General features: G+C 41.1%; 4 protein-coding genes across 10 annotated transcripts in view; 2 read left to right on the top strand and 2 right to left on the bottom strand.

Annotated features, from left to right (window-relative positions):
• The window catches only part of rad52 (RAD52 homolog, DNA repair protein), a 3,979-nt gene extending 3,367 nt beyond the window's left edge, over positions 1-612 (top strand). For both annotated transcript variants that reach the window (XM_032524080.1, XM_032524079.1), the window contains 3 exons: positions 1-4; positions 104-328; positions 408-612. The exon at positions 1-4 is cut by the window's left edge and continues 77 nt beyond it. In XM_032524080.1, coding sequence (XP_032379971.1) covers positions 1-4; positions 104-328; positions 408-469 — 291 coding nt within the window. In that variant the 3' untranslated portion in view covers positions 470-612. The remainder of the gene's footprint in view (positions 5-103; positions 329-407) is intronic.
• Positions 613-1,236: 624 nt separating this feature from the next.
• Positions 1,237-29,034, bottom strand: LOC116694360 (serine/threonine-protein kinase WNK1-like). The gene is given in 28 exon segments (XM_032524078.1): positions 1,237-4,374; positions 4,531-4,757; positions 4,856-5,029; positions 5,198-5,394; positions 5,504-5,681; positions 5,862-6,180; positions 6,289-6,408; positions 6,525-6,599; positions 6,694-7,233; positions 7,235-7,701; positions 8,059-8,196; positions 8,299-8,347; positions 8,448-8,561; positions 9,272-9,388; positions 9,484-9,646; positions 9,742-9,818; positions 11,473-11,607; positions 12,104-12,139; positions 12,539-12,622; positions 13,152-13,312; positions 13,444-13,825; positions 13,953-14,054; positions 14,228-14,447; positions 14,541-14,629; positions 15,855-16,012; positions 17,594-17,814; positions 18,171-18,343; positions 28,249-29,034. Coding segments are annotated over 28 exon segments (5,889 nt in total). The 3' UTR covers positions 1,237-3,987.
• A 3,569-nt stretch (positions 29,035-32,603) lies between these two features.
• On the top strand, positions 32,604-53,513 carry LOC116694357 (ELKS/Rab6-interacting/CAST family member 1). 6 transcript variants are annotated; one of them, XM_032524073.1, is made up of 23 exons: positions 32,604-32,811; positions 34,337-35,108; positions 35,236-35,424; positions 38,320-38,611; positions 39,922-40,049; positions 40,200-40,274; positions 40,375-40,530; positions 40,732-40,899; positions 41,134-41,301; positions 41,413-41,550; positions 41,709-41,849; positions 42,039-42,179; positions 42,321-42,514; positions 43,256-43,267; positions 43,946-44,081; positions 44,870-45,001; positions 45,210-45,266; positions 45,883-46,043; positions 46,266-46,413; positions 47,733-47,828; positions 49,735-49,920; positions 50,682-50,846; positions 50,925-53,513. In XM_032524073.1, the coding sequence occupies exons 2-22, from the start codon at positions 34,563-34,565 to the stop codon at positions 50,817-50,819; spliced, it is 3,402 nt and encodes a 1,133-aa protein (XP_032379964.1). In that variant the 5' UTR covers positions 32,604-32,811; positions 34,337-34,562; the 3' UTR covers positions 50,820-50,846; positions 50,925-53,513. The 6 variants fall into 6 exon arrangements, 4 of the variants coding, with proteins under 4 accessions (XP_032379964.1, XP_032379965.1, XP_032379966.1 ...); XR_004333129.1 differs by lacking the exons at positions 50,682-50,846; positions 50,925-53,513 and adding an exon at positions 48,074-48,153 and having other exon boundaries at positions 49,735-49,902; XM_032524074.1 differs by lacking the exon at positions 43,256-43,267.
• Positions 53,514-54,345: 832 nt separating this feature from the next.
• LOC116694359 (F-box/LRR-repeat protein 14) lies at positions 54,346-57,002 on the bottom strand. Its single transcript, XM_032524077.1, has one exon. It carries the CDS (start codon positions 56,392-56,394, stop codon positions 55,183-55,185), a length of 1,212 nt encoding a protein of 403 aa, XP_032379968.1. The 5' UTR covers positions 56,395-57,002; the 3' UTR covers positions 54,346-55,182.
• Positions 57,003-71,839: the final 14,837 nt, after the last annotated feature.

Raw genomic sequence — 71,839 nt, 5'->3', positions numbered from 1 at the left:
ACAGGTGCAGTAAGCCACCACCAGAGGGCTCAACACACTCTGACCTCTTTTCACCTTTTACCAACCAGCCTCACTCAGTACAACTTGACCACTTGTTCTGCAGATGATCCTGAGCTCTGGGATTTCACCCTGGATGGGATTGAGGAGCTGGATGTCCCTGTAGGCGGCCCACCCTCCAGAGCAAAACCGCTCACGCCCAGTAATCACCTGATGCAGACGCGCAGTAAGACCCCTCAGAGAGCCCCAGGCAGACCTCCGGACGAGGCCCCTTCGTACAGCGGAGGACAGGACCGGGCTCAGCATCAGAACCAGTATCAGGCGAGGCCAGGTGAGGTTTCATGAGAGAGATGTTAGTAAAGCTGTTAGCTGACATTTGTGGTCTTCAATCTACTTTGTCATCCTTACAGGTGAAGCCTTCAGTCCATACAGACAAGGACAGTACATGAAGAAACGCCGACTGGACACTTGATATTTTATGTTGCTGTTCTTCAGCTTCCTCAACACTTTGAATTTTACTTTTTGTTTTTATGTTATTATATATGTGTGTGTATATATAAATACATTTTCTGGGTTTATATTTAAATCCATTTTGCACTGAATGGATGCAGTTTCTGATTTTTGGAGAAATGCTATCTAGTTTTGTAAAAAATAAAAACCACAAATCAGTTGTTTTATTATAGATTGAAACTTACAAACTCTTAAATGTGAAATAAGGATGTTTCTTTTTACTTATATTTATCTTTGTTTATTCTGTTAGAAGTATTTAGGATTTAAGTTATCTTTAGAGGCTTGAAATAAAATCTTAAATCTTCCCATAATATGCTCATTTTCAGATTCATACTTGTATTAAGTTTCTACTAGAACATGTTTACATTAGCTTCAATGCTTTTCGGGTCGTCTACATCTGTGCTCTGAGTCTCTGCGCCATCATTGCAGCCGGGGAATGACTGTAACGGAACTGTAGCAGCACATTCTACCTATATTATAGTTGTGACATCACGACCGTTCTGACTGCTTATTTAAAGACAGTTATTGAACACAGGAGTGTTTATATAGCACTGCGACCTGCTTCATATCATAAATAAGACATGGAAATTTCACCTTTAACAATATGGGACCTTTATGTATTTAATAGAAGAAAAACACCCCAGAGAAGCATTAGTGACAAACTTGCAAAATAAAATCACACCATGTGGTCAAAACAATTAAAAAAAAATATTATTCCAATAAGCAAACATGATTTAATTTATATTTTTATTTGTTTTTACAATTTGTACAATGTGAAAAACATACACAAAACAGACACGTGAATCACAGGAGGTCAGTAAGGAGGGATCAAAAATAAGAGCTCAACAAATATCACTACATGTCAGTAGCCTCAAACAGTGCTGTGAGGTCTGTGATAATAACTGGTAATAGCATCGGCGCATATGGACCCTAGGAGCTTTGTTGTGACCTTGTGCTGTACAGTAGCCAGTTTTGGTTAGTCGTCCTTTGTAAGATTAAACACTAGTGCAGCCGGCATGCAGAAATCATATGTTGATGGTTTGATATCAAAGCGTTGCCTGTGATATTGGTGAATGGCAATCAAACTGATCTGTGAATACTCTCAGAAAGGCAAAGAATTAAAAAAAAAACAACTAATAATCCAATATCAAAAAACATTGAAGTCAGTAACAACCCTCATCAGCATGCAAATGTTTCCATTACCCCACAGTTCCTTTAAACATTGCATATTCTGCATTGCAGTAACTTATTTTTTTTCTCTAGAGAAGTTTAACTATTCATCCAATCTACGAGCAGGCGAAAGAGTCACAATGACAGCATGGCACTCACGTAAGGTGGTGGTGAGACAAAAGTTGAGCCAGCATGACAACCTTTAAACAACTCACTTGCTGCCTGAAACGGTTTAATGATAAATCCACAAAAACAAATGTCAGCCAAAACCATGTACGCTTGAGCCAAATATAAATACACAGCTGATTACACAACCAACACAAATGGAACTGTAAAGAGAACTGAAACACTTCCACATTACTCAGTGTGCTCTTTGTTCTGCAGTCCTGTGTGCGGTCTCGATTAATGTTTCAGAGAATTACATCCTCTGGCCGTTATGGAGCCACCTGTTGTGTGTTTACGTCATGTACAGGTTTAGTTTTCTGCAGTGAAGTCACAGCTACAGGACTAGATGAATCTGGAACCTGTCATTAGTGAAGCTGAAAGGCACTAAAGCGTTCCTCATGTTTACAGTTCAGAGTGCATTTGGGTGGGTCACCACAAGCATACTCTAGTGAAGGAGCATTATGTGAAAGCATTTACCTCACATTAACATAAATACAATAAAATAGAAAAAGGGGTGAGGGGTGGGGGCAGGGCAGTCATAGAGAAGAGCTTAATACACCACAGGATTACTCCTGCGAAATGAATATGATACCAACAACAACCCTGCAATTGCACTTTTTTATATTCCTTTAACTACATGTTGTTTAACAACCTTTAATAATAATTACAGTGAAACAACATCAAAATCTGATGGCTGATACAGGTCCATAAAGAACATTTGTTTTATTAAATATACGCATACAAAAACTGACCACAGAAAGAGAGAACCCCAGACACTTGTGATTTGAAAGGTGACGGCTAAATGTTATTTAATGTGTTGACTTCCCTAACAACCGGTTCATCTGTGTACTGTGCACCATTTGTGTAAACAACTGGTAGTAGTGGGGATGCTGCATCCCCTCAGAGACAGAAACCTTCAACAAATACTGTTGCAATAAACCAAAATTATTTCTTGTTCTATGATATAAGCATATTTTGAACTGCTTTTATCAGCACTAAGTTTGTCATATGTCAACTTGGGATCCCCTATTTCATTTTTGCGTTAACAAAAACCCACAAAGTAAAAAAAATAATAATCCTACACCCTCAACCAGATTGTGATTTTACAGCAGCATCACCTCTTGAGTTTCACACTGCAAATGGTGGTCAACACCAGGACAATGTTTGTTTTTTTCCTATGTGGCAGATCCACTGGCTTACACATCAGAGGAATAAGAAGAAGAAGAAATCTGTATAATAAATCTGTATGGATGAACAACTCAAATCACAATGTCACCAGACTCACAGGGACATAAATATGCTTAGCATGGAATCATAACCCAGTGAAGAAAGATCTATGTACAAAGTCAATGTTTAAATGTGTTTGGGGATTAAGGCCACAGTTACAAGGGACAGTTTTATCTACTCTTTGCCATTATTGCATTTTACTTAATAGGTAGCCATTGGGATATATTCATACCGACACCCTATCCATTACATTCCTGCCTAACTTACTATTCTTTCTGCTCCCAACTCAACCAGTCACTTTGCTATTCCATCTGGGACAAACCATCTGTTCCACTCTTTTCTCTCACTTTCTATACACTCCGTCCATCGCTCTCTGAGGCAACTTAACCTACTATCCCAAGTCCCTCAACCAGGTTAATGTTTAATCAGGTAGGGGTGTGTGTGCGTGTGTGTGTGTGTGTGTGTACACATTTGTGTCTATGTGGTGTATTAGTTCAACCGTTTTCGGTCCCAGCTCATCTTCAAGTCAGGACCAGTAAGGATGTGAACCAGGATTCATCCTACTTTCTCCTCTTCATAGGAATAGACATCTTTGGCTGCTGTTGGTTATGCTTTTGGGTCATTACATTACCAGACACAACCAAACTCATCACAGCTCAATTTCCACAGCTGATCGCAAGCTAAGTGCACAACTCTTGTGCTGTGGATGTGTATTGCACTCTCCCTCCAATTGCCAGACAGATTTCGTTCTGCCTGAGAGGACTTGAACCACACAGGTCAACTCTATTGCAGAAAAAAAAACATAATAAAAGTTGAAATAAAAACCAGCTAACCAGCCAATAGAGCTATTGGTTCTCCTTTGATGACTGTCTGTCCTGTGTGGCCCTCTATCTCAGCCTGGACCAGGGCTACACTGGGCTACGTAGGCCTTAGGTTGGACCCTCCAGGGCTAACTGAATTCTGGGGGGCTGGTGTGGTTCCCATGTGGTAGCCTTGGTGCAGGGACACTGAGGCTGTCGTAGGCGGCTGGTACTGCGTTAATGGCTGTGTGGGGTTAAGCATGCTGACCTGGCATGTGCCTGTGGGTCCTGCCCACTGAGGAGCGCTGTATGGGGCTGAGGTGTATCCAAACCCGGGCGCAGCTGGTCCCAGAGAGCCTTTACGAGGCCCCAAAGGGACAGAGGGATTTGCTGTGTTGGGGAGGTGAGTGGACGTGGTGGACGTGGTAGTGGAAGGCGTGGGAAGTGTTGGACAGAGGTAGCCTGGAGCTGAGAATTTACGGCCCATGTTGGCTGGAGGGATAATCTGTAATAGTGAATAAAAAGTTGAGTGTTACTACTGAATATGCAGGGTTATTACAGGACAGCAATAAAAAAAAACAAAAAAAACATAAGAATCACACAAGGCCAGAAAATCCTCCAATGACAGTTTTTAAATTCAAAGAAAGTACTGAATGCTTACATCAAGTCCCAGAGGTGCTGGTGAACCAGTTTTTTGACCTTTCTTGCACTGGGAAAGGCTAATGTCCCTGGCCCAGTTATCCACCAGTTGGTGCAGGTCATCCGTGAAGGTACCCTTGCCCTTCTGGGTGTGAGAGGAAGGTGGACTGGGTCCAGTTGCCTGGCTCAGAGGAGTAGAGTGGTTCTTGCTGTGGCCTGAACCATTAGCGGAGCTGGTCCCACTTGATCCTGGTAAACAAAAGAATAGAGGTGAGATGTAAATTAGAAAATACATCCAGGGAATCGATTCAAGGAGCTTACTGACCAAATTAACTACTTGCACATACCTGTTGAGCAACTACTGAGGCTGGGCATGGATGGAGAGGATCTAAGCTGCTTTATGGATGACCGGTTAACTTGTGATGCCTCTGTTGCTGTTTCTGAGGCCTCTGATGTTGAGGTTGAACTTTGCGGTGGAGGGGACTCTGAACAATGAAGACTCTGAGTTGGGGCAAGGGATCCTGAACATACGATCAGAAGACACAACAGCGTGTAAACATTTAACCAGGAACATCCTATTTTCAACACATTTAGACTTAGAGATTGATTATAGTACTGACAGTACTAAAAAAAAAAAAGAGTATTACATTTGATGTAAAAAACAAAACAAGTCAGTTCACTGTCCTTACCTAAGTGTATGGGGCTGGGCTTTCCACTACTGCGAGCAGATTTGGAGGTTTTGCTTTTGAGCCTTCGTCGACCTCCGGCCATTGCCACAGCAGGGGAGAAGACAGAAGGAGGAGGAGGAGGTTTTCCCATCCGCGTGAACAGGGCCTCTATCTCCTCTTTCTGACGAGTCTGCAATATCTGGATCTCCATCATATGTCTGTGAGCAGGAGAAGACATAGTCATGTTGACATATTTCTATTAAGCTGTGGAGTTATACTATGAGGAAATAAAAGGTAGTGTGAAGTAGGATTGTGAACACGACATACTTTTCCCTGAGACGGCTAATTTCTTTTTGCAAAGCTTCGTCCTCAGTCTCAGAGTCGTCGTTATAGTCACTACTGTAATGGGTGTGTGCGTTACGAGGATCAGACGTTGAGGATGAGGGCCCATTCTGCATACTAGAACCATGTGATGGACTGGAGCCTGCTGCTGGAGCTGGGGTCACTGAGGGAAATTAGAGACATGAGGTGACAGAGTAGGTAAATAATAAAGAGTGTGCCACATAGGGGAGTTAAATAACAACGTCACACCAATTGGCTATTTAAGTGACACTCTCATCACTCTACAACCCTGCGGCGTATCACCGGATCACTCCTTCTGGTCTAAACCGGCCCTGGTACATACCTGTGACGGAAAAACGTCCCACTTTAGAGCCAGTGCTTGTCCCAGGTGTGGCATTTGTGCTTTTGGAGACTTGAAAGCGCCCAATAGTGGTGGGCTGACTGGCAGGACCAGCAGAGAGGGAGGAGGCTTCATTTATTGAGTCAACTTCACAAACTCCTTTGGCCAAAGAGGATGACCGGTGGAGGGTATTTTCTGGACTTGAGGAAGAGGAAGAAGAAGATGTAGAAGGGGAGGTAGAGGATGACACAGGTGAAGAAGAGGAAACAATGCTTGAGGGATCTGGAATGTGGCTGGTCACACCATCGGTAGAAACAGACACCTGGGAAAGAGAGGAGGAATTTTAATGAACCAAGCAGGAGGTTGAAGAGCTTAAGCTGTTTTTTGTCTCAATTAACCAAATACATTTTTAGCTGTGACTTAAACTTACTTGAAAACGTCCCAGAGTGAAACCAGCTGCTGGAGGCAGGACTCTGTTACCTTCCTGAACAGTCTCAGGGCTCAGAGCTCTCCTTAACTGGGCGTCCAAATTACCCAGGGGTTTCTGTGACTGTGGGGTCACACAAACAGGACATCTAAATAGTACTTATTGTTCATTTACACTAATTGTTAAAAACCTAAAAAGTAGTAGATCAGGTAGTATTACAGAAACATAGTAGACCTCACCTGATTTGGTCCAGGAAAAGGGGGTACAAGTTCAGATGGGGGTGTAGCAGCTTGATCAAAACCAGTGGGTAAAGTCTAAAAGGTATAACAAAGAGGAAAGTCAAGTCAAAATATTATAGCAATTAACAGCATTTAGGATTCATTCTTGGATGCTGCTGTTTTCACTAACCTGTGCCCTGGGCTTAGTTGGGGGCGTCTGTCCTGTTGAGGTATTACCCTGTCCTGGGGTGGTGGGACCCAGGACACCCTGCACCCCAGAGGTGAGGGGAAGGTTAGATGGGGGCACAAGGGAAGCTCCAGGTGGAGGAGAAGTTGTCCCAGTGGGAGGAGAGGAGGTGCCTGTGTTCTGATCCACTGATGCAGAGCTCTGATCTTTAAAGAGGGACCGTAGCTTCTTATCTAGAGCCTGGATGTCATCTCTGCCAGCGGTCTTGTTCTGGAGCTCAGCACCCTCAGACTCCACTGGCTGTGGCTGAACCTGGCTCTGACTGGGTACCGTGGTGGGAGGAGGGGGCTGAGCAGAAATAGTGACAGGCTGAGCCTGGGAGGTTGTTTGCTGTGCTGCATGGGTGGACAAATTCACAGGCTGAGAGGACGAAACAGCACTATCAAAAGGCTGCTGCTCTGGAGCAGGGGCAGTGCCAGTACTGCTGGATGTAACACTAGCAACAGGAGAGACAGAGGCAGAACTACTGCTCAGTTGAGGCCCATTGCACTGCAGGGACGAAGGTCTGCACTGATGAAGGACAAACGGTAGACAATGTAGGTGGGGTGTTGGCAGCTGGTGGAAGCTGTGACGGGGCTGGTTCATGGGATGACGGAGGTGGAGGACTGGGATCACTGGTGACAGGAACTGGAGTTTGGGACTGAGTGGCTATAGGTGGAGGGGAAACTCTCCCAGTTGAGGGAGGTGGTGAGGATGTTGCAGTAGATGTGAGAGGCAAGCCAGGAAAAGTAGTACTAGCAGCAGAAGCTACAGCTTCTGGAGGAGCCAGGATATTTTTAGAGTTTGGGCCGAGTCCAGCTTCAGTGGCCAGGGCAGTGCCTGCTTCTAGCTCAGCAGCAGGGAGATCAAGGGTGCTGCATCTCTCTACACGGTCCTGCTTCATTTTACTGAATGCCTGCTGGAGAGTCCCAGATGGAGCAGACAGAGAAAGACCCAATGGCATAGAGGGAGCTAGAAAGAATTTAACAGAGGAATGGTTTTATGAAAATTTCAAAAATAAAAAAAAAAAGCTTATGTGAACTGTGAACAGCTTATGTGAACTGTTGTGTAATACTACATAACAGCAAAAACCAAAAAAAAAGTGAGTTTTTTTTAATTATTTTTCATTACACTTTGTTTTGTGCCTTGCCAAGGTTCATTCATTTGGTTCTCCCCCTTGACAATGTTCTATATCCATTACTTTTATTTTTAATTTTTAAAAAAAATGTTAAAGCTTATTTTAATGCAATGTCAAATATATCACTTTGAGAAACCAAAGAGTGAACCAGTTTAATCTCACAGGGAATGAAAAAAAAACTTTTCTCTTACCAGGTTCATCGCCAAAGGAGGTATTGGCAGAAGAAGTGCCAAAGAACTGTTCTTTAAGACGAGACTCTGGCACTGGGCTGACTATAAACCTCCGTCCTGCCGAATGCACCACCTGTGATGTAGTGCTGGGGGAAATGCCTGCGAGAAAGGTCAAACACAAAAAGGTAAGATGCAGAGGTGGACTTCATAAAAATCATTAACTGGACTGGAGCACTGTATTTCTGGCTAAAGTATGTTCACCTGGCAGCATGGGAACAGACAGCACAGGCTGTTGTTGGTGATCACTCATCTGCAAAGAAATAAAACATATGTGGTTATATCCTCAAGTTCAGCAGGTGAGGTTTAAAATGTCATAATGGCCAATATGATGATTTGTAGTAAAGAAATACCTGGGGAAAGCCTTCCTTCATGCCTTCTCTTTTTTCATCAGCCATTTCTATGACTTCACGGACTTGCTCAATGAAGGACTCCCGTTCATTCTCTAAGATGAATACACTCTCAACCTGAAAGTGACAGAAAAGAAGTTCAACTACTGTACACACACACACGCACACGCACGCTCCAGAAAGTGGTCTAGAATGTGACGGTCATTGGCTAATGCGGCAGATAATTAACAGAACAGATATATTAGCTCTTGTTTTCTGTTCAGTTATAGTGTGTTGTCATTGTCAGCAATAGGAGTCTTGTGAATGGCAGCCGTGCAAAAGTTTATACTGTATGAATACATGGCATGAATTATGCACATCTGTGTCAGGTGAAAACCTTGTACGTCCAAAACCATTGTTTTTCCAGGAAATTAAAAAAGGCTAATTCGAAAATATTTTATTGAGGTATTTATCTCAGACGAAGTCAGACTTAATTCAATGTTTCTGTTGAAATATTTGTAAAAGATGAGCAATAGGATTGATTTATTAAAAAAATGTAAATTATGAATTATGGGGGCGCTTGTTGCTCACCTGGTAGAGCGGGAGTCCATATATAGAGGTTTACTCCTCGTCACAGCCTTTGCTGAATGTCACTCCCTTCTCTCTCCCTTTTAAAGTCTAAGCTGTCCTATACACAAAAAGGCCTAAAAATGCCCCCCAAAAATAATCTTTAAATTATGAATTAAGGAGATACGAGGTGACAAAAATAATATATATTTATTGTAACAAACACAAGTTGTCTAACATTTCCTTATGTTTAAAGGCAAAAGCTACAGAACTAGTACTACCATGATCTGTGCAATCTCCTCCGGATTATCACCATCAAGGTCAAACTTGAAGGTCACCATCTTCCTGTTGTGTGTTTCCAGCTGACACTCTGCTACTCGGTCTCCCACGTTAGAGATCTGCCAAACAAACATTTGTTCAGGTTGAAACTGTTTCATGACAAAGAGCAAAAGACTATATGAATATGAGCAAACTCATCAGTTTAAATACATACACTCAGAACATTTAGCTTGGCCTTTGTAGTTTTCTCATGGCGGGAGCGGCTGCGTACAGATCGCCGCTGGTGACGTTTCAGTGAGCGTCCCTCATGGCGACCTCCTGATGTAGAATTGCCGTCATTGCCGTCACTAAGACCTGAAGCAGCATCTGACAGGCAGCTGAAAGAGAAACAAGGTCCATGAGAGAGAGAGATCGGACACAAGTGTGGTGCTGGTGTTTTTTATAATTATTTTTTAAATAACTTTCTTCTCACCTGTCTACAGATGGTGGCACCAGAGCAGAGGATCCCGACTGCTCTGCTGGTGCTGACTGAGGAACATTTGCAGGGGCCTAAAAAACAGAAACCATTCATAAATCAAGCACATCATGTCAAAAGTTAATCACTAAATGTCCTATTGTTTGTATAATACTCTTTTAAAATGGTTTAGGGACTCTTACAGTAAAACGATGATCATCTACATGCCATTCACATTCGTATTTTGGTAACTTATGTTGACCAACTATTTACAGGAAAGGAATGACTTAAACCAGACCACCCACCAGACAGAGTTGTTTAGCCAGGTAAAACAGATATCTCGGTACAAACATGGATATATTAAGAGAATGGGTACAACAAGCGCAATTATTCAAAAAAAAAAAAGAAAAGAAATCAATACAGCATAGTATTGCCACGGAAAATGAGCAAAATACTATGCTGTATTGATTTTTTCTTTTTTTTCCCACCCCTAATATCTATATATGCACAGCAGAGAAAAATGGGCACATAGGGAATGAAATGAAAACTGTTACAAAACAACATTTACAAACTGCATGAGAACGAAATAATTGCGCAGACGCTAAGTATCGATCTATTATTATATATGTGTTGTCAGTTTGTCTGCTTGACAATGCCATTTTGCAGCAACAAAATTGAAGTAAGATGAACAAACAGAAAAGTATCTTTTTAGATAAAACAGATGATGATAAAGTTTCTTTTTGGGGAAATAATTTGAAAATGGGAAAAATTTGAAGTTGGAAAAAAGGTAATACATTGCAATATATCGCAAAATATTGCAATGTTTAAAATTGCAAAATATTGTATCGTGATGATATTGTATCATGAGACCTTTGGTGGTTTCCACCCATACTGGATATTAGTCACAATTATACAGGGTACTTCTGTTCTACCAAATTCTAGTTCCTGCCTCGTGGGTAGTTACAATACTGTGAGTTTGATAAAATATCTTATATTCATTACATGCACACAGATCTATTGGGGGTACTGTTTTCATGGAATATTTTAAGCTCTAAATAAAAAACAAAAGCTGTTTTAAGAACAGAAGGATATGAAACTGTTTAGATTGCTTTTTTATCAAAATTTAAAAGTCCTGAAAAGATACTGTTCTATGTTCTTAGATATTTTTGTCTGAGGTCAGGTAAATGTGGGTGAAAAAGCTTGATAAGAACTGCCCTTGATATGTTCATTGGTGCTCTATAATACAGTAATCTGTTTCTCGATTAAATATAAATCCTCTAAAACAATATGTAAAATGTCACCTAAAAAACATTGATGAATTTACACACTTCAAGAAAACGGGTTGTAAGGTGTGAACCAAATGCTTCACACCTGCCCCAAATACACCCACCCACACCAACCTTATTTTGTGATCTATAGAGTACCTGCAGAATAGAGAAGCATGAGGCCTGATAGAGGAAGTATAGGTGCTCTGCATTGAGTGGAGGTGACAGGATGGGAGGACTTGGATCATTGGCCCAAGACTAAGAGTCATGCAGGAATGAGTAGCATGCAGAGAGGAAGAGCAGAAGAAAAAAGAGCCATGGTAACAAGAGTTGTGTGTCCAGAGAAAAAAAAAAAGATTTAGAAAAACGCAAACATAAAATCGGACTGCATGAAATCCATACTGTAGTAAGGTGAAGAGATATATCTTAAAGCAAAATTCAATAAATGTGCATGTTAAGTACATGCAGGGGTTGTGTGTGTCACCTGTAGCTGCTGAACTCCAGTCTGTGCCTGCGGTAGAGTGGAGCTCTGAAGAGTAGTGCTGCTCTCTGACTGTTGATGCTGTTGGGAGGGAGACGACTGAGAGGATGGAGGTATCAACACTTGCTGGGTGGGAATCTGTAAAAATAAAAAAAGGGATAAAGAGGGAGAGGCAGAAACAAGAGTAAAATTAGAAAGGTCTGAGGGTGAGATAAAAGCTGGCACATGTTCATAGTAGCCTCTTGACAACTTCCTAAAAAATATTTAAGAGATTTACTTTGGCTGTTTTCCAAACCTACATGCTTTTACCTGTTGGATAACATTGTTGCATAACTCAGAGCATTTATCCATTTAACAGTGTGGGATGGCAAGTTCATCAGTCAACAATGTCCTCTCTACAGTTTATTTTAGAGACATGTACATTACATGTCAATCCACACTGCACATACCAGGTTTTAAAATCTATTAGATGTAATATTTATTTCTGGATACTGTAAGTTCCAATTTTTTTTAAAAGCCTATAATTAGGCCCAAATTTTCCAACATCTATGAAAACAATGTTTATTTTGTTTCCCAGAAAGGCAGTGGCAGTATTTACAAGTGGTAACAGGAAAATGGTAGACATTTTATCTACCTGAGGGGGAGGCGATGGTTGGTAGTAAACTCCGTACTATAAGAAACAAAATATAACACAAGGTAAGAGTAGGAATCTTGAGAACAAAAAGAAACTAAGGAAAATGTGGCAGAAGAGACTGGAAAACGGGATTCAGAAAACTAAGCTGCTTTCAAAGCACCTGTCTGAAGCAGAGAACATAAGTGTTGTAAAATTAAAATAAAATTGACTTAACACCCTCTGAAAATTGTGTTTCTGCTGACCTTGAGTAGTTGAAGTTCACATTTGCTGCAGTGATATAGAAGTGTACTCAGGGTGTGTTCAGTACAGCCTGACATTACTGGTAGGTTTCTTGTTAGGTGCAACAGATTGGAAAATTTTAACTAGGGGTCAGTAAAACAAAGCTTTTCAATTGGTGTTAAGTTACTCTTTAACGACATGCAGTACAACATGTACCTGTGGAGTTGCCACTGGAACAGACTGGCTGCTTGGCGCAACAGGAACAACTTCAGGCTGGACACCTTGCATCTGGGGTTGAACCTTATGCACCACAGAGAGAAAACAACATTGGGTGAAATAAGGCAGCAAATAAATAGAAAGAGGATCAAATTCCAAGACCACATAAATATAGCTCAAGGAACACATGTATAGCAGAGTAGGAATGGTAACGGTTCAGGAAAAAAAAATCTGAATCACCTGGTGCGCTAGATACGGTTTGGGGCACGTATGTATTGTTTGGTTCATTTAAAAGTATTGTGCAGAAAAAAAAATACTTCAAATAAAGTTATTGTGGGGAAAAAAGCCTTGTGCTGTAATTAAACTTCAGGTGGCAATGCTCCCCCCATACCAAAACGTATCAAACCAAAAACCGTGACCTAAAACCGAGATATGATCTGAACAGTATACCAGCCGTATCACACACACACACACAACAATAGATATGTAGTCTGTAAGTTTAAAAACTTGACTGAAATATATACTTAATTATGAGGCGCACCACTATCCAATCATCTGATTAACATTCAATAGAAGAAGAACATTTATGTCCTTTTTTTCCAACATCACTCACCACTGACAACTGCTGTTGCGTGGGGTCATTTTGTGTCTGTGGGAGTGACACCTGGGGCTGAAGGTGATGACTGGGAGGAGAGCTGTAGGATATTCCAGACTGAAGAGGCTGGACCTCAGGAGGGATGGTGGAACCAGGTAGTCGGTCTCCAATGTGAGTGGCTGTAAGAGGTGCACAAGAAGGTTAATTTATGAAAATACTCCAAATGTGCTCACCTTCAGAAAACAAAACATTTTATTATCATGCAGTAGGCTTTAGGTGTATTAGAGTATAAATCATCTTTCATACACACCACCTCCAGTGTGTTGTAGTTGTTGGTGTTGGTCAGTCTCAGGCTCCTCGGACTCTAGCTGGATGGTGGCCACACTCTGACCCTGTACTGGGACTTGCCCAGTTGACTGGGGGATATAAGGGACACCCTGTGCCATGCTGGTCAGTTGGGTTGATTGAGGAGTGCTATAGTTAGAACTCTGAAGGCTCTGCTGAGATGCAGGTTGGGCAGACATCTGTGTGCTGTGTTGGTTTGGTTGTGGAGGGACATATGCAGCAGGCTGTGGCGCTGGCTGTACTTGAGGCACCTCCGTGCTTAACTGTTGGCCTGGTTGCTGTGCTGGAGGTAACTGACTCTGCTGTTGTTCTTCTTCTAGCCTTCTCTTCTCCTGATTTTCTCTGACCTTTAAATCAATCAGCAGCAAATGTATTAAAATCCCTCAAAAGTGACTGACAGCATCTAAACATCACAGCACATGCAGATAAAAGTCATGAATAGCATTAGATGGACTATGGTGAGCATGTAAATACCTGCTGCCGTTGTGCTCTTTTGCGGCTGATTAGAGACACCCTGTCCTTTATGGCCTTGGCAATGGTCTTGTGGTCACCTTCGCATACATAACCCGACTCGACCTACAGCACAAAGGCATGACGTACAATTCAGCATAGATCATTTCAAAGTCTGCAATTAAAAACAACAACCTTTATCTATTTTTTCATTTGTAATGCAGTCGTTAATTGTGACAGTGTTATTAAAGTGTTGCATTTTTTTAAATACTGATTAAACTATTAAATGTTCAATTCACCATTTCCTGAGCCACATCCTCTGGGACGTCTTTGTTGAGGTCAAAAGAAAACTCAATAGCTTCGTTGTCTTTGTATTTTCCCTTGAGTTTCTTCACATCCTCAATTCTCAGCCACAGCTTAATATACTCCATCTCTCCATCATCTTCTTCCGCCAACTCCACACGCACCCCTGTGTCCTCCTGGAAGAAGGCATGGTTCAGAAGGTCCTTGATCGAGTACCTAAATAGTAGGAGACAAGCAGTAAGCAAACGTATGTTTTCCTGGAGAGCTTTACTACCCTAAACTGGTTAAATGTGCTCTTAAGTTCAATACCTCTCATCCTTGTTCTGGCGAATGCATCCCTCGATGATCTCCTTCACTTCAGGAATGGCCACCTTGTCGAAGCTGCCCGGCTTCACCCCCTACAGGAAACACAGAATCCTGAATAAGAATGGTTCTTCTTCTCATATGACCTTTTCTTATTACCTTGTTTTTTTCCAGCTCAGAGGCTCTACATTTGTACCACAAAGCAACATCTTACATCTCAGATGACAGGAAACTTTACACCAACTTCCTCTTTCAATTGTGTATTGGAATGAATCTCAAAAAGCCACAGTTTGAAGTGGAAGGGGTTATCTCTAAAAACTTATTTTAAAGAACGTTCAAAGGTTGACATGCTTTCTACCAGATGGCATTTAAAAATTAAAGAATGTCAAGTGGGGAGGGCACAAGTCAGTAGACTGCTGACGGGAGGCGATGAATGGCATGAGTAAATGGCAAATGGAGAACTGGCTTAACAGCTGAGCTGAATGACAAAACAGGAAGAACAGTCCGTCTCCCCATGGAACACTACAGTAAAACCAGAAACCATGTGACTCCAACTAAATGTAGGCTTTGTTTCTCATTATCTACTGCTGCAGCATGAGCTATTTGTAGCCCATAAAGACAGCTAAAAATCTCAATACTTAGCAACTACAAAAGTCCTCTGCTGAGTCATGTGGCAAAATGTCAGTATTTATACTTTTCATTTAATGATAAACTAAGGATTTAGTTTTGTTTTAATTTCAAGGCCGATTTTGTATACACTCTCAAGTCAGGTTTAACCTCTTTACTTATGAGACTCTTGTAACTGCAAGAGTGTGACTCATATCTGTAACTATGGATTACAAAAGTGGGCCAGTATGACCTGTATGAATAAGACTAAAATGTGTGTGTTTTTTCTTATGACAGTTACTGCCCTGTCATTATCACAAGACTGAACCATTATCCGTCAGGAAAATAACACGCCTTTTATCAATCATCCACACCTCAGGTCTAGGTGCTTAACCAACATAAATCCTAATTCAAACGGAAAGACAAAAGAATAAAGTATGAGGTGTAGCAAAGAGGCTTGTTAAACGACATGTTTTTTTCTTAGTGTGTGGGTTCTTCAAACAGGGCAATAGGGAATAATCTAGAAAATATGTGAATGCACTGAATTTAAGAGGGGAAATACAATAGAAGATAGAATGTAATGTAAGCTTGATAAAGAGGTGTCAGCAGAAAAATAAAATCATTCCAGAATAGGACACTAGCCTTCTTAGCACATAGGAAGAGGTGAAGGCAGGGCAGAGGGGTGACATGGAGGGTTGATAAAAAAAGACTTACGCTGGTAACTCTGCGGTAGATCTGTGCAGCGTTCTGGCACTCTGAGTAAGGGTACTCTGAGGTGGCCATCTCCAGCATGCACATTCCAAAGGCATACACATCCACTGACTCGTCGTACTTCTCTTCATACATCTCAGGCGCCATGAACTCAGGGGTACCTTAAATCAAAACAACTATTCAGAACTCTCGAACTCCCTTACTGATTGAGTGGGCTTCTCACAACCCATTGACCCTCTGCTCCTCTAACCCGTGACGGGTTGAGGAAGAGGAGGATGAGAGGAGTGACCAGCCTGCTGACATCTCCTGGAGTAGAACCTGTGAGGTGAAAGTTGGAAGAGAGAGAAAAAAAAGAAAAGGGGGAGGAAAGCAAAAAAGAGAAAGAAAACAAAAAAGGAGGGAGAAGCTGGGCTCAGTTAGACTGCAGAGAAGAAAGCACGTGTTTGTCTGTGTAAGACCCTAACATGTTAGGATATAAGTATGTGACTGAAGTAGCCAATGTGCAGAACACACGCAAAATGAATGTCATTTGCAATGTTCAAAAGAATAATACTCTGGCCGGAATACAGTGTTATTTGTCCAAAGGGACGTCAATGATCTCTGCAAGAGAATAAGAACTAGCTATGGAAAATTACTTTTGTCAAGACCTTACCTTACAACCACATTGTCTTTCATTGTACACTTACCTTTCGAAGTCTGACTTACCATCTCTCCTTGACGTGCAGGAGGAAACTGTTATGGTCAAGGCTGAGAGAAGCAGATCCCATAGCTAGTCAATGTGCTTAGCAGTGTGTCTTTGCACATTGGCCTTGTTCTAATAGCTGATCATTTCACATTTAATCTCAGGTCTTACACAGAAAAACTGGTTGGCTGGTTTTAATGTAATTGCTTTTCATATAGATGTGTGCTACAACACACTGTCACACTTACCAGGCCCATAAAAGTTCATACTTACTCAATGACCAGCAGTACCCTATTCATTCCAAACAGCAGAATGGGGCACAGCTGAGGCTAGAGCCTACATTTTAAAAACATACCCAAGAATGTGAAAGTAAAAATAATAACAAAATAAAAACAAAAAACAATGGCAAAAGGCTGACAGAGAGAAAGTGGGGAGAGTTCCCTGGACACAGAGATGGATCAAAAAGATTCTGCAGCCCTGCAATATTTATAAAAGACAGTAAGAGACAAACTACAAAAAAAAAAACCTGTTGAGGCAAGCCCATAGAAAGAGATGTTAAATATTATAGCTATAACTGGCAAACAGACCACATATTTCCAAACCACAGAACAAAGACCAGTCTAAGACAGAAGCAAAGGCCATACCTTTAACCATGGTCAGGTTAGCCTGCAAGAAGGCACGACAACTATTAAAATAATCATATTAATGTTTAATAGTATGAGAAACGTTAGGCGCTACTTACATTCAGTAGGTGCCTGGGAAAAAAAAAAAACTCTTTTTGGACAAACGTAGAAATATTCTGTACAATGACCAAACTTGATAAAGTCACTGTGCAAGTGTTAAGAGAGAAAGCCTTGTGGTTATCTGCCTAAGATATAAACAGTATTTGGCCTCCTTTTGAGCTGTGGTTTGAGAGACAGCTGAAACGCTGTGGTCTGTTTTTAAACCACATCATCAGAAAAACAAGGAAAATACCCTCTTTAAATACCAAATATGAGCAAAAGGCACTGCCCCACAGCAGGACAGGGATCAGAAGGTAGAAATTACTTTGGAGTCGTACCTATAACACTCTTGGCAAATGAGGCACGCTTGAGTGTGGCCAGTCCCAGGTCTCCAATCTTGACGGATCCTGTTGGGCCAGTGATGAAAATATTGTCGCACTTAAGGTCCCTGTGGATGATGGGGGGAGCCCGAGTATGAAGGAAGTGGAGACCCTTGAGGATTTGTCTACACCAGCTCCGCAGCACTTTAATTTTCATCACCTTGAACCGCTTCAGGTATCTACAAGAGAATAGATAGTAATTTTTACACAGAACTAATAATGCTAGCAAATGTAGCATTTTTAATTTAAATGTAGTAATTCTAATTTCCTGTACACTTTTTAATAAAAGCACCAAAGAAGAGAAAATGCACTTGAATTATATTTTAATTGTACTAAAACATTAAACATTTTATAAAATTTTGACAAATTACATTACCAGATTATACAAAGTTCAACAACTGTTTTGTTTTTTAATGACGAGACAAATGTTTAGAATATTTATAATCAATTGTCAAGATGGCACAGCCCTAATGTATAAGGTATTAATGAGTTCTGTTTTAATGTGTGTGTTAGCCCTGGCAAGGTCGAGACTCACGTTTTGAGTGTGCCAGAAGTCATGAGTTCAGTGACCAATACAATGCACTTCCTGCCTTTAGAGGGTCCTTCCCAGGAGTCGTAAAAGCGGACAATGTTGGGATGCTGTAGTCCCTTTAACATTCCTGCTTCCTCTTTAAAGCGCTGCCTCTCTGTCTTTGAAAGCTTACGATCCTGCAGGAGACAAAAAGAAAATACTTACTATTCACTAAGGACGCGCGCACACACACACACACACACACACACACACACACACACACACACACACACGATGATTTAGAATTGGGTGCAAGAAACTGACAACTATCCTTTCCATCACCTACAACACACACAGATCCATTTAGACTAATGACATTTTTAACAATGCATTAAAGACCAAAACAGTAATGTGAAAATATCTGCCATGATGAAGACAATACATTGTCCTTTTTTTTTGTTTGTGAAGTGAACTTGGGTGTCATGAAAGGCGCTTTAAATAAAAATGTAGTCTAGCAAGTACAAATTATTCCAGTTGGGGGCAGAGGGAAGTGGCAAACTACTGTGAACTAAGTGAAATGTGTCTAGCTTTGTCCTAGATACCAAGAAAACCAAAATGGCCACAGCATGACTCAGAATTAGAGAAGGAAATAGTGGATTATAATCTCAAAATAAAAATAACCAGGCTTGTTACACCAAATCAAATCTATCCTCTTTGCAAACTTTTACTATACAATATAAGCTTACAGTCTCTCAACAGACACACATTACTCTAGCAGGTTTAAGTAGGATTGTGGGGGAAATAAATAAGTAAATAATCACCATAACCAGAAGAATTTCAATTAAATATACATTATATCACGTTAAGTGTTAAGATGTGGAAAAACCACCTGTTTTGGTGTTTCAATAAATGTTCATCCCAACATTATAATAAAGCCCGACCAACATATCTGCGGGTTGATATTATTGGCCGAGATAGATAGATAGATAGATATAGATAGATAGATGATAGATAGATATACATATACATATGTTCGCAACATTGTTTTTTTATTGTGTTTTTGTTCAAAGGACTTTAAGTTTCATATCTTAAGTTTGTATTTTTATACATTTAATTTATCAGAACTTTAATATATATTTGATGACCCTCTGTTCTATTGTGACAATAAAGCAAATTATTTTAGTGAGAAATCATAAATAACTACAAATAACTAATCTGTTTACGTTTTGTTACGCTTTTCTGGATTTTGTTTCTTTTTTAAATATATATCGGCCATTATATGGAATATCAGATTTTTAAATAACCAAATATTTGTATATCGGTATCAGCCTTAAAAATCCTTTATCGGCTCTACATTATAATGTATGTAAATTGATTATTTATTAGGAGAGTAATTCTGGTTTGAGTTATACTGTTAAAACTGTATAATTATTTACAAGAATGATAGACTATAATTAATATTATCATTGACATTTTGCCCAGGCCCTATCAGCTGTATCTGCTATCAGGCTAATTTTGTGTTCACCTGTATTTTACACAAAGCTACAGATGAAAAGAGTCAATAATGTCCGACAGCTGATGAGTTTGTCAATGAATAAAAGCAAATTGTATGCAAAGCTGATAGCATTATTTGCCCAATGGTATTTAACATACCATAAACTGACTGGCAATAAAGCATTTGTAAGGTCTGAGTAAAAACTCATTAGACTTTGTACAACCGGCCCTCTCAAGTACCATTAGCAATTCCTGGCATGACCTACATTTACAGCATGCATGACTATGGAATTAGCAAGCCCATGCAAGTCAGACAAGCCCAGTGAAACCCTGTAAGCAAAGACCTCCCTTAAAACCCTGAGGCAGCTGCCCATGGGCCAGGCTGTTCAGGAAATTCCGCCCATTTGTGAGTGGGGAGTAAGGATTTGACTTTGGGGGTTAGCAAGAGATAGAAAACCTTCCAGTGACTGACATCATCAAGCTCAAGAAAAAACACAACTGAAACTGATACAGCCTTTGTGGGGGGTATTTTGGAGATTTAAGGTTGAATGTTTTAAATGTCTGGGGGCAACATAGGACAGACAAAATGATAACTAAGAGGGAAAACATATGGGGAAACATATGTTAACAATCAGAGAGCAATGTCAGGAAATAGAATGTGAGAAAAATGGAAGAGTGATAGAGTTTTCACCGTGCACTTGAATGAACTGACCTACTTTCCAGTTCCAGTATCTATATAGTATTCCATATTTATCTATTGGGGCAGTGGTTCCCCTCTCTTTCTGCGTCATGCAAAACATTCATGGCAGCATTCAAAACCTACAAGCTCCTAGCTTTGGGTCTACAGCACAACAACCCCCCACAAATACCTAAACTACTGTATTTATGACAGCATTTCCACTGCCACATTGGTAACTCATTTAAAACAAAAATACAAGTCCAAACTAGTTAAAAATCAGCCTTCCCTGTAAGAGACTCACATTAAGAAACTACCTACCCTTTTAACTTTCTGTCATGATTACTCAGCGTTAAGGACAAACCAATTACATAGCTCTCTTATTATTTAAAAAGTATGCATGAACCAGAGACTGTAAAAACCCTGCAGGAATTTACAATCTTGCAATCAGACACATCACACTCCCTTTTACAGACACTTGAGAGTTCTTTGGCTTGTGTCATGTCCTGCTGTTAACACTTGGAACAGTGCATGGTAGTCACCGATAAGGTGTTTAAATGTTGTTTGAGAAATCAGGGTTTTTAAACTGCATGTAAACGCACTGACTGTGAATCACATCGTATTCCAGTTACAACTGTGTCACCAAAGCTGAACAAAAAAATACTGCTTCTAGGCAAAGGCCATCATAAATTACCCAACAATCCTAAAAATAGACTCTGGTAATAGGTCTGTGATCATGCCAAGGGGTGGCTCTGTCAGGTCCCTGCCCTGAGGCCTGCTCTGAGGTTGACACTGAGGGCTCAATGAAGCCCTCTGGGTAAAATTTGTTGAGATCTGAGAATTGGTGGATGGGCCTGAACGCCAACAAGTCATGTTAAACAGTTCCACCCTTAATGTTAATTTAAGGGTTTAGTTTTTGCATTAAGTGCAGCATGCCACTTTAGAGGTTTTTGACGTTCTTATGACACATGGCCATTAGGTGAAATATCATCATGACTGTCAGTTAAACTGTCAGCAGAAGACAACATGATCCATCTATTTCACAGTATGCAGGCATGACTATTCATCATGTGGTAGAAAATTAGGTATTCACTTCAAATACAGTAATAAATAAATAAACAAATAAGGGTCTGAAAAGCCACAAAGAGAATCACCATAATAAACGGTGAAGGCACATCTGCATCTACACTTAAAATCTGCATTGTTAGAGGACAGCCATGGTTCGGTGTGATTTTGTTGATTTGTGTGAATTAGAGGCTTCCATAAATACATGATTTTATTTTTCCAGCAAGAAGCTTCCGACTGTCTTTATCTGGAAAAAGCCTGTAAATACTTATTAATCCACAGACAACGTATATGTAGACATACATATAGTGCATTACACCACTATGGTCTATATAATTTAGCACCACTTCTTATGCTTAATAAAAAACATCTAACAGCTTATTGCAGGGGTCATCAACTATATTTGTCAGAGGGCCAGAATTTTACCAGACAGTCTCCTTGGGGGCCGGAGCCTTAAATAAAAATTAAATAAAAAATCAAATTTTGGTATAACATTATGATTGATTTTTATTGTTAATACTTTTTCCATTTCATTACAAAACTGAAGGCCTTTATGAGTCAGGATCCTATCACCTATACCACAGACAACCACCAGGGGTGATAGATATTTTGCCTCAACTCAATTAAGTCAATTTTACTTATAGAGCACTTGAAAAACAAACACCGAGGAAGTGACAGGAAAGGGTCTCTTAACAGAGGTAAAATGGCACTCTCAAAGGCTATGAAACGCAAAGTTGATATTGAAAACAGGTCCTTCAATGATGACTGGACTGAAAAGTACGCATTTATCATGCCAACCTTCTGGAATGCCTCACCAGTATGCCTAATTTGCAACAAAACTGTTGCTGTTGCAAAAGAATACAATCTGCGCCGTCACCACCACACAACACATTCAAATTTTAAGAGTATTCATATCCTGAGCAGTCAGAGGCGTGTCAGAGAAAAATCGCCGCACTAAAATCTGCCTACTCCCACGCAAGTGGCGTTAGTACTCGAACTTTAACTGATCAAGAGAGAGTAGTTTGATTTTGGGGTGTAGCCTAAATAGAGTCATAAATGGTGGTGATTACTGAGAAGAGACTCAGTTGTTGCTGCTTTAAGTTGCTTTAACGCTCTGGGCCCTGAGGCCATTTTTACAGTTTAATTTCCGTCTGGTTTTATTTTCTTAAAAAGCTTGTAAAACATCAACCCTGTTGTCTACAGTCAAGATATGAACATCATTTTTTTCAGGACAAACTGGGTTATTGGAATATTTGGGTTGCAGTGAGGTCACTTGCATGTTAAAAATGGTTGTAGGGCCTTAAAGATAAATAAATAAATAAATAAATGAATCTTCCAGATATGTATTGATATCACAGACAGATAAGTAATAAATAAGCCATTTTCCATTCTAAAACACTTCTCATATGTCTTGGGAGTCACACTGTGAAGAAATAATCATTATAACTTATACAGTTGACAAAATACATGCATTTGTCCCAAAAAAGTCAAGACGTTTTGCTCTCATGACATTTACTTATCCCCAATAATAACATAAAATGTCATATTTATTGATTTTACACCCACAGCAAGTTATACAAGAAAATATGTTCTAATATGCATTATTTTGCCTTAAATAGAGTTATAGGCATTTTGTCCCCTCTGCCTTCCATACAAGAGTTGCCTTTATCTCCCCTATATGGGCATGCACTCCTGAAACAATAGACGGGACAGACAGGGCCGACACGGAGGAGCGATCTAGCGGAAGAAAACGAGCCAAAAAGCGATGAATTATGGATAAAACTGGTCAATCTCGGATATAACAGTATGGATTTAAGCCCAAGAGGCTGAAATTCCAGGTGGATAGAAAAAACCCTGTAGAGGGTAGAAAGACAGGAAAAGACCTCCGTAAAGCCGAAAGCGTCAGGAATCAACAAAACCGAAGTGAGTAATCGCTTTTATGGTTCAAAGTTATTAAACTATGAATCAGGGTGCTTTTTTACTCGTGGGCGAGTGTCTCGGGCTCAGAGGGTTAATAGTGTAGAAAAGGCTACATATTTTCTCTTTGATCCTCAAATTTGGGAAACCAGGCGCGGGCCCGGGTCGAACGGCTTGGGCGGGCGCATTCGGCCCGGGCCGCCCGTTGATGTCACTGGCTTATTGGCTGATGAGGACCTAAAGCCAGGCTCAGACTACGGGAGTTTGATAGGGGTTTTTTTAAAATATTAAAAATTATTACAATCAAAATAAGTAAACAGTTCAAGTACTGCTGCTTGACAGTAAGAGGGTAGCTACTGCTCAATTATTTACTGGTTTCACTGAGAAATGCTGGAAATGAAATTAGGAATTTCACTTTACAAAATGTGATGTTTCATGCTAAGTTTGTTGTAAATAACAGAAAATATACAGTAAGGGGCTGTTCGGTATTTTTGGAATGGACAACTTTTGTATTCAACAGGGCTTGTTTGGTGCATATTTTTCTGTGTAGCTTTCTCAGTCTCTGCCCCCATCACTAGCAGATGGGTCCCTCTCTGTTTAGTCAGCCAGACAATTTGAGCTGTAGCTCTGTAGAGACCGTGCAATTTCCCAAACTGAATAATTCCCCCTTGCATTTAGACACAAAACTGCTTTGCTAGTTCCATCGTGTTGTAACCAAGACATCTGCTGAAAAATAATGTCATTCATTAGCATGATTGCTGTACTGTTAAAAAACATCGAAAACACCAACGTACAAAAACATAGCGGCCTAGACGCAAGGTTTTTATTTTGAAAAGTTGTAGCTCACGGACATCATGCAGCCGGGAGGGCATGAAACCATCAATGTATTGATGATGAGCTATATCCATTATTACTGCAACAGGACCTCGGGAGATGTCATATGAAAGCGTGCCCAGTGCAGGGAAGTTTCTTTTGCCATGCAAAGTCTATGTGAAAAGTCTTTCTAGGCCATGGGGTGCAGTTACACCCTTATCCACTAAGCCCACCATACCAGACTCAAATATCCTTTCGGTCCCTGTGATTATTTGTGCAAACGACAGCCTTTTCAAGTCGTTTGAGAAGGAAGGAGTGGTAGCATGCAAGCTCCCAAATTGACGCTTGTCTGAGAAATGGAGTTTTGAATAATGTTCAGCTTTGGCAGCTTTACCTATGCTAAAATATACAATGACTGTGAAAGCCTACAGACAAGTCCATAGCAACCAGTTCACATGTTGAATATGTTATTACACTGTGTACTTTATTGAATGGTCTCAATGATGTATTGTTTAATTTCATATGAATACTAGTTTAACAGGAGTACCTTAGTATTTGAAGTAATGCAGTAATGCAGAAAGTGTGTACTTAGGTTCCATATTTATTGTGTTTCCACAACAATGTTAGCTAGTAAATCTACTGAAATGGCCACCGTAACAATGTAGTGTGATGTAAAATGAGAAAGCAGAAGTTAGACATGTATATCATGGTTGTAAAAAAAACAATGGCTATCTGTACATCTTTGCCAAGCGCAAACCAGTACAAAAGGCATCAATAAATTGTTGGGGAGGGTCATGCCTCCCCCCCAATCATTTTTGAGGGTCATAGAAATGTTTTATTGGCAAAGGGAGGGAGGGAGAAGTCTTTTTTGACTAAAGACCCCAAAACCCCCTTAAATAAAAAACAGTCCCTAATTATTTCAAATCTTTGGTAAACATAAGACTACCAATCATGAAGACAAGCCACTACGTTTAACTATTTTGTGTAAGCGTGTCACTCCCAGCAGATGCCATCAACCAGCTGGACATATCTTCTAAAGGATGTCTGGGGTTTTCTTCCTCATCTTTCAATGTTTGGCTTCAGCCAAGACTGGAGAGGAAGTACATGGAAAGGCAGTGAGTGGAAGATGAAATAGCAGAAGATGGATGAGTGAGCAAGAAAGGGAAGGCTCCTAAATGTATTCCTTTTCTTTCCCTCCACTTCCTCTCTGTGGTGACCTACTTATTGTTCAAACATGCCTGCAACGTGAGATCGGAAACAAATGTGTGGATTCATGAGTTGTTAAAAATGGTGGGACGCCTAGAAATTTTTAGACGATTGTGGACAGATGGCCTTCCAGACTGAATCCAGGACCATTTTATTTCAACTTTACACACAAGTGTCTAGCCATGATTAAGGCAGAGCTTGTGTAACACTTGAGGTTATGACAGCACATCTCTGTAACAACCCTCAGGTTAAACTTTAAGATTAGATTTTTAAATTAAAAAAATAAAAAGTCATGAAATATGCAGGTCGCACATGAGCGAGTAGTTAACATACTCGCACTATCACAAAAAATGGTTACAGCCTGGATCCCTGGTCCAGTTAACACCAAATTTCAAGTGAACATCCACTAAGCAAGGCTGATTACTTCCTACAGTGATTCTGACATCAACAGGAAACAAGACAATGAATTACTTAACTGGATGAGCCCTTACTCCTTTCTCAAAACAGTACAATCATAAAATTTGTTCTGAAAGAATTTGCTTTTTTGGAGGATAATGGCATTTTGCATGCAATCAAAGTAGAAATGGGTCAATATACTTCAACTACTGTCAGATGCACCCAAGAGGAAATGCCTGTTATTATATGACTGAAAAGGCACTGAACAATTCAAACTAAACTGAAAAAAACATACAGAAAATATTGTATTTTAACATTATATTCCACAAAAAATGATGACGATGTATGGGGAATGAAACACTAGCACTCAAGTGATCACAGGACAGCTTTAAGAACCATGTGAGAGGGGATTTCAGCTTCTCATGTGTAGCTAAACCGTTTCCAGCACTGCCACTATGCGTTGACAGAGGAATGAGAGTATTAGGTAGCATGTTCATATTTTAGAACTGACCACCTGCATAAAAGCAAAGCTGTTTTCTCATTCAACTATAAAAAATATCTATAAATCACCTCTTTGCACTGAAACAGTCTCCTAATAGTGTAACCCGACAGACCTGGCTAGATCCTACACCAAATTTAGACGATTCTCAAAAGAGACACAGTTACAACTTGTCAATATGGATGAATCACTTCCTACAAACCACACAAACAAGACGGGTACATTTTGGTTTCACCGGAAGTCACAGGAGACCACAGAAACCTTTTTGGTCCTATAACATACAGAAAAGTCCCCCAATGTTTCACCAATTAATTACTTATTCAACAGAAATCAATTTTTCTCTTTAGTAACCTGGCTCTGGTAACGTGCTCATTTATCATTAGTTGTTGGCCTAATACTGAACAATCAACAACATTAGGTGCAGTGTCAATCTCACATCTACAATATAGAATCTTGCCATAGATGAAGACAAACGTATAATAAAGTAAAGAAACTGTGCAATCATTGTAGCAATGTAAAATATCACATAGCTTTCTATGCCTCTACAACAGCTGGGAAATAAGATATTGTAGAATAAAGACAAAATAAGTTAAAGTATAACGATTTATAGTATAATCTTAAATAGAGATAGGAAGGCATAGTTTTATTTATTGAGTTTTACTGGGATTAATAAAACAGAAATTTGGGAAAATGTAAGAAAGTTAAGCGGGCGGAGGTTGGACTGATAGTTTAGAAGCAGGCCTTGGCAGGCCAGCCTTCTTCTATTCACACAGGAGATTCCTCTGTTAGGAATGTGACCCATTTTACATTCACACAAGCATTCAGAGCAGGAAATCACAGAGCATGCGCATGATTTGGTCTGTGTGAGGGGGGGAGGGGCATGTGTCTGCAATCTTCACATTGTTCTGAAACCAGAGTGCGTGTGTATTTATGGTTGTATATGCTGCCGTGTGAGGCCTATCCCTCTTATGACAGGGTGAAAGTGTGACAATAAAAGCAAATATTCACATGCTGAATAAAACTTTGCTTTGTGCCATGTTGCTGCTTTAACTGGACAGACAGCAGAGATACAATTTTTTCATAAGCATTTTTAAGAAAATCACTATATGGTCAGATAGCAGATTGAAAGCAAAATGGTGGCTTCTTCACTACAGGAAAACTGTATTTAGATAATAAAATGTTGACATTTATGTATATAAAGGCTTTAGGAAAAATTTTAAAAAGGCAAGAAAAAAAAACCTGGCTGTGTTTTTATAAGTCAGGAATAACTTTTAATGTATGGTTATAATTCTGTCATCAGATTTGTTTGTTTTTCAAAATGGTATATAATATCCTCTGTCAGTGTAAAAACTAATAAGGGAAATCATTATCATATCAATTCTTCAAACTACCAGTGCAATGAAAAAGTCTAACCCTGAATATAGTCAACGGTAATTTCCTGTGTCTGAAGTGTTGCGTATCCCCTGGTCATCGTGCTAAAAACATTTATTGTACAAGCCTTGATAAGTTCTGGTAATTTTCCAATGTCTTATGGTGAAAAAGATACTTTTCCTTAAGACATTCAGTCTTAAAAATATATTTTGCGATTAATTCCTGCTCTGTGTCATAGCAGTATGGTAAGTCATTGGGTGGATCTCAGCAGACGTCCACTGCTCCGGTTTTTGAGGAGTGACTAGCACCATGTAGGGAACCCAAACATATTTCATAAAGACACACCGCCCATACAAAGATGACACAGAGCTGATTTAAAATTGGCAAAGTATTTCTTTAAGTATGGTCATGCCAACCTGTATGGACTGCTGTGCACAAAAAAAGGTGAAATGCTGACAAATGCAATGCAAGACGATCAAAAGGGAAATGCTAGCCATATTTCTCTGGTTTAGCTCTACTCCACCATACTTAGGCCCAATAAGATGACAACTGCTGTAGGAATGAAACCATTATGGTGACTCTATTAAAAGAACATTATTGACTGACAGAGTGATAGCAACAATGGAAGGTAAGTAATGAGAATAATGGTTATACAAATGTCATACCTGGAGCTCACACCAAGCCACCTCCACTGTGGTCTCAGTGTCCAAGCCCTTGTACACAGTCTTGAAGGAGCCACGTCCAATTTCTATATCAAACTTTAGGAAACGCCCATCTGGTGATGTTCCCACTGCTTTGGTCTCTGCCTCTTCGATATCGTCCTGCACTTTTTTCTCAGCTTCTCTCTGCTCTGCCTCTGCTCGTGCCTTGGCAGAGTCCTTCTCTTCTTCTTCCCCCTCTTCTTCATGATGTGCCTTCACCTCAGTGGTGCTTTCAGGTTCTGTATGACTTGGCAATTCTGTTCCTAAGCCTGGTGCGGAGCGGGCTGCTAACACCACCTCTCCATCACAGGTATCTTGTACAATGGCAGGCTCCTGTTCTGAAGGCACTACATCCACCTTAGCTAGTCCTTTACCTTCTAATACTCCTCCACTATCAGACTCCGCATTTTGAGCTAAAATTGGTTCAGCCCGCTGCAGATGACCAGTAGCAGCAGCCAATTGCCGCTCGGGGGCAGCTTCTCGAATGTGAACCCGTTGAGGTGTGGGGATGGGGATCTTGCTGGGTAAAGGGAGGGCCAATGCAGTAGCATTGGAATCACTAATGACACTGCGGCGCAAGAAACGGTGTTCAGGGTTACATCGATCCCGCTCCATGGTGTGATGCCGGCGTCTCACCTCTGTTGGCCGGCACTCACTCACCATCGAATCTGAACCAGAACTGGGGCCATTTCCACTCTTTTGAGGGGGAGCCAGGAACTTCACCATTTTGTTGTCTGGCTTTTCCGACATCCCACCACCCACACTAAGAGTAAGGGTGTACAATATCTAATTAAAACAAGTAAGCTTCCATGTCCGTCATATAGGCTTATGTAAGCAGTATTGATCTGTGTTTGAAAAGAAAAAAGTCTAAGAACTTCTACCTTCAGCTGTCTTTTTTATCTGCTCAAAGACAGTCTTTTTTTATAGATATATATAGTGCAGAGATTGGAGGTGTAGAATAGGAGGTGTTCTCTTGTAAATTGTAAAAGATTGAACACCACAGCAGAACAGAATGCTGATGTTGATACGCAAGTCTCTTTAAGTCCCCACCATCCATCCTGCAAGACACAGGGTGCAGCTTCTATCAAGCATATGGAATCACTGATGAGGAAGAAACGTCCACAGCCCAGAACAGTCACCACACCTTCTACTGTAGGCAAAGGCAGGAAGAACCGACACTTGGAATACGCTCCAGTCCACGTTCACTGCAAGAGAAAAGAAAAACTGCCTGAGATGTTTCAAAAAGTAACCAACGTTGTCAAATGTCAACAAGATCAAGTGTTCATAAGCAGAATTTACATCAAGTTTAATAGTATTGATTTAATCAGAAGCTTGATCTTTTTGTGATTCACTTTTGTTGTGAAGTAGGAATTTGTCTTTAAGGTAACCCCCTTTGATAAAATGTGCTGTCTTGCCAAGAGACATTCTGTAAGGCCCATGCATACATTTACAGAGGCTTTTATGAAGGGCCGATTAGACAAATTTTACTGTATTTCAAAACTGTGCCCAATTGGTATGACATGAAACTAATTTGTTTAGTAAGCATTAAGTGTATCTAATAAATAAGTATGTATAAGCATGTAATGTGACAAAAATCCCAAATGCATTCCACAGCCCTTCAGAATGACACACTAAACTCATTATTCTCACGTCTGTTTGAGATCATAAGTTATTGAACAAAGTTGACAACATTATTCCTGTCTCAAGTATAAACAGGAAATCCCAAACACCTATACGCATGTAAGTGATACTGTCTGGATAACTAGTAATAAGTCAATTGTTAAAACCGCTTCTGCTCTAAGTTAAAGCTACACAAAGATATAACCCTGCCAATAAATAAAGATAACTGTAGATGCAAAGACCGGTGCAACGCGCATGACTATTTTTGCAATGTGTTTATTAAGTCTTCAAATACCCAGGCTTTCAATGAAAATGGTATTGCTTATTAGTCATTCAACGTTAGAAACTGCTATGGTTGCAGCCATTACCAGCGTAGGCTACCACAATGTCAAAACAAAATCCTGTCACGTTAGCAGCAATAACATCCCCATAAACTTGGGAAACAACGACGCGACCTAATTCAATTAGTAGCTATATTAATTAACGTAAGGCTTGTCTTACGTCTATTTCTCTACCGCCTTGTTAGTGACACCACAGCCATTTGAAATGGCAACATCGACCATACAAAGCGAGGAGGAGCAACGGCTCTTTGTTAGCTTGCTAACGAGCATAGCTAGCACAGAGCTAGTTAGCTGGCATTAATTAGCTAATAGTTAACCAGTAAAGCGTTAACAGACGATAAATGATTCCCACGTCACGTCATCTTAAAATATATTTCACCCCGCAGTTAGCAATTCATCTTAACGTTTAAGGTAACTTCATATAGCTATTGTTGCCATTTCAATGTGTATGTAAGCGTTAGCAATTAACACTAGCGTGCACTACATATGAACAACTTTACCGTATCCACGGCCAGTCCCCATCCCGGAGTGTTTAACATCACAAGCCGTGCTAGAATACACCGGATATGTATGACACCGGTTGGCAATCGAGCAGCCTTTGCCACTGCTACCTCGCTAGCTAACGTCAGCTACTCTGGCCTTTCTGATGGCCTAAAAAGCTAGACCAACCTAGACTGTCCCTATTTAAAGCAATGTTATCTGAGGCGTTAATAACGCTAACTCTTCGTTTGTTGTTATTACGCACTTTAAAATGATTCTCACTAGATAGCTAGTTGGCTAGCTAGCTGGTTCAGAGTGATTATTAGTAGCCGAGTGGTAAACACTTTTAAATGACGCTTGTTTCGGTTTAATAACGAATGCTAGCTGCTGTTCGTTGAGTTAGCGAGTCTCGCTTTATTTCTGGCCTTGCTAACAGTTAGCAACATTAAGCGGTGCCGGGTGGCAGATGGACCTACCTCTATATCGTAACGTTATCCACAATACAGCTGACACGCATCGGCGTTTAAATTGTCCTTACAGCGTTAATCCGTCTTCACATTTATAAAGGGGAATACGTGTACACTATCCTTAAGTGTCAGGCAGACACGTCATCCAATTGGTGAACATCAAAGTTGCGATTTGTGGGCTCGAAACAAGCGGCGCAGTGGCTAGCTACATATTGACGAAGAAAACGGGTTTTTCTGAAAGCGCCTGCGCCAATGAATAATGACCTCATAACCATAACACATACATAAATCACTTTGAAGCACCATTGTTGGTTACATTTTGTATTGATTTCCTTAACAATTTAAATCAAAAGCCATGTCACATATCACTAATTATAAATGATATGATAATATTCTAAAATCTAAAATTAATTAATATTAATAAAGAAAAATCCTTTTGGGACACGTTAATGTGAGCTAATTTGGATAAAACTACCATAGAATTATGCATGAAGGGTTTGATATGTTTACAATCTTGCATAATTTGGTCCGAGTTGAGGTGTGAACACGTTAGAGCTGTCAAAAATATGTGACAATATTTTTTTGAATATAAAGACCCTTATGATTTTTTTTCAAATTCAAAAATGCCTTTTCTTTTGAAAAAATGTATTTGTAAAATAGTATATACAATTAAATGTTATCATATCATATACTGATATTGTGATATAATTTAACCGAACACTTCTGTTGTGAAACTTGAAAACATTTTTAATTAATACAGTTTTTGACTAAATCTATTACTTTGATCACACCATTATTAGCTGAAGAAAACACAGGATGATGTTTGTAAGCCTTGAGGTCTGCTTCGTTCTCGCTTTGCCAGTCCCTCCTCCAAAGCGCGCTCAAGGGGCTTCTGCAAAAGGAAAAAAAATACATTCAATTCTGTCATGAGTGGCAAATATACTACCCTTGCATATTGTTATACATACATGTGACTCAATTTTGTGTTTGCATTTTGTGGAAAAAAGAAAGCAATCAGACAGACAATTATATTTTTAGCAACAATTCTGGCGATACAATTTTCCAAGTAAGCGCTGCCCCCTGCTGGTATTTGTTAACTAAACATTCCATTTGAATCTCCTTTTATATTATTTTACACAAAATGAAAAGCTTCACAATTCACAATGTCGAATTAACATTTTATTGGTAATATCCGAGTTACTCACATTTTTGCCATACTACATTTGCATCGGTGCCTGCTTACTGAATGCAATTTTGAAAAATCCAGAGTCAACCACGGTCTTTACTTATCTCACCATATTTATTCAAAGCTATGTATTTGCTGTCCAAATGTTGGCAGGTCTGCTTTCTGTTGCTGTCTTCATTCACCACCATAGACTCGTGACCACGCATTTAAAATTCAAGCGTGGCGAGGAAGGCTATCGTGAACGCGCATAAGAAGCTTGACGTCACTGAGGCGCCCTGGCTCTCCTGAGCCGCTGGTACTGCTGGCAAAAGATGGGAAAAAGATAGACATCTATCGAGTAAGCAACATAAAATGACGGGTTTTGCAGCCGTAGTCCGATTGACAGAGGATTCAGTATTGACACCGATTTGAACTCTACCAGACAACGAGAAAGGTAACGTTAGCTTGTTTGAAGAGGTTTTCACCACTGGTGTTAGCGAGAGAGAAAAAAATAGAGGTTCTGGTTGACCACTTTCTTTAACTGTCTATGGTTGACCACATAGATTGGATGGACTAGCCTCCATATGTCACGGCGAGCTAGCGTTAAATATATTTGATAGTTTAGCTCTTTTCTTGACATTTACTAGACCCACAGCTCTGAAGACGAAAATCGTAGCTTAAAATGAAGCCGTTCAGCAGAGGTGAAGGAAATGGATATGGTTTGATGTGGGTGTCTCCAAAGCAGCCCCTTTAACGTTACCGTGTCGTTGGGATTGCGCAAAATGCTTTAATTGTAGCTCAATGTATCACATTTAACACCGCACCTAATGAGCTTATCACGCCAGGTATCTAGCTATCTATTTGACCGAATATTATTTCTAGTTGCATTCAGTTTTACGAGCAGGACTATTTTTCTTACAAATGTCCACCATGGACAATCCCCTATTCCCTCCCTTGCTGGTTTTAATCCATAACGTCAGCACATTGGAAAAATAACTCGGATCTTCATGGTTCACCCCGCTTTCAACATTTACGAACAAATTTACACATGTCAAGCTAACTACAACAATAACGAGACAACTCGTAAATTAAAGGTAGAAATATCAGCATGTACTGTTAGCCGGTATGTTAACGTAACGTTAGCTGCTAGCAAGGCCACGCAGTCTAACGTTAACCCAGTTAAATGGCTGTGGGGGTAATTCAGTTAAAAACTAAAAATATGAAACTGAGCACGACTTGCATACTCGGAGATATTTCCATACACAAACCCGCTTAAAGTCTTGTAATGTTATATGCTAGCATTTTGACTCAACTTGTCCGACAAGGCTGACAAAAGGAGTTATGATGATGATGACTTACCACAGTTAGTATAATGATAACGTTACATCTTTCAACTTACTTTATTTAGGGTTAACAGTGGCTCCTACATCTCAAGTAGATATATGTATAATATGGTAATTAGCAAGGACTTTGTTTTAAAGGAAACCACATAAGAATGTTTTACTTGGACATGATTTTAATCAGTATAACTGTATGTGCTTAGATGTCGGATCCCCTCCTGCACTAAAGAGTGGACACCCTTACTCTTATTGTGCTGAATGTTAAAAAGTGAACATTAAATGTAGTTTTCCCCATTTTGATGGAGATGGATATATACCCCTTTAATAACTGCCAGTGGACCTTAGACTGTATGTTAGACATCTTTGGCTTGTTTCATGTGGGGTGCCCATTGTTTGATGCTGATTCAGTTGGGTTTTGATACGGAATTTTATTTTATTTTAGGGAAGATGCAGTTTTTCATAGTTTCAACACGAAGCATGAACCCGATGTGTTACACAGCGTTTAAGCTATTGCTAATTTTCAACTCTTTAACTACTTTGTCAATTTTACAAACATTAAGTTGTCTTTTTCACTGATAACACCCACTTTGTGAATGTTATTGTCATGCGAGTTATAGGGAACAACTGTTTTCTTTGCAGATTGGTGTCATAATTTGTAAAACTGGATTGCTCCTGCTGGAAGAGGAAAGTCTGTCAGCATTGTCTGTCCCTGAAAGTGGAGAGCATCGGATCTCTATTTTATTACCCATCATCTACAGTTGAAGCAGGATCACCACCACATATTCACACAATTAGTGAAAGTCACAATCACAAAATCATCTACATTATATATAGATACTTAAGTTCATACTTATTATAGCACAAGATGTACGGTAGTGCCCGTTCTGTTGGCAGAGGGGATGCCAACCATAGCAGCGGAAGAGATGGAGGTGGTACTGGTAATCAGGGATCTGGCCGTTCCCCACGCCTTCCCCGTTCCCCTCGGATGGGACACCGTCGCACCAACAGCACCGGGGGCAGTGGAGGAGGTCCCGGAGGAGCAGGAGGCAAGACGCTTTCCATGGAGAACATCCAGTCCCTCAATGCTGCATATGCAACCTCAGGACCAATGTACCTGAGTGACAATGAGGTTGCCATGACAGGTGACCACCTTCCCAAAAGTGGTGGCACAGTGACGACCATGGGGAGACACAGGGTGACATATGGGTCAAGGGGCAACAGCAGTGGAGTTGTGGCAGCGAGCACCCCCAACATCTCCACCTCAGTGGCAGCCAATGCTGTGCTGCCATCAGGCATGATGGCAGGTGATGCTCTAGCTTTTGGGGACCACCACATGGCCTCCACTGTTCCCCATTCTCTAAGGCAGGCCAGAGACAACACCATACTTGACCTGCAGGCCCAACTGAAAGAGGTATTTTGCTAATTTCTATTCAAGTTTGCAGATTTTAACAAGGATTTGGAATTTTTGATGGGAGGTTGAGTTGCTGGGTTCAACGGAGCACATTTACAGTATTTATGTGCTGCTCCTTCTTCCTCAGATTCTGCGTGAGAATGAGATGTTGCGACGAGAAGTGGAAGTAAAGGAGAGCAAGCTAAGCTCCTCCATGAATTCTATCAAGACTTTCTGGAGCCCAGAATTAAAAAAGGAGCGAGCTCTCAGGAAAGATGAGGTTTCTAAGATCACTGTCTGGAAGGAACAATACCGTGTGATTCAAGATGAAGCACAGGTGAGTGTTCAGTTGTATTTATTTAAATAGATGTTTTCGCCTTCAAATTCTTGTTTCTGATTTGAGAAAGTCATTTTTTTATCAAACTAAACAAAATTATCAATCTGCCTGTTCGAACATGTTTGACTGAAAAAATGCATTTTACCCAGTGTGTCAGATTTAGCACAAATTTGTTTCGCTCTTTATTCTCTCTCTGCATAGGCTAGAGGCAGGTTTTTAACATCCAGTTAATCCTCTTATATGCAGCTATATGCTCAAGCTTAATAGATGAAAGAGGTTGTAAGTCTAATGGCTGCATCAGCATTTCTGTATGTTATTAGAAATTGCTGGATGTGGTATACACGATGAAAATGTGGAAAAAGTGCAAATTTAAAACTGTGTATATGAATAGTAGTTTAAACACTGCAGAAAATAAGAAATCATGTTGTCACTATTTCACGGGTAGCAGTAATAAAGGGGCTGTTGTGAATAACACTTTTGTGCTATTCAAGAACAACAGTTAGTCTGTTTTGGTTGATCATATGTTTTAGGCACAGGTGAGGTGGTACATAAAGTGGAAATGGTCAAAAAAAGGATAAATATGTTGTACCACTGTCTTTCAAAGGAAATCCATACCAAAACACACATGTACATACTGAACACACCCATGTTGGACAATTTTTAATATAAGTGAGTAAATATAGACACAGGGTCTATTTTTAAACCTTAGAGTTTGTTGCAGGAATTGTGCAAATTAAATGTCATTAATGAAGAGAAATAGTCTTTGTTTCACTGTGATTCTTAATGCATGGGCAGATGTGTATAATTTGCTGTTTTCACTCCTGCTGAGTCACAGATTCACAGTGTGGACTAATTCCCAGTAATGCCTGAATAGCGCAGGACTAATCAGTGGGTGCTGTAATTTGAAGATCTCTGCTTTTATATGTCAGCCCCCAACTCCCACGCTGGCACACATGCAGCGGGAAAGCACAGACACACACTCACAGGCATTTAGTTAATTACAACTTCAATTAAACTGCATGCCCTTATTAAATGTAGGTCCAACTGATATGTGTGCAACTGGATGTTTATGTGTGTTCTTTTCTGTTTCTATGCTATTATCTAGTCTAATAGTGTGAAATGGCTGTCATCTATTTTTTCCCATTTAAAACAAAAGGTCAAATACTCTCCTAATAATAATAATAATAATTTCTTTCTTATTAAGTACTGTGTTTGGATCAGTTTAGTTAGTACGTCACATCTTATTCTTTGCGCTCTCTCACACCTGACTGTTCTCTCTCTCCTCAGGCAGAGAGATTGAGAATATGGGAGCAGAGGAAGTTGTGTGTGTGTGTGTGTTTGTTTCCGTGCTTGTCCGTGCATGCATCTGCCTGTGTGTATGGGGGGGGGCAATAGGTGCAGTCAGAGCAGTGAGTCAGCTTTTAGTCACAGGGTGGAGAGGGTGTTGGAAAGGGAGGGTTATTCTGAGGAGAGGTGAGAATATTAGAGGGAAGGGATAGGGCGAGAAGCAAGGTAGATGAATAGTGTGTGAGGAGGAGAATAGTGTGTGCCGTTGGAGGGAGAGAATGACAAAGGAAGGAAAGGGAGGGGGCAAAAGGAGGATGAGGACAGAGAGAAACGAAGGCAGACACTGACTTGTCTCTTTGTTCTGTCGTCTGAAAACGCTCACAGCTGGTTCAGACTGGGGTGTAACACAGAATTGTGTCCCTGTCTCATATCAGCTCTGCCAAGTGTCCGTGGCGTCAGATGCCACAAACAATGAAATACTATACTAGGCTCATTGTGTTTCACCACTTGTATTTCTCTAGGCACGAAACGTAACACTGTCCACAAAGCCCGGCTGTTAGGGGTGCATCTGTCAGGGCACTGCTGAATTGATTAGAGGTTGATTTGTTTTATTTATTTATTTATTTTTATAAATGCTGTAACAAAATATTCTGCAAGGATCCATTCCCATAAAGTGGGATGGCAGAAACCCATGTGTTATTCGAATAATCAAGAATTCCCTAAACCTGTGGCTGGGTTAGCTCAGTTGGTAGAGTGGGTGCACATATGTAGAGGCTTGTTCCCCGACACAGAAGGGCCAGGGTTTGAGGCTGACCTGTGACGGTTTCCTGCATGTCTTACTCCAAATCCTTCATATCTCAGATGTCCTATCCAGTAAAGGTGGAAATGCCACAAAAAAATCTTAATCTACCCTTGTATATATCATTTTGTAATAAAGCAAGTAAGGGCTCCTGCACACTGCCTGCGTGACGTAAGCGTGGCATTTCTGTTGCGTGTCAGTTGCGTGGCGGCTGTGTGGCGTTGTCTGTCTTTGCACACCAGAAACGTGTCTGTTGCTAGCCTTGTCTGTACACATTTATGTTTCCTATTGATAAAATTAAATATTATTGTCTTCTTCAACCTTATTTTGTCAATATTTTGATGTAAAATGTTTGTATATTTGTTTGCACATATTTTGAGATATATATATTTTTTAATTTATTTTTCAATTCCCTTTTCTGAGATAATAAAGTCCGTGCTATTGTTTTATCAGAATCCAATTGAAATGCAATTATAAAAAGGAGTTCAGCATAAAATGTCATTTATTAAATGTAATTGTGTCAAAATGACATATAAACATCTTTTTTGTATTCTATTATGCCTGGAAACGCTTCCAACACTCTTTCGTGTCGCGAAAAAAACAGGCTAGGGTCCTATTTCTAGCATGCACGCGTTTTTGGTCTGAGACGTGCATCACGCTGGCATTATGCAAGCTCGAACCTGTTAACATGGGAGCCAAAATAAAAACGGATACGCCACACAGGCAGTGTGCAGGAGCCCCAAGTCCAACAAATGGACACAAGAACAGATGAGTTAACAAATGCATGTGTTTCCCTTGTTTGTCTCTAGCATCTCCAGATGACTGTTCAGGCTCTTCAGGATGAGCTAAGGATTCAGAGGGACCTGAACCAGCTGCTCCAGCAAGACCCCAGCATCCAAGGCCGAGACCTGACCCTGACATCTGAACCTACGGAGGAGAACTACCGGCGGCTACAAGCCGAGCATGAGAGGCAGGCCAAAGAGCTCTTTCTCCTTAGGAAGACCCTGGAGGAGATGGAGCTGAGGATTGACACACAGAAGCAAACCCTGGGAGCCAGAGATGAGTCCATCAAGAAACTTCTTGAGATGCTGCAGAGCAAAGGTGGGTTTGAGTCACGAGAGAAAAGTTTAAAGCTAATTGCCCTTCATATATAGTAGTACTGTATTAAAGTATCAACACCTTGGCTGAATGAAGCCAGTGCACAACTGGGCTACAGAGCAATTTGATTGATACATACATACATACATACATACATACATACATATAGTGATAGTCAAATGAAGCTTCGCAAACCACTGTCTTTGTTTTCACTTGATGGTGCTCTCTGTTTAAAAAAAAAAAAAAAAAAAAAAAAGTCATCTAGTGAGCTCAGAAAATAAAGACAGTGGTTTGCAAAGCTTCATTTGACAATCATAGATAGATAGATAGACCTTTTATTGTCATTGCACAGAGACCCATACAAGAAAATTGTGAGTGCCATAACTTCAGGTGCATTAAATATAGTAAACAAGATACACTGTAAATAGCTAAAAACAAGAATAATTGAAGACATAAAAACACAAAACGACTGGACAGGAGAAATATTTTTTATTTTTATTATTGTGGTATGATAAAGGCATGTTATTGGTTTGGATGTGTGTTAAGTGTTCTGATGGCCCATGGAAAGAAACCGTTTTTCCATCTTTGTTCTGGATTTTGTTCCATCCAGTTTGTTCTGGATTTTATGTTCCTGTACCTCCGCCCAGAGGGAAGCACTCTGGGCAGGTAATGTCCAGGATGAAAGTGGTCATTGATAATCTTATTAGATCTGTCGAGGCCACGGGAGACAAGATTCTTTTACAAAACAGTATATAAGTCAACATGACTTATATACTGTTTGTGGATGAACATCCACAAATATTTTGGGTCTCGAAAGGTTTTGGTTTCAGGCTTTCACTTAAAGTTGCAGTGCTTCCAACTTACTTGTTTCCCCTCAGCTCCACCCAAGCTCTCTCCCTGGCCAAATATGGGTTTCTGCGCTTTATAAAGTAACCAAAATTTATGCTTTAATCCCACGCATGCTTCTGAGCCTAGAATATCTGAGGGATTCATGCAAAGACCTTTGCATAGATGTTTCTAAAAAATCATTTCTTCATAGGTTCTTGGTGTCACAAAAATATATAGATATCACATTTGACCAAGTAGATGCAGGAAACTAAGAGGAAATCCCCATCCCATTCAAACGCTACCTTTGATGCTTTTGGTTATCCCGTCCCGCTGAACAGAGTTCAGGTTGAAGCATAAAACTAAATCTCAGCTCTTGTGTTAGCCTGTGCATGTTAACCACGTGGCTTATGATGCTCAGGTTGGCTGTTCCAGGGCCTTGAGTTTGACACATGTGATCTATGGTAACTAAGGTGTTGTGTACTCAGGGCCTTCTGCCAAGGCATCAGAGGAGGACCAGGAGCGGACCAGGAGACTGGCTGATGCAGAGATGCACAGGCATCACCTTGAGAGTTTACTGGACCAGAGAGACCGAGAGATTAATGCACTAAGAGAGGTAATGTCCAGTCCAACCATGGGAGATATAACATTACATTTTATTAGTCTAGTAATGTTGATTTCTCTCATTTATACTTTAATATAAAACTGCACATAGATATTTTATACACACATGCTGCAACATGTTCTTCTTCATCTGACCCAAAAGGAGCTGCATCGTCGATACGAGGGCACGCCCGAGTCCACTAAAACTAAAGCTCTACAGACTGTCATCGACATGAAGGTGAGCATATAAATAAAACAGCGTGTCTGAGTATGTTTGTATTATATTTGATCACGCTTGTTCATTTGAATGTGTGTGAACTCCTTTTTATCAACCACAGGATGCAAAAATCAATTCAATGGAGCGTGGCCTGAGAGACATGGAGGAGGAGCTGCTAATGCTAAAATCCAACGGACTTCTGAGCTGTGAGGAGCGTCAGGAGGAGATGAAGCAGATGGAGGTCTACCGGAGCCACACGAAATTCATGAAGAACAAGGTCTGAGACAATATGAAGTGGAGTTGAGTCAGTTGACTGACCTGTTGTGTAGTAAATCTTAAAATCAGAAGCAGGGCATAGACTCCTGATAACCTGATACTTTTCCTCGGCAGCTGTCCATCTTGAATTCACTAGAAACTTAAATTTGCTAAGTTTCATTTTCATTCCTCCTCCTTTCCCCCATGACCTCATCTTTTTCAGATGGAGCAAGTGAAGCAGGACCTTTCCAGGAAAGACACTGAGCTGCTTGGTTTGCAGACCAAGCTGGAGACGCTCACCAACCAGTTCTCAGACAGCAAGCAGCACATAGAAGTCCTCAAGGAGTCCCTCACTGCCAAGGAGCAGCGAGCTGCCATCCTACAGACCGAGGTACAGCCGATCTATACACTTTTGCCCAGGGGACTTAGGGAATAGGTGTAAAGCAAGAGCATTGTAAAGGTACATATGTTATGGTGTGTGGGAAAGACTTACAAACAAAGACCTGCAAACAAAAGCACAGAAGTCACCATATGTTAAGGGAATGTTCCAGTTTTCTTTGCTTTTGGGATCGTGACACAGTTATGGTCAGCGACTGTTGCAAGTTGTCCACCTCTACCTGACCAGGTGGATGCCTTGCGCCTGCGCTTGGAAGAGAAGGAGGCAACTCTGAATAAGAAGAGCAAGCAGATACAAGAGATATCAGAAGAGAAGGGCACGCTCAACGGGGAGATCCACGACCTCAAGGACATGCTGGAGGTTAAGGAGCGCAAAGTGAATGTGCTACAGAAGAAGGTGATTTGGACTAAGCGCTGTTTCAGAGATCTTCTGTTGTCATCATGCTACAATTTGAGTTCTGTGGCTGATGTTCATTAAGACTGATGGGTGCATGTGTTTGCTTTGCAGATTGAGAACCTGCAGGAGCAGCTGAGGGACAAGGAGAAGCAGATGAGCAGTCTGAAGGAAAGAGTAAAGTCTTTGCAGGCAGACACTTCCAACACTGACACTGCTCTCACCACACTGGAGGAGTCTCTTGCAGAAAAGGTGGGTTTATGTCTGCACGTATCATGTTACTTCTGACTATAAATTGTGGAAGGTTGTAAAAATGTTCAGCATGTTAATTTGTAGCGTTGTACAGTATGTGTGTTGATTGGTTATCTTTGTCAAATTTTTTTATTTATTTTTTCTCTACCCCTTCCTAGGAGCGCATCATTGAGCGTCTAAAAGAGCAGCGAGACAGAGACGACAGAGAGAGGACGGAAGAGATCGAGAGTAACAAAAAGGAACTAAAAGAGTTGAAGGAGAGACTGAGCTTACTGCAGGGAGACCTATCAGACAGAGAGGTGAGAAACGGATACAGGAACACAAGCTCACAGGACATTTTGTTTACTGTGATTCTATTATTCCAGTAAAACATTACTTACATTTAGATGAGTCATTGATGCCTGTATTAGATCTAATGCATTGTGTGTGTGTGTGTGTGTGTGTGTGTGTGTGTGTGTGTGTGTGTGTGTGTGTGTGTGTGTCTGTAGACGTCTCTTTTGGACCTGAAGGAGCATGCATCGTCCCTGGCCTCGTCTGGGCTGAAGAAAGACTCCAAACTCAAGAGTATGGAGATTGCCTTGGAGCAGAAGAGGGAGGAGCTCTTCAAAGTGGAGAACCAGCTTAAGAGAGTGAGAACATCAAAAAAAGAAATCCAGCAGCTCAGCTCTACATGATGCTACTAAATGTTGTTTTACATGATTATGACATGGTCTGTTATTTATCAAAAGTGAATCCAACTGATTTCTAACTGGCGTCCTGTCCTTTGTCAGGCACAAAATGCAGCCCTGGAGGCCCAGGCCAACACTGAGGTGGCTGAGCGCATTAAGAACCTCGAACAGGAAGTGGCTCGCCACAAAGAGGATTCTGGGAAGGCCCAGGCTGAGGTGGACCGCCTGCTGGAGATCCTTCGGGAAATGGAGAATGAGAAGAATGACAAGGACAAAAAGATCAATGAGCTGGAAAGGTGGGTGGAAACGGGCATGTTTGTTATTCTCAAAAATCTTTTCTTTTGTAAAGATGACTGTTTACGGTGGTAAACCTGAAAGATATGGACTCTGCACCATGAGTTCAAACTTTGCCCTTGGAACTATACAGTAGTTAATGAATGTGTGTCAGTTTTATGTGCAACTAGTTTCTAATTGTTAACCCTGGAATAAGTAGTGCATTTAATGTGTTAAGATTTTGTTGTGACTTTGTTTCACAGAAGTTTGGAATGATTGAGTCCTGATTTTACGTGCTGTTTTTTGTGGTGTTAGGCAGCTACAATGTGCTTTCTGCTGTCAGTTTTCATCCCGGTTCTTGTGACCACTGTCCCTCATGACTGAGACAAGTTTTCCTTCAATGACATCATTGATCATCATCATCATTGAACCATTTGCACACTGTGCAGATGGTTGCCCCCACCACATTGAATGCTGGATTATGATGTGATTTGGCTGTCAGCCATTTTTGCATCTTCGCAGTATTACTTTGAAAGCTGATGTGGGGAATGTTATTAGCAGACCTGTTATAAACTCGTAGGAAGTTGGCATAGGCATGTATGTATGACATACACTATGAGATCCTTTTAATCCTAGAGCTGATGTGTATGAGCAACCCCCACCTCCTTTTTTAAATTCTCTTCTTTATATTGACTCATCTTCCTGGTCTGTTTTTCTCTTTACTGCTTTCTTGTCTTTACACCGGAAATCGTTCACCCCAACAGTTTTGCCTCCAGGTTAGTATTTGCCATTTTTCTTTCTTTCCCTGCCCAGGCATCCTTATTCTTTTTGTTCTCTTCTCACATTTCTCTCCCTTGTTTCTCTCCACCTCACCTCTCCATAGGATGTGTCACAAGCAACTGCCTTGTCCTCTAACTTTTTGTTCATGCCCAGTTTTCTTCTTTTCCCTTATTGTTTTGTCTTTCACCCTGAGTCAAATCAGAGATTGACTTTTTGCAGCGCTGTCTAAAATCTTGCCAAAGCAAGTCTGTAAGGGTATGGTTTTTTTATTTCAGTGTGTTTGAAAAAGGGGAGCTTTTCATTGGATCATATCTCTTTACGGCCACATTCGATTTGAAAATGCTTTTTATTTTCTGCCTGACACTGTATTTACTTACAATTAGCTACAATCACACATAACTGGCTCCTAACATTCTACATGGATGATGAAAATGAAAATATGAAATATGCTTCTTGTAGTAAAGGGGCTTCCTTTTGGACTCAGACAAACATGTGCATTTCTGTTCTACTAAACATAACTTATTTAAACTCTTTTCACAATTTAGCATCCCTTTTCAATTGGAAAGATACATTTAGTAACAAAAATTACATGTGAAGTGGTACAATAATACAATGTTACTTATACATGCACATAACATGTAACATCTACCATGTATCCCATGGTGTCCCTGTAGGCAGATGAAGGACCAGTCGAAGAAAGTGGCATCTCTGAAGCACAAGGAGCAGGTGGAGAAAAGCAGGAATGCTCGACTCATGGACGAGGCCAGGAAGAGGGAGGACAACATGTCTGAGAGCTCCCAGCAGGTGAAGGTGAGGCATGGGTGCGGTTCACTTGTGTAAACCTTGCATTAGAGATAGTCCAATACCATTTTTTTTTTTTGCTCCCCGATACAAATTCTGATACCTGAACTTGCGTATCAGCCAATACGTGTACTGATCAGATACGTGTGTGTGTGTGTGTGTGTGTGTGTGTGTGTGTGTGTGTGTGTGTGTGTGTGTGTGTGTGTGTGTGTGTGTGTGTGTGTGTGTGTGTGTGGTGTGTGTGTGTGTGTGTGTGTGTGTGTGTGTGTGTGTGTGTGTGTGTGTGTGTGTGGTGTGTGTGTGGTGTGTGTGTGGTGTGTGTGTGTGTGTGTGTGTGTGTGTGTGGTGTGTGTGTGTGTGTGTGTGTGTGTGTGTGTGTGTGTGTGTGTGTGTGTGTGTGTGTGTGTGTGTGTGTGTGTGTGTGTGTGTGTGTGTGTGTGTGTGTGTGTGGTGGTGGTGGGTTACAATCCCTGCATGGATGGGATATGATTTCTACCTTTGTCGGTCTGGCTCAGGTTAAACTCTTTGTGAAACAGAAACAAACACAAACAATGATTGCAACAGTCAGTTAAAACGGAAAAAGAACATAAATAAACTCATTTAACGTAGATTTTCTTTAGGGCTTTATTACGTGGTATCAGATTGGTGCATAAACTCCAGTACTTCCCGATACCAATACCAGTGTTTTAGGCAGTATCGGAAGCATCGCTACCTTGCATTAAAACAAAGTTCACATTTGCTGGCACAGACTTACTAGTTCAGCATCCAACAAACCACTTCCTACTCCTGTTCTGAAGGACACTCTGCGTCAGAAATCGGAGCGCATAGAAGAGCTGGAGGAGGCCCTGAGAGAGAGCGTTCAGATCACTGCTGAGCGAGAGATGGTGCTGGCACAGGAGGAGGCTGCCAGGTCACTCCAGGAGAAACAGGTACACAGTGCCCCCTAACCAATATTCACACACACGCACACACACACACAAAGCAATATTGTTCAACCCAAACAATCGCACATGCAGACACATACATACTCATCCTTTCTTCACCTCCTTCCTCTCCTCGGGCCTCCGTCTCTTTATCAGTTCTTTTATCTTTTGCTTGTCATTTTCTCTTTTCTCTCTGCTACACACCGCCTCTCAGAAGCACTCACTCAATCCACTGCATGAGTCCAACCTCGCCCACTTTAAGTGGTCTAAGGTATGAGCCCAGTATGTGTGACCTCCCTTCAGTTAGCAACAACACTTACAGGGGGGAACGATAACAGCAACATCCCTACAATGTATGCAATAACACAACAACCCTGCAATACATGCATTTGTGAAATTAGATTATTTTTGGTGCATTTGATGTTGTTAGATTGCATTGTTTTGTAAGGTGTTGCTGTATCCAGCCCTTGTAAAGTTCATGTTATTTTGTTTACCTGCTGAAACATTGCAACGTTTGAATTGGTTGGCCCGTATACCAAGAAGCCAATAGAATTGATCATTTGGGGATGAATTTATTACTCTTTCATTTAATAAATTGTAATTTAAAGTGTGCACTGATGCAAAACAATAGTACTCCAGTGCCATTTTTAAATGAATAACAGGTAAATGAAATTGTGTGCAGTATTCTAATGGTATCTGTGTTATAGTCCTCCACAAAAAGCCAACATGAATTCTGCTGCCCCTGTCTCCCATTAGAGCACTGCATACTGATAAGTCATCAAAAGTGTCTTTCCATGAAAAAAGACCTGATCCTCACTGATGGATTTAGGTAATCTGTTTTACTCTATTCATGACTGAATTGTTGTTGTATATGTTTGTGTTCCCAGATGGAGGAGCTGCTTGGAGCAATGGAGAAAGTAAAGCAGGAGCTGGAGTCCATGAGGGCCAAGCTGGCCTCCACCCAGCAGTCTCTTTGTGAGAAAGAGACACACCTCTCAACTCTGCGAGCTGAGCGCAGGAAACACCTGGAGGAGGTGCTGGAGATGAAGTAAGAAACGTGTGTGCGCGCGCACACACACACACACACACACACACACACAGTGGGGTGGAGAAGACTCTGGAGTATCGATTGCTGCCTTCATCATGTAAAATGTCATCCCATTCTGGCCTCCCCAGCTGGCGGCAGGATTTTCTGCTATAAATAATAAATGACAATTGAGCTATTTACTAGTGTGGTTAAATGCCATGTTGTTTCCTCCCCACCTAACAGGCAGGAGGCGCTGCTGGCTGCAATTAGCGAGAAGGATGCTAACATTGCCCTGCTGGAGTTGTCCTCCTCCAAGAAGAAGAAGACCCAGGATGAGGTGGCTCTGCTGAAACGGGAGAAGGACAGACTGGTGCAACAGCTCAAACAGCAGGTGGGGAAGGGGCTGCTGGTTTCCATGGAGGGGAATACATGATTGCGGTTCCAGTAGTTCAGGGAGCCTCACTGTGATTTCTCACACAAAATATGCTCACCAGTAGGGAATAGTGCAGGGACTCTGTGTTTTACCAGAAAACAAAATTGGAAAGATTGGACACCGTAGGTCAGTGGCAGTTTGGGTAACCTCAGGCACACTGCAAGGATAGATCAAAATGCCAGTGAATTATGTGTCTTAAGGATTATCTGTTAAGCTAACTTTTTCCAAAAACAGTATTTGAAGTCCCTGGATAGAGACCATCTCGCTCTCTCTCGCTCTCGCTCGCTCTCTTTCTCTTTCTCTCACCATGAGCCAAATCAAAAAGTAAACTAAAACAATGGCTCAATATCAAACTGGTTCTCTCTATGCTGGCTACCCACAAACGTTTTAGGCATATGCTATATTTTCCTCCTGAGGTAATTTAAGTAATAGATAAAGCAATTTTAATTAAATTATTCAATTTGATTTAAATCGAAACCTTAAATCACTTCACTAAGTTCCTAATTCCGAGCACAAAACAGACCTGAAACCAGGTAAGCGGCATAATTCTCTTAAATGTGTATATTAAATGTTTAACCAGCATTATATTTGATTCATGGCAAAGGACCTCTTTGTTTAGCAGAGGAGGCCAACGGTTACAGGAACTAGTTTTTATCAAGCCGGGGCATCTATTGTAGCTTCACGTTTCCTTATGCTCGGAACAGTTCAGTTCTGCCAACCTCTGTTTTTATTCAAGTTTTTTTTTTTTAAGTCTCTAGTCCTTCCGTACCTCTCCCCTTGTTCCCTTACCGCCCACTCCCTCCCACCTTTCCATCCTCCAGTTCTGCTGTGATGACGGGACCTGTCCGGTACATACACAGTAGGAAAATCACAGGTGTACATTAAAATTAAAGTAAAAATTAAAATAATAGATGACTGAATTCCATCCTGTTATTGTGCATGCTGCTTCACTGGATAAATGGGACACTTAATTAGGAACACCTGTGCTTGTCTTACTTTGAGTCAAAATATCTGCTGTGAAAAAAGGTCTTTTGTCTGACTCTTGTTGGTATTGCTGGACTCGATTCTAGGATGTAGCCACAACGCCCACAAACCTCAGTCATATATAGACCATTGAACAAAATGCACTTATAAGCAAGGGACCGGACTGCTAATTACATGAATAACTTGTACCAAGTCAGCTTCAGTTATGAATATTATTTTCATCACATCACTCTCCTGCTTTCCATCGTGTCCCTGCGCACAGTGTTTTAGTATTCTTACCATTTTTGATTTAGACTCAGAACCGAATGAAACTGATGGCAGACAACTATGAGGACGACCATCTGAAGACCGCTTCGGACCAGACCAATCACAAACCCTCTCCAGATCAGGTAGCTTACCTAACCACCAATTATTCATGTTTCCACTTAATCCTGAACAACTTCTCTAAAATGTCTGTAACTGATTTAACAATGTAACGTCTGTTAAGAAGGTTGTACTGATGCCTACTATCTGAAAGGAATTATGATTTTGAAATGCAGGTTTTCTTCTGTCTTTTTAACTTGTCTGTCTATATACGCACTAACCAAATGTTCCTTTTTGTAATGCTGCGATTGGCTTAACTTGTGGCTAACAGGATGATGAGGAGGGTATTTGGGCATAGCTGACCTTTTGCCCTCCCCCTCTCTCGCTCTCTCAGACATTTTGTTCAAAAGGGTGAGCTCTAATGGAAAGCCAGACCTGTCGCACCTTTCTTTGTTGCTCTGTGGCATGTTTACTTGACTTTCATTCATTGTGTTTTTTTCACTTTTTTTTGCCACATACCATTCCTCTCCTAAATATTGATGGTCATTGTCACCATTGCTTGGTCTTTCTGTGATCTTACTGCTCATCCGTGCCTGCCTTAACATTGCTCATGTATTGTTTTTTAATGGCTTATGGGAAAAGGATTGCAGATGTGTGTCTATGAGTGTGTGTGCATAAGCTAACCCCCAATTTGCACATGATGCGCGCTGGCGCTGTTCCGGAGCGGGTCCGCAGCCGTTCCACATCCTGTGGAAATTGGGGGTAAGAGGATGACATCATTTTGATCCTGGCTCAGTCTCATTGCATCAAACTAAAGCATCTTAGCTCTGCAGGCCACTGCTCTGACACTGATGATAAGCTCCTCACATTTTGACCCACACAAACAGGTTTTGCGCTGAATAATGGTTTTAACCTCGACGTAGTCTGGCTCAACAGATGTACGTTGCTGAGATAATGCCTTACATCCAGTGCATCTTTCACGTGGCGGATAGGGTTGGGCATTTTAAAAATTCTGATTCCAATTCCCATTCTTCCTTTCGATTGCAGTTCTTAGCGATTCTCGATTCCGATTCTTTGAGGTTTTGAGTTGAAAAGGATCACATGCCTATTTTCACAAATAAGAGGGAGGTTTTTTATTTTGATTCAATGATTGTTTACAGTTTTACAGGGCTTTTGCAAATGTAAAATTAAGCCACACTAGAGCGCTGCTTACTTTGCTCCAAGGTTGCAACACAACAAGTGCCTGGCCGCTTCGGAAACCAAAACTTGCGCATATTAAACTAGAAGGCGATAATCGGATTAGAAACCAAATCTCTAAACGATTCCAATAAAGAAATGATTCTACTGGACTCGTTATTTTTCTTTTTAAACGCTTCCAAGTAGGAATTTGTTCTCAATGCCCAATCCTAGTGGCAGATGTCCCTCCCCTTCATCTATTTCCGCTATCTATTTTGCAAAGGCACCGTCGCTGCATCTGGGGCTTAGTGCAGCACAGGATGGCTGTGAGGGGTTCAATGAAATACAAAGAAGCCAGAGTATTTATTCCCTATCCCAGAATAGATAAGCGGTGTAGCCACACCATACTCCAGCACTGACACAGTACTGTGGAGATAGGTCTGGGTATGCAAGACTGCCCTTGATGTAGTCAGTGGTTGAGTAAGTCCCTTTAGACACTTTGTTGAGGTGCACATACACAAATAGCAATCCATAGGTACTCTCACAATGCATCTGAGAAGGTTGTGTCTAATGTAAGATGGTGATGGCTTCATAAGCATGCATGCAGAAGATGTTTTCCTCTTCTTTTTGTGTGGGGTCTTGTGTTTGGGTCTTTCTTTCATTATGTTCATTTATTGAAATGGGACCATGGCTCTTCCTTTGTTAAATGTCTAGTCTGAAGAATATTATTTTATTACACATCATTTTCTTCCCCTTGTTTCGCCTCTTATTTTCCACACTTCCTCACACTCTCTTCCCTTTTGTCCCACGCTGCAGATGATAACCCCTCTTCTAGCCCTGTCCCAGAACCGCAGTAAGCTCAAGCTCTACATCGCCCACCTGACAGACCTCTGCCATGACCGGGACCCCAGCATCCTCAGCCAGCTCACGGCGCCCTCTCACTACCACCACAGCGACCCTGAAGACTGGGAGGAGGAGCTCCAGAAGATGAGTGGGGAACAGGTAGAATATAAGTTACAAGTATATTGGCATAAATAATAACTTTAAAAATTAAGCCTTTGGTTTGCTTCTGAATTAATTCATTATTCTAGTGAATATGCCTGCATCAACACAAACAAAAAATACAATTCCAGTGTATTAATGGAAACCAAGGAAATAAAATTACCGGAGGGAAAATGTATCTATTTAAGGTACACAAGAACATTTTTTTTATTTGATTTAAAAGTGGACGCATTTACCGAATATTTAAGATAACAAAGTTGATTTCAATTAGTTTTACTCGTTATATATTCCTGATGTAACAATCCTTCAATTAGTGCATCTAGTCTGTTATTCAGTAGATTGTTGTGATAGTTGCTGTTGAGAGCAATTATTGCTTCCATGGATGCTAAATGTGTACTAGGGTAGCGACAATAAAGTATCTTGGATTTAGTTGTTGTATCTGTGTATTAGTGTGTATGGGAGTCACACCAGGCTCCAACCCTGTTTTAACTTGCATGATGATGCAGTCCTTTAGTCACTAATTATATCAGGGATAGTGCCTTTAAGGGAACTTCAATAAATGGAGAATTCCCTCACCATTACTGGATTATAAACTACATTCAAGGTTGTTGTTTTTTTTTAAATTTTATTTTACTTCAAACATTCCTAAATATGTATTTAAATTTTTTTTTTTTTTTAGAAAAATGCAGAGTTTTGTTGATTAAAGGTCTGTTTAAATTTTTTTTTTTAAAACAACTAATGTATGCTTTTTTTCTCTCCAGTTGGAGCGAGAGCTGCAGGTGTGTGAGAAGGAGAGCGGAGAGCTGCAGGAGTACGCCAACTCTGTTCTCCAGCAGATCGCAGACTACTGCCCCGATATCCTGGAGCAGGTTGTCAATGCCCTGGAGGAGTCATGCTGACAACTCTGACATCAGACACACAAGCCGGCTGACCCCTGGTCTTCACATAATCTGTAGCTAAGCCCAGGTGCCTCTACCTCCACTTAACAAGGCTCCTGGAAGGATGAGCGAAAGCTAGGGCATTATCTCAACCTCATTGAGCTTTTCTTCCTTGCTCCCCCTCGTCCACTCCGGAACAAACTTTCATGACTCCAAAGTGCTTTCCTGTCTCATGTGTCTCTCTAATGTCAGGCCTGTAATATGGAATTAGGGATGTTCACAAAGTGTCAAAATGTTGTGCAATAGGGCACAAATATCACCTGACACACTGCAAACTGAGGTCCTCTCATTTATCGACAGCCGTGGTAGATGGTTTAGTCGCAGTGGGAAGAGCTGAAGTACAAATCTAATCCCAGGCACACATTTGTGAACTCACAAAAATCAGATTTTTACTTGTAGTATACTTAAGCATTGCACAACTTAAGTCTGGTACAGGTGAGTTGGGAGAAAGGATATCAGATGAAAGAAACAGTCTTGGAGTATACTGCCAACCTTCCTCTCCCTAGACGTCTTCATTTAACAGCTAGATAAAGCACAGGTACCTCATCCACTTCAATCTCAGTCTTTTACCCCTTAGATTCCTCTTACATATTTTAAAGATAAAAGGGGTAAATGTATTTTGCAATGTATTTGCACGGGGCAGAAAAGCACTTTCTGTCTTAAAGAACTGGGGAGCTGCTACATCCAGAGGGGAGCAGAGAGGAGCTCAGTTCAGTGGGTAAATCATGGACCCATGAAGATGCTTATTTTGTATTGTAGTCAGTGTTCCCTAACTAGTAAGTTGGAGTCACTTGTTAGAAATACAACTACTGGTGGCCAAACATCTAAACACATAGGAAATGCCAGTTTTTAACCAAATATAAATGCAGCATGTTCTCCAAATGTTCCCTCTCCTATCTTGGAGCTGTGGATCTGCCATTGTAGCCAGGGTTAAGTTGTAGGTACGTTTAACTGTGTGGTCTGGGGCTGAGTCACTGGCATGAGTGGGGGATCAAGACCTGACGTTTGATGCGGATCAAAGGCCAGCATTTAGTTATACTATGTCCTCAAATACAAATGAGGAGAGAGAGAGAGAGAGAGGAAAAAAGAAGCTTTTATTCTCTGTGACGTATTCATTTTTAGATGGTTTTGCACACAATGTCCACTTGTTTATGAGGTATGCAATGTTTCTTTTCAGAACGTTCTAGTGGCCTTGGAGCATGCACAGAGATCAGTACTGGACCTAATGCAGGGATATTTATTCCTCTGTAATATTGGTGCTAAGGCATGGTGTAAGAAATTATGTGATTCCATTGATCATACAGTCTCATCCAAAGTTTCTATAGATGTTACTTAAAGTCCACCTGATCTTTAGTTTGTCGAATTTCTGAAGAATACAAGTGACACCCCTTTTTCTTGTATTTTTCAGATCACTTACAAATGCAATGCCTCCTTTTATTGTATTTTTTTTTAATCTTCAGGGTTGAGGTTTTTAATTGCATAAAGTGCATCTACATTTACAGGAAATTAGTCACTTTTCAGCAGATTTTGACTTTTTAGATCGGTTTGTAAATAACGTGATATTTAACACGTACAGTGACTGAATAAAGGTAACTAAGTGGAAGGTGTTGTGCATTCTTTTAAAAAACGTTAAAAGCAGTGCAGTTGTCTTTTGTGTCTAATTTTGTCTTCATGACAGTGTGTGGGTGTGTGACAGTACTGCCATAACTTGCGGAAAGTCATGTTCTCTAGAGCTATATATAAATATAATACATATATATAAAAAATGTTTACTGTATGGATATGCATTGAATGTTTGCACAGAATCTTAGAGTGAGCTGCTCTGAACAAAATGACCGTTGAGTTAGTCTTCAGCAGAAACTGAGGAAAGAAGTGTCAAAAAAATCTTGTGTCAAAAGTAATGTATACACTACAAATGTTTGCAAACCGTGACTGTGTGATGGGAGAGTACTTTTCTTGCATTTGTTTCTAAGAGTCATTTTTATATTCTTTCACCAAATGGTGATGTAAATGTATTACCCTGAGATTCCAGTGTTGTCTTTTCTTCTTCTCTGTTAAGTCAACGTTTTTTTTGTTTGTTGATGTCAAAGGGAGACTGGGCCTGATGGATAAAGTCAGCCTCCAACCATCATGGCCCTCCTGCTGTTATAACAGGAACATAATGTCACAAGACAAAACTGCATCAGTATGGTTGATTTATAGATACATTTGGTTGGACTAACGGTGTGTTTTGAAATCAATACACAACCTCTGGTTTAGGAGGATGTTAGTTGGGATGCTTGTTTTTGTACTTGTCTGTCAAACCTCTCGGAGTGGACATATATTTCCCTCCGTCCCTTTTTAACCCCTACTTTTCACCACTGGGTTCAGAGACAGCATTTTTTTTATGTTTAATTTCCCTTAATTTGGCCTGTGTGTCCCTGCCCTTGCCTTAATGTCTTGTCATCTTTTTCTTGACTCTTTGAGGAACACAGAGCTGATTAAGGGGCTTCTGTCAAGTTAATGGTATTTTTTTTCTTTTCTTTTGCATTTGTATAAGAAGTGTACTGCCTTCTGTCTGTGTTAAAAATCAAACTGTAAAAAGAAAGCAAAACAGACATGTTTGTGAGTTATTTGGATTTTGTATGTATGTAAATAAATAAATTATAAGCCTTGGTTTCTTGCAAAACAAAATTCGTACAAGTCACAGTAGACAATACTGTTTACTTACTTATACCGTAAGCTCCACCCAAATGCGTGAATATTCAACAAGGTTGAAGACGAGCACTTCAACTGATTTGAACTTTGCAGCCGTTATAAAGTTGACTTAAAGGTCAAAGAAAACATGTTACATCTGGTAGTTTATTACTGTAGCACTTTTATTGAAAACCAAATTGTAGATTAGGGCTTGGTGGAGTTAGTATAGTTAGAGCCCAGGGTCCTCACAAACCTATTGAGAACACATTGCCTTCTGACACTAAGATCTTGACTCAAGGTTGGAAACTTGCTGAACAGGCCTTTAAACCCACATGCTAGGACTATGTATTATTTAGTGTTTTCCTAGAGCCAGTGGGATCCAATAGGAACTGCACTTAGTTCTCCAAGTGTAAATACATTTATCCACAGCAGACCTTTTTTCATTTTCAACATAAATGCTCAAACATTACCCAATGTTTGTCAGTTTGTTAAAAGGTTTATGGTGTGAATTCTCTTCAGCTGCACACATTGAATTGGTATTATCTGCTGTGAAATTAAGATATCTAAATCACTCTAGAATTGATTTAGTGGTAGACTGTGATACAAAAGATCGAAAAGGCATTCTTCTGATTATTTTGTGCAGCATATACCTAAAAAAAACTTTGGTATTAAGACTTGTTTTACAGATGAAAGCTGCTAGATACAAAAAAGTGGTGTCCTAACTGCACAACCCTTAAGAGATCTATGTTTATAATTATACATTTAAATAGTTGGTAAAACTGTTACAAATTCAACAGGTAAAACACAAAGCTGAAACATATTTGCCATCTTTATTCATAAATATCACTACTGTATGAATATAAAACAATCTTAAATTACCGTTTCTTTTTTTTTAAACAAATACTCTGACACTATCGATGGAAGCTCCTCAGGAGAAAAAACACTGTTAAAACAGTTTTAAGGTATTGCATATAGCCTTGGCAGCTGTTAATTACTACACCTTACTGTAGTTGTGTTGATGAACCTTTGAAAGAGTAGCATACTGGAACATCTGATACATACTTATTTCCTCAGGAATATGAAACATAGCCAACTATACACATGTAAACAAAAACAGACAGACAGGAGTGATCCACTCACTTCAATTTGAAGTACAATTTTGTCAACAGTCACTCAATACAAAACATATTGGTTACACAAGTTAAAAATACGTCAGCCAAAAAAAAGACTATCAAAAGTTGCAGTTTCTGTTAAGAGTTAAAATGCCTAGTAGCTATTATTCTGCAATGAGATTATTTTTTTGTAAATATCTAAATCTCCATTGGTACGTGAGTCACAAAAATATGCTATGTAATTAGTGTTCAGCGATTGTAGGCACTCCTGTGTTTGATGGTTGAGGTAGCTAGATAGCAAGAACTGTACACAGGCTGAGATTAAACAATGCACATCAAAAGAGAGCATGAAACTGAAACTTATAGTGGAGTATTGCAGCGCAGGTGAACAATATTCCAGTGATCAATGCTGAGTCCATCTCCTTGTTTTCAGTCACAGTATAGAATGTAAGATTAAGAGTGGATACAGGCAGTCCCTTTCAGTACACAACTGAGCACTATACACAGTGAAGCACATGTATACTAAACAAGAGATTTCACCTCACTCTCTCACTCTCAGTCATCTGCCACAGTCCCAGGTTTAACACTTTAAGGCACGGGAGCTGTGTTATCCTCTCCAGACCCCTCTTGGTGATCTTAGTACAACCGTACAGATCAATCCCTGTCAGCTGGGTGAGGTGATCAGCTATCAACTCCAACCCTTTGTCTGTGATCCTCACACACTGTCCAATGTTGAGAGTTTTGAGTTCGTGCATCTGGCGTACCATCCTGTTAATGCCATCATCACTGATATGACAGGAACAAAGAGAGAGGGACTTGAGCTGGTACAACCCCTGGGCGATGTAAGCCAGGCTCTGGTCTCCGATCTTGTCACAGAAGGAGACATCGAGTCCAGACAGCCGGAGGGAGCCCATGGCCAGATGCATTATCCCTGTATCACTGATGTTATCACAGGACCGCAGGTTCAGGCTGCACAGATGAGTCATATGCGACAGGTGGATCATCCCTGCATCTGATATCCCTCCACAGAAGCTGAGGTTGAGCACTTTGAGCTTGTTTAGGCCCTTTGAGACATGTTTGAGAGAAAGGTCAGTCAGCTTCTGGCAGTCCTGCAAGGTTAACTTCTCCAGAGACAGGCAGCCTTCTGCTGCGCTGCGGGTCATGCCAGACAGGTGTCCAATACCCACATCGGACACATGCCTACAGCTGCGCAGGTTAAGGCTTTTAAGTCTATGCAGTCCCCAGGCAATGAGCAACAGGCCGGTGTTTGTGATGTTGCTGCATCCCCCAAGTTCAAGCACCTCCAGGTTTTTAAGGTACTGGGCAATCCTGCCCAGACTGGAGTCAGTGATCTGTTTACAAAGACTAAGGTTCAGCACCCGCAGGGATGGGATGTCCTGCACAAAGGCATGTCCGAGTCCGTTGTCTGTGAGGTTGAAACATCCACACAAGTTCAGGCTTTCGATGTGCGGCATCCCTTGAATCACGTAGCTCAGACTTCGTCTTAAGCTGAGAATCTGAACTTTTTTGATTCCCCTAGTCTGCAGACTGGGGAACAGAGACGGATTTGCTCGCCGCAGATGTAGCTTCGCTTCCACCCCCCTCCACACCGACTTGTGGTAGGACGCGTCTCTCCAGGCCGCGCACACTTGGGCTACTCTTCCTTTGTCTTTAACGTCCAGATAACTGAAAATAATGGCAAGGATCTCCGGGAAAAGGCACGATATATGTGTTTCCATTTCAAACATCACTGCAGGTTGACTGCTTTTAGCAGCAGCGGTGGATTGTGGGCGACAATACTGTCGTGGTTAGCTCGCCGAAACTACTGCCGAAGTTGCTGGCTGGCTCGGCAACGTTAGCTAGCTAATGTCCGCTAGCATACGTACAGGCTAACTAGCCTTAGCTTTGTGTGTAACGTAACAAAAAAACACCCATCTTGTAGGAGCGAAGCTTAATATTTCAATCTATAAAATGATGGTACAAAAAAGATCTAACGCCACAGGTCTTATATTGACAACGTGGAAGCAGATATAGGAAACTCCGAAGGCAGTCGTAATATTTACCTAGCAGGCTAGGCTAACGCTGTTGCGCTAACGTTAGCAAACGTCGGCGTAGCGTTAGCTAGCTAGCTGTCTAAACTTGAGAAAAGCCGAACAACGTCCCCGTTCAAAATGTCCAAAACAACCTATCAGTTATTCCAGTTTATCGCAAAGCGTATCCAAGAACTTGCAGAAACTTTTCATAACAAAGCTGTTTGTTCGTACAAATGTAACTGCCAAGCTCCTTTCATGGCATTCCAGCAGCGTCGGCGGAGCATCCCGTCCCGGATCGCTACAGATGAATAAACCAGCTCTATTGGCTTATAGTGAGCTGAGCCAGTGGCCAGCGGCTCATAGTGGAAGAAATAAGTATCGTTACGTTTGTTTGTAGGTAGGCTACTGAAACCAGACGCAATTACATTGTAGGTTAGCTAGGTTTTGTTAAAAAATAATAATAGTTAGCCTATTAGCCTACAAGGATATGTTACACAGTATTCGGCTAACTATATGCTGACACTTAACATTTTATATACACACAGGCTACATAAAATAAATCCACCTTGGCATGAAGCTTTAAAAAATATTTGGGAAAACAACATCTGGACAAACTAAACATCAGGTCAAATTTGAATATTGGAATATAGCCTATCGTGTACAGTATAGGAGGTAGGGTACTTTAAGTTACTACACAGGAGCAAAGTAGCCTACTAAACCCAGTTTCTTGCTTTTTTAACATTTATCTTGACAGCAAATTATTTTAATGGAACAAAAACAACAGCAAAAAAATAGGTGTTGTATGTATTCTACTGGTAATACATGACAAGTAGGATAACATAAAAGTTGACATATACACACAAAGAACATTTTAGAAACGTGTTTTAGCAGTTCGTGATAAAAAGCCTAATGGATTTCTACATCAGTTGTGTGTTTATCCACACTCTTACATTCATTAAATGTTAAATATTCCCAAGTGTTGAGAATATCTAGGCATAGGCCTACACCAAATTTGACTTGATTAAAATATGTGATTATCACATATTTTTTATTTGATACATCATTAATTGACAGTGATGTGTATTCCCTTGAAATAAGATATATTCTCCTTAAAATCTCGATCCATGTAACCCTATTTATTGTTGGACGCGTTTCAAGGACCAGAAAGGTTGCCTCACCGTCTAGATGTAACTGAACACAGTCTCCATGAGTCCTCATCCTAAATATTGTAGAACCTTTTAAAAGTAGGAACACATCCCCGCATCTACCTGTGTCACCTGTCTCCCTCTTCTGGCAACTCGGTGTAAATGTCTTTGACCTGGTAGGAAGCCCCGAGTTACTGCAGCGAGGCATTCACTGACCTGGCTGCCAAGAGGACACACAGCAGGTGCTTTACAATGATTGTTGGTGGTTCAGTGTGTAAAGGTCAAGAGAGGCAGGATGTCTAACTGGTTTACAAGCGAACAGTAACAGAGATGAACAAAAGGTGAACACAATTGTGCACAATAAATGCTATCTATTACAATGGAGCCTATTTGCCATGTCACAGTAAGGCAAGGCAAGGCAAGCAGCTTTATTTGTATAGCACATTTCAGCAACAGGGCAATTCAGTAGGAAAAGCCCGTGTGAATAATAAAATGAATGATGTTTGAATGCACATTTAGCTACTTCAGTTTCAGGGTCCTGGTGTCGTGCATGCTGCCTCACTGTCACACTATCACGACGCACTGGGACACTTTAAAAGAACAAAACCTCTGTTAATGTTATCAGTAACACCTTTGCTTTTTCTTCAATAACAAGTCTGCTCTGAAAACAAGCCTAGCTTTACTCCTACCATATTTTGTGCTTTTAATTAACTAATTTCTTTTGTGATTTATTGTTTTTATAGAACATTATATTGGTGTGTGTGTATATATGTATACCATATATAAATATATAAGTCTTAATATGATAATATCCCTCTTTTGTTTTTGTTCTGTTCGACCAATATGCATTTCTGACAGTGAGAGACTGAATTAACTGAATGAAAGAAGCATGTTGACATAGCTACCCTGCCACCTGCTATTACAGTACATGTTGATTGTATTGTCTGCACTTGTTGTCTTGTTGTGTATGTATATTATTTTATTTATTCATCTTTCTCAAACTGTCTATATTAATAACCTTAACTGTTTATTGTCTAATATTTATTGGTTGGAATGGGGAGGATATGGGGGATTTTGGTGTGATGGAGAGCTTTTGTTTTTGTTAGTCAGTATATGTGTATGTTTGGGATGTATGTTTTTTACTTGTATGTGTCCTCAAGTTTTGTTAACTGTTTTGTCTAAATTGTGAATGTACTGTATTTTTATTTTGTATTTTTTGTTGCCTTTAAGGACTCCCTCGAAAACGAGATGTCACATCTCAAGGGACTATTCCTATTGAAATGTGGTTCTTTTTTATATCATCAAATAAATAAAGTAAAAAAAAAAAAAAAGAATACTAATAAACTGTGGCGTGCTGTTTTTTTTAGCGTGGGAAGGTGAGGAGACAACATGAGATCTTAATTTGTCTAAATAAATAAACTACATGTTCGATTACAATTTACAATTTAAACGTTACACGTTATAATGCTCGCCTAGCTGCTAGCATGGCAAGCCCTCTTACTCTGCTTCTGACTGGGTAGTAGTCTTTACCTATAGATACCGTGCATGTGTGACTCCCAATAAAGATGGAATAGAAGTGAGATGCCTCACTCGGTAGCTAAAACAGAGAGCTCAACACACAGGGCGAAAAGAGGAGTTGCAGCAATGTGCAGTACAACAACAATATGGTGTGTTTTGAAAATGAAACCATGTAAACCTATTCTGATACAACCTCTAAATACAATTATGAACCTGAAGATGACCATAATATGAGAACTTTAATTGACACTGGACATGCCGAATCACAAAAACACAAAAAAATTTTGTACTGCACATTGCTGCATCTCCTATTTTCACCCTGTGTGTGGAGCTCTCTGTTTTAGTTAGTCTGGCATCACACTTCTGTTCCATCTTTGTTGGGAGTTGCATATGCATATTGGCTAGGCAAGGACTACTAGCCAGTAAGAAGCAGAGTATGAGGGCATGCCATGCTAGCAGCTAGCAGCTAGGCTAGCATTATTACATGTGTTACAAAGTGACGCACTTTTGTTTCGGAAGTAAAGGCTGGACTACATTATATATATAGTATATATATATATATATAAATAGTGTTTTCTGTTAGAGATGGTAAGTCCCTTTGTGGGGGGGGGGGGGCTTTGGGCTTTTTCACTTTTTTCACTTCAACTTATTACATGCACAAACAAGATATATAGCACGATAAAGGAAAGAGAAAAAGCCCAAAAATATAATCTGAGCACTTTAAAGTTTTATCAGCGCTGTAATCTCAGGCACACATCTGGCCAAAAGAGGGCAGCACTGATCTAACAAAACGGTCAATAAAAAGAAAAAGAGCTCTCTCACGGATCTACCCTTAATTAGATCATCACCACTTCAAACAATATTTTGCATTATTAGCAGAATCAGTATGTCAAATAAAGAATGAAAAAAACGTTTTCTGAAGTCTGTGCACTGCAAATTCATACAACAGGATCTGAAAAATGAGATGAAGGAGGATCAAACAGACACGAAGACAGAGAGATGGAGCCAAGAGATGACTTGGTCGACAGGAAGGAAAAGGAAAACTAAAGACAGAGCGAGAGAAAGTGAGGGATGTTGATTCCCTCTCGGCCTCCCCTGTGGCTGGACTTGTCTCTGCTAATGACCCTGTCTGCTGGCTCACACAGACAGATGGTAAATTAACTCCAATTAGCCCACTCTCACCAGATCTCCTCTGACAGCTCACCACAGACACCCACACACCCACACCCACACACACACACACACACACACACACACACACACACACCACACACACACACACACACACACACAGAAGAGCACAATAATCCGGAAACCGTGCAGCCGTTTACTTGTATTGTGTAATTTCAACATCAACAATCCGTTGTTCTTTTTCAGAATATGGCTTTGTGGATTGCGTTTATCATTCTGAACAAGTGAAATCTTTGGGGGCATATATTTTACATATATGATATTTGTTAAGTCACATATTGTCATTGTGGTTAACACATGCACTGTTTTAAGCGCCACAAACACACATACGCTGGAGACAGTTACTAATGTGTGACTGTGACCTCCTGTCATTGTATTCAGAGTTAGTGAGGTGTGACCGGTCATCGTTCATACGGTGGACATTCTCTGACTGACTGAACCCTCATGACATGTCAAACAGAGCGTAGTGTGTGTGGTGTGTGTGTGTGTGTGTGTGTGTGTGTGTGCGTGTATGTGTGTGTGTGTGTGTGGGGGGGGAGAGTATGATTGTCACTCACGGGACACTGATGCTCATAAATGTATCACACTGAGGAGAAAATGTATCTTACTTTACACAATCTTGTTGTGGATGTGTTTAACAGGTGTTCATGCTGCTAAAAGGGCTCCATCCGGGCGTGTGACTGGGAGGTCACCGGTGACCTCTGATCTTATCCACAAACCGGGTCGGCAGGTGCTGAGCAAAGGACAAAGGTCATGTGGTCAGCCACTACGCAGCCGGACACAATAACAGGATCGACACTGCTGCTAAAATAAACACCCTCATAATGCAGGAACATGGCAATTCTTATAAGCTTTTCTATCTGTATGAAATGTGTACGTTTGTGCCAGTGCATGTTTGTGAGTAAGGGTGTGTGTGTGTGTGTGTGTGTGTGTGTGTGTGTGTGTGTGTGTGTGTGTATGTGTGTTTGAGCAGAGTGGAGTAATCTCTTTAAATCTCTTTAGCTGTTCTGATCCATCGTTCAGAGCATGGAGGTGGTATGGACAGCAGCTGTTTGCGAAGGATATGTGACCCTGACAACACCGAGGGTGCATAGAGAGTTATAACACCGACTGACCTCTGACCTCAGCTCAGAGGATGTCACACACACTCTTTACTGGGGCATGGACTAAAGTAGACCTCCTATTTATCGGTACAATCCTTCCAACTCTCTTCTGTGTATGTGTGTAAGTGTTTGTGCGTGTACTCCCTTTTGTCGGCATGACACAGAAGAAAAAAGACAAGTGTCACTGAATCATTATGTCAAGAGAGAGCGAGCAAGCGAGAGAAAGAAAGAGAGAGGGAGAGAAAGTGTTGGATAGTGACAAACGAGACAAATGAGTAGTGATGAGCGAGATGTGGGTTGAGGTGTGTGTGTTTGTCTGTGTGTGTGTATGTGTTTGCGTGTGGGTGTGTGTATTTGTGCACGCAAGTGACAGAGCAAAAAAAAGGAGAGAGGGAAAGTGAAGATAAAGGCACAAAGGATGGAGGAGGGGTGATCAAAGGAGATATGCAAGGGAGTGAAAATAAGACATTCTGAGCTAAAATGAAGGTTTGGAATTTAAAGGTCCCATGACACGGTGCTCTTTGGATGCTTTTATATAGACCTTAGAGTGAGTGGTTGAGCATAAAAAGGAGCTAAACAGAAAGAACTTCCTTTACTTTGTCTGTATTTATTTGCGGTTTCTATTTAATAAAAATAAAAATAAATATGTCTCTCAGCAACAGTCAGGTAGCTGCCTCAGACAGATTTCATGCACTGCTGAATGCTGAAAGTTAATACCGGACTGGTTACCTTGTGTAGACCACTGATGACCTATTTTATTTAAAAATTGGTTTGTCTTTGTCACTGTTGTAACAGGAAGAGATAACAGAAAATGCAACATGGACTATGTCACGTGTAAGGTAATTACTGCAAAAATAGCCCATAGTAAGCTGTATCATAATATAATTATCATATGACCTAAATCACTTTGTTTAAAACTGGAACAGACTACGTCTGAAATATGTATTCCCGCATTTAAGAATTATTTATCAGGACAATGCACATTAATCAATTTTTATGTATAAGCACCAGTGTTAGCAGGTTGGCTAGTTTCCAACTGTAGTCCTAGTTACCTAGAATGCATGTCTTTATTAGCATAGGAAAGCTGTCTTTGGCCAAAACTATGGCAATTAAGGCAAAGTGGATCCAGAAAGTCTGTGATGCATTGCGTAAATGTAGTTTTACCCAGGAGGTTTATGTCAGACCTGTGAGCTCATTTGAATTCTTGTGTTTCTTGCCCTGTCTGACTTCTTTTAAGTGATTTGTGTAGCTATATATCAGCAGTTAACTTGGTGAGTACATTGTTATTGTTACCGTCAGCAGTGATGGACAAAACTATGAAAATAAGTCCCAAGTTATAATATGTCGGAATTATCGTTTCAAATAGGCCTACGTGCGCTTGTGTGCATTTGTGTGTGTTAGTTCAATACCTACAACTGGGGTTAGTGTCTCCCAGTGTGCTGTGGATCCATGGCCGCCAGTGGGATGGAGCACTTAATTAAGTGCTTTTTCATGTCCTGTATTGCAGCTCAGAAATGTGCTGCTGTACTCAAAACATGCAGAAAATGGCATGAAGAAATGCAGCAACACATGCAAATACTACACGCACACACACACACACACACACACAACACACACACACACACACACACACACACACACACACACACACACACACACACACACACACACAACAAACACACACTCGGTCATCATGTCTCATTTTCTCGCCTCCTCAGTGTTGCTCAGTGTGTGAACTCTCAGTTACAACACAGCGGCTTGTTAATGCTGCATAAATTCATGCATTCTTGTAATTCCCCCCCCTCCACCCTCCATAGCTCTGCTCTACTTGTGTGTATTTTACCAGTGCTGCACTGTTGTTGTTGTTGTTGTTGTTGTTGCGTTGCTTGAAGACTGAGGGCTGGGCTGTTATCTGACGGTTATTGATGCGTGCTGTAACTCTCACCGTCCTCACTCTACAGGCAGTGGGAAAGAGAGGCAGCGGACAGCTGCTCTAGAAGGATGGGTGGATGGAAGAAAAAAAAACATTAGAAAGATAATGCCAGCAGATTGATGGCTTTCCCTGAAATGTTCACACTTCAGACTGTGTGGGTTTATTCATGGACTTATGGATAACAACAGAGAGCATGTTACAGAAATGTAGAGATTTCACAGCATTTCCTCCACGTTACAACTCTAAATCCTCTCTTATTCTTCCAACCCTCCGTCCTCTTTCTTTCCTGTTTCCTTAGCATTCCCCCCCTCTCTCTCTTTCCATCTGTACATTATGTGGATGTCAATAATTTATCACGAGTTTCAAGAATTCAGTGCTAAACAACAGGTTACGATCTTTGCAATAAAAGCCATAAAATATGCGTTTGTGAATAAAATATGATTCTGTCTCTTTCAAAGCAGCTGAAACCTGTCAAGATTGCCATTTGTTTTCTGACAGTATTGCAGTGAAGTGACAGTTCAAAAGCGGGGGTTTGTCTTTATCTTGGCAGGTTTTCAATCTTTGCTCTATTTCTGCACACCACAGAGCATTATTTTGTATCCATTGTTTTGTAGACTGTCTTTCATCTCCAGGGCTTTGTTGTTTTTCTCACTCTCTCACTATCTCTCGCTCTCTACCCCTCTCCCCCTCTTACATCGTCACTTTTTTTTCATACTCTTTTACAGTTTTATCTCGTGTTGTACAGTAACAGTAGCACTGGGCTCACGGCACATAAACACATCCCACTCTAACTGCCCCTCCAACCTCCAATCACCTGCCTCATACAAGCCACCCAGGTCTAAAAGCCCTGACACTTCTTCTCTCTTTTCCGATTATCCTTCCTCCCTTTGCTTTCCTCCCCTCCTTCTCCTATCACCCCTCTCTTCATCCTCCTCCCCCCTTTACCCCACAGGCTTGGAGATCGTTCCTTTGTTCCTGACATCTGTTTTGTTGGGTGATTAATTGAGATGAGCATGTGGGGTGAAGGCCTGTTGAGGAGGAGCTCAGACCCCCCAGGTAATGTGGATGTGTGTGTGTGTGTGTGCGTGGTGTGTGTGTGTGTGCTGTTGTGTGTGTGCGTGCGTGCATTTGTGTGTGTGTTGGCAGTGAAGCTATAACAAACCTTGATCTGGTTAGTTAATGCAGACTGCCAGGATTTCCCTCAAGAGCCATGAAATATGAAACATCTGCATATCTGTTATCTTGATAAAATGTTTTTTTTTTTCAAAAAAACCTTTCCCTCAATGGAAAATATCCTCAGTCTTTCCTCTGCATGTATTGCAGCAGTGCAAAATATTACATTAAGTGGCAGCTAACTGACAAGTGACAGCACTAGTTACACACACCAGCATGTCAGATATCCCAGAAGGCAGAGCTGCGCAGAAAATCATGACACAGTACAACGACCATAATGCACCTGTCCGAAATTTTCAGTAAATTAGATGCATGCTGGTGGGTAGATTGACCTTCAAAAGTGAATTCTCAGCAAATGATTGATCTACAAACACACTGGAGATGGACACGTCTTCAAAATGACAATTAAGAAAATACGTTAAAAATAACGCAATTAAAAAAACGTAATCACAGAAATCATCATTAATGATGATTTTAATTGGGGGATTTTCCCTTTATTTGACAGTGACAGTGGATAAACAGGAAAGGTGGGAGAGAGATGGAAGATGAAACGCAGGTCAGACTCGAACCCGGACCACTGCAAAGGACCACGACACGGGGCGCACGCTCTTACTGGGTGAGCTGGAGTTCGCCCCCAAACTCTCATATTGTCAACATGGATGTTAGGTTGGGTTAGGGGAGTACTTAGGAGAATCACTGGGAAACAGACTGAGGTTACAATCTCCCTCCCATATATGACCACTTGTATTTAGTGGGTCTCCAATTTACGACTTTATTATTGTTGATTCATTTGTTCATTATTGTCTCAATTAATCAATTGATCAGAAAACAGTGACAAATGCCCACAGCCAAAAATCTGTCATCAAAATAGTAGCTGATTAACTTTATATTGATTGACTAATTAAATAGTCTTATCGTTGCAGCTCTAGTACCTACATGACTCATAGCCTCAGGATGCAGTCGAAAGCTCTGGGAAAAGATCATAAATGAACCTTGAGTTTTGAATATTCATTCCCTGCAATAATTATGTCTGATGCCTCACCATCACAACTTCCATTTTATCTCTTATATCTTTATGAGTAATACAACACACATTCTTCTAATTGTTTCTGTGTTAAATGATGCAAAATGCATTGCACCATTATCCTGTTAGTTATGATGCATTACTTCCTGTTCACATTAACTAAAGTGACTACAAAGTATCAAACAGTAAATTAATTAAAGATAAATTCTGCAGTTTTGCAACAGGAGCATTTTGCTCACTTATTTAGTTACAGTAAACACTTTCTCTATAGATGAGAGTGTAAGATAGATAACAGTAATGAAGTCATTCAAACAAAATATCTAGAGATTCTGAATAAATTTTATAAAGGCCAAATTTTGCAATTTGGGTCCAGTATTTCAGAGAGAAAGGTTTAAGACTCAGTCTGTCTGAGGTAGTGATTTATGATCCTTTAAGGTCAGAAAGCATCAGAAGGGACCGACGCAGATTTAAAGGTTTAGAGGCCAGGTCAGAGGTTACCCTGGTGGTCAGGCCAGGGCAAGGAAATGTGAGGAGAGAAGTTCAAAACTCTCTTGTGATCCTGGTCATGGGGGCGTATTTTGTTTCCCGGAGGAGCGTAATCGATGTGGCACCACGGATGGTGGCACGGCAAGGGTGGGACCTATCTGACCCAGAAGGGCTGCAGGACGGAGGAGGAGATACATACAGAGATAATCACTATCACCATCTGGGTAGACAGAGCGGGGCCAAACAAAGGCACACACTCCAACTCATATCTCTCACACTCCACTACAAAACACACACCACACACACACACACACACACACACACACACACACACACACACACACACACACAGAGTGTACAGGGTTCCTGCTGCGTTCTGAGTGTGTGTATCAGTGTGTCTGTCATACTTGCAAATGGACAGATGGACGGGATACACAAGTACATAGATAGATAGATAGATAGATAGATAGATAGATAGATAGATAGATAGATAGATAGATAGATAGATCTTTACTGTAAATCCCTCTCTTGTAAATTACCCAATTTGATGGAAGTGCATTGTGAAAAAACAGTGTGGGAATATTGACTCATTTCTTGTCACCTGTGTGACCTGTGTAGACCAACAGACAACTAGAAAGACAGAAAATTTGAATTTCAGAAATGACCTTATTAAAAATCAATTTATGTCGCTGTAATTTGTTCTTATGAAGCAAAACATCAAGCATAAAAAACAGATGTACACACTCGATGTGTACATACATTCATACTGCTTTATGCACATGTACATGAACAATAACATAAACACTCACAAGAGAGAGAGAATTTGAAGGGGTGGAGAAGTACAGTGAAGCTCTAAGGCTCTGGCCTATTAACAGTCTTGATTTATGCTGCTCTGCATTGTGGTAGGACATTAGCTTTTGCACGTATATGTGTGTGTGTGTGTGTGTGTGTGTGTGTGTTGTGTGTGTGTGGTGTGTGTGTGTGTGTGTCCGTGCGTGTGCGTGTGCGTGTGCGGCTTTGTATGCTGACTCAGGACTTCAGCAGGCCACACTCTGGTAATATATGTCTATGGGAGCATGCATGAAGGGTGTGTTTAGGATAGTTTCGTGGCCAGACAGGCACCAGACAGCCTGAGTCCAGAGTTTAGCTTGGGGGCTGGGATTAGTTTTTTGGGGGGAGGAAGAGGGAGGCTGGAAAAACACAGCATACCCATCCCATATCATCCTCATTTGCTTGCACACATATGGGGGCTGACACCATCACACGTGTACAGTGTGCACCACACAGATAAAGACACACAGACCAATCCAAGTCTGCCATAGCAATCCAAACCTCAATAAGACTGCAGTTTAGGGTGTTATTACCGAACGTTTGAGGCTGTGTCTTAAGGTCTTTAGGGGGGATAGGCATGTATTTGTGCTGCCTTTTGGATCATTTGTAAGGTGGTGGTGTAGATTTGGTTTCATGTCCCAACAATTCCTGTCCTACAATTTTAACTTATCTATTTCTCTCTCTCGAGGTCACAGTGAACCCATCAGCATCCAGTTAAGTCCCTGATGGTTTGGAAGACACCGAGAGGCTGATGATGTGGAGAGGAGAAATTATGTGAGGCATCGGTTAAAAGAAGCGTCTTCTGGTTTCTCTATACAATATGTGCATAATGACTTCCGCCGACAATTATCTTTGATCCAACACTGCCACCCCCTACCCCTCCACTCTTTCCACTTCCACCACCCATTCCCTCTTCTCCCCATCACTTTACCCTCCGCTCTACCATCTTTTAATCTTTTCATGCCTCTCTGGCATTGATGCTAGTCTTCTGTCATCTCTTTTAACGTCTATTCTGAAGCTGCCTGAGTGACTTCAGGAATGACAAATATATTTACTATTCGTCTCGTCAACAAAGGCTCATGTACACCCCCCCTTCCCCCTCCCTCATATGTGAGTGGATACAGAGTGACTGGGTAATGAGGCTCACTCACTCGGGGTCAGTGACCTCACCAGGGCTGAGATGAGGTGGGGAGGGGAGGGGGTGTAGAGAAACCATGAGGGGAAGGGGAAAGCAGGAATAATAGCAAGATGAAGGAGGGCTTTCTCAGTTTTTTTCCCCGTCATTTCTCTCCTTTTATTTGTCATCTTCTCTGTGTTCCTTGTCAGTGGCAAGAGTGCCGCAAGGATGCAGGGGAGAGAAGGGGGAAGTAGCAGAGAGAGAAAATGTTTAAGTGCTGATGGCAGCCCCTGGTTGCTGCTGGGAGCGGGGTGTCAGCTCTTATTCTGCCACAGCATGCATCTGACAGGCAAATGATAGAGAATGAGCCTGGCAGGAGAGGAGAAGAGAAGAGAAAAAGGGCGGGGTGGGTTCTTCTTGTGATTGTGATGGCGTCTATTTTGGAGCCACAACAAGGGCCCCAATAAGGAATAGGAGGACTGTGGGACGGGTGAGGCTGGTATTTTCATTGACCACATCTCTTCTTCTTTTCCCCCTCCGTCACTGTTCGGTGATAGATTGAGTTATACCACTCCCTCTGTGACAGGCATTCCCTCATGTTTCCACGACAAAGAGGTCAGAGGTGGACGCTCGTTATTGGCTCTTGTCTGTAATCATCGCACATCGTGCTGTGTGTTTGTTGGCCCTCCTCCTCTCTTGACCCCAACAACCCAGCGCTGTGCAGCAGAGCGTGACCCCAGGGGCCAAAGGGTCTCGACCCCAGAGGTCAGGGGTGTTTGCAGAGTGTTGTCGGACACACACACACGCACACCACACGCACACGCCAGCACACACACACACCACACACGTGGGCTGATCAGACAGAAAGAAGACATTATAACAATTTGATGATTTAGATTTAGAATTGGGTGCAAGAAACTGACAACTATCCTTTCCATCACCTACAACACACAAACACACACAATCACCCACTTCAACACCCCCCCCCCCAAAACCACCACCTCGCCATCCTCTTTGCTGTTTCCTTAGTATTCTTTATCTCTTCTCTCCAGTCTGCCCCCACTGTCAGTTTGAGGTTCGCTGATGTTTCACAACTGCTCCCACAGCTGTTGATCAGTGTGTGTATGTATGTGTGTGTGTGTGTGTGTGTGTTGTGTGTGTGTGTGTGTGTGTGTGTGGTTTTTGTGTGTGTGTGTGTGTGCATGTGCATGAATAAGGGTTTGACAATGTGTGTCCTTCTGCGTGTTTACACGTGTGTTTATGTTTGTGTCCGTTTTGTGTGTGTGTGTGTGTGTGTTTGTGTGTGTGTGTATTATATACAGTCTGTCCTAAAGCAGTCTCTCTTCATTGATTCAGCGATGACAGACAGGGTTATAGATAGCTCTTTGAGACCCTCACAATCAATCTTATCATGAGCAACCTTCCTCCGCACAACTCGGAGAGAAGAGGGAAAGCAGTAAAGAAAAGAGAAGAAATGTAAAGAAGGTAGATAAAAATATAGAAATAGAGAAGAAATGAATGACAGAAAAAAATGATCTCAATTTGAAAAGCATTTCTGTGTCCACGTGTGTGCACACGCAATGTAACAGACACTGTGTGGCTATGTGGCTGCATGAACCAAATGTGTGTGAGAGGAAGTGACAGAGAGAAATGAGGGCCACTGTGTGGAGATGGAGACAGTGATAGAGCAGGCAAGGTTCCTCCAGGCTGCCACTGACAGAGACAGAAACCTTGAGCAGCAAAAAGACTATCCAAAACGGCTCTGCTGACTTTATACAACCTAACGAGCTGAACACCACAGAACCACCTCAAATAATTGCTCCTAATGGCATATCATTTCCCTGTGAAGCAGTTTGGTTTTGATGCTGGGTGTATGTGAGTGTGTGTGGGCAGTGGTTTCTGGCTTCAGCACTAACGTGTCTTTGATAGAATTGGATCTCAGTGACAGTAGATGGGATGTTAGCTCGCCAAGAGTGGACAGAAATTGATGGAAAGCCCAACTAATGTGATGTGTCAGACATTTGAGGCCTGTCTAATCAATGGGAGCGTGTCACCGGTTTTGGGGCTATGTGTGTGTGTGGATGATACAGTTATGCTGGTCACATCACGGTATTCACCAGCGAGTCTGCGAACCAAAGCAGCAGACTGTTGATTTTCAGAACTGGAGGCTGAAAAAGAAGAGAGAATGAAAAAGAGAGGGGAAGAGCTGAATGAAGCAGATGCTTAAGGGCATGTTTTAACCCCCCTTTCCTTTTCGTTCCACACACACACACGCACACACACACGCGCACACACACACGCACACACACACACGCACGCACACACACACAGGCATGCACACACACACACACACACACACACACACACACAAACACTTTTTTCTCCCCTACACTCTCCCTTCCTCTCTCTCCCATGATGAATCAGCTGTCACTCAGGCAGCAGTCCAATCTACTGATAATGAGAACTGCATCAACACCCTCTTGCCTCTCTTCCTCCCTCTTTCTCTTTCTCTCAATCTCTTTTTACTCTCTCTCACACACACACACACACACAAACACACACACACACGCACACGCCATCTAAATCATCCCTCCTCCTCTCTCCAGATATTTCACACAAACGCACACTCACACAGACACGTGTGCACGACACACTCACATAAACTCATTCATCTCTCCCTCACTCATCCGTCTTATGATTCTCCTCCCCTCTTTTTTCTTTCTTCCTCCATTCCTCACTCTTCTCTCTCCCTCCTCCCCCTCCTCCTCCTCCTCCTCCTCCTGCTCCTCTGTGCACGCTGAGCTGAGCAGTCAGTGGTGGGACTGAGGCAAAGGAGGGAGGATAAAGCAAGAATAGAGACAGCACAGAAAACAGATCATTATACAGCAAACGAGCAAGAGGCCGCTGAATGAATAACAAGGAAGGGATTACAAAGCGAAGGACTAAAAAAGGAGAGGACGCAGGCTGAAGACTCTCTCTCTTTCTTTCTTTTTCTAACTCCCTCCCCCTCTTCATATCCTCCCTGTCACCCTCCCAACTCTCTCAGAGGCTCTCCCTCTCAGACAAGCTCCTCAGTAAAAGATGGCATGAGCACACAGTCACCCATCCTTGGCTTGTGGAGCTTTTTTTCTCCTCATTTTCTCTCTTTCCATCACTTTCCTGAGTGTCTTCTTCCTCTCTGTTTTCCTCTGAGCCCTCCACCTCTTTGCTCTACACGGGTTCACTTCAGAGGGTGAAGAGAAGGGGAGGGAGGTAGACTGAGGCTGACCTATCCCCTGCTCCCTCCTCATACCCGCAGGGCCCAGAGAGAGCCGATGCAGGGTGCCGTCTGATGACTTACACCAACAACGAGCTCCTTAACCCGGCGGACCACAGCCCAATCCCCCTCCCTGTCTCCTGTGACCCAGACTCTTCTTCTCTGAGTCACTGGAGGAGTGATACAGGACTATGTTTGGATTAAAGACTCCACACTTCTACCTCCCAGGCAAGACAACTTTTATTCAGCGTTTAATTTTCTGTGGACTCTTTGTGCTTGTATTTGTTGTGCTGTCAAACTACATCAAACTGTATGCTGGTGACATTGCTGCGGAGAGTGAATTTCCCTTTCATTCAATCATTCTTTCAAGGCATAATTAATAG

This window comes from Etheostoma spectabile, chromosome 8 (assembly GCF_008692095.1).
Source record: "Etheostoma spectabile isolate EspeVRDwgs_2016 chromosome 8, UIUC_Espe_1.0, whole genome shotgun sequence".
NCBI lineage: Eukaryota > Metazoa > Chordata > Actinopteri > Perciformes > Percidae > Etheostoma > Etheostoma spectabile.
Note: the sequence above shows the minus strand (reverse complement) of the source record. Positions and strands in the feature narration are given on the sequence as shown.

Bases quoted from the DNA above. Each gene is read 5' to 3' on its own strand.
- LOC116694357 (XM_032524073.1), top strand. From the start codon at position 34,563: ATGTACGGTAGTGCCCGTTCTGTTGGCAGAGGGGATGCCAACCATAGC. The intron at 35,425-38,319 runs GTGAGTGTTCAG...GTTTGTCTCTAG, and splicing joins TGATTCAAGATGAAGCACAG to CATCTCCAGATGACTGTTCA. The intron at 41,551-41,708 runs GTGGGTTTATGT...ACCCCTTCCTAG, and splicing joins AGGAGTCTCTTGCAGAAAAG to GAGCGCATCATTGAGCGTCT.
- LOC116694359 (XM_032524077.1), bottom strand. From the start codon at position 56,394: ATGTTTGAAATGGAAACACATATATCGTGCCTTTTCCCGGAGATCCTT.